This window comes from Cervus canadensis, chromosome 1, assembly GCF_019320065.1.
Source record: "Cervus canadensis isolate Bull #8, Minnesota chromosome 1, ASM1932006v1, whole genome shotgun sequence".
NCBI lineage: Eukaryota > Metazoa > Chordata > Mammalia > Artiodactyla > Cervidae > Cervus > Cervus canadensis.
Genome location: NC_057386.1, coordinates 45,042,279 through 45,114,096, shown reverse-complemented (window position 1 = coordinate 45,114,096; position 71,818 = coordinate 45,042,279). Strand labels below are relative to the sequence as shown.

The 71,818-nt window shown below is 41.1% G+C and overlaps 2 protein-coding genes across 12 annotated transcripts; one reads left to right on the top strand and one right to left on the bottom strand.

Moving 5' to 3' along the window:
- Positions 1 to 12,144: 12,144 nt before the first annotated feature.
- On the bottom strand, positions 12,145 to 13,581 carry ZNF830 (zinc finger protein 830). The gene has a single exon (XM_043480840.1). It carries the CDS (start codon positions 13,546 to 13,548, stop codon positions 12,427 to 12,429), a length of 1,122 nt encoding a protein of 373 aa, XP_043336775.1. The 5' UTR covers positions 13,549 to 13,581; the 3' UTR covers positions 12,145 to 12,426.
- Positions 13,554 to 50,015, top strand: CCT6B (chaperonin containing TCP1 subunit 6B). 11 transcript variants are annotated; one of them, XM_043480797.1, is made up of 14 exons: positions 13,554 to 13,683; positions 15,674 to 15,737; positions 16,293 to 16,427; positions 19,702 to 19,875; positions 25,258 to 25,361; positions 29,509 to 29,619; positions 29,780 to 29,939; positions 36,652 to 36,734; positions 37,264 to 37,360; positions 37,790 to 37,937; positions 44,264 to 44,397; positions 46,158 to 46,260; positions 48,193 to 48,265; positions 48,769 to 50,015. In XM_043480797.1, the coding sequence occupies exons 1-14, from the start codon at positions 13,592 to 13,594 to the stop codon at positions 48,839 to 48,841; spliced, it is 1,551 nt and encodes a 516-aa protein (XP_043336732.1). In that variant the 5' UTR covers positions 13,554 to 13,591; the 3' UTR covers positions 48,842 to 50,015. The 11 variants fall into 11 exon arrangements, 10 of the variants coding, with proteins under 10 accessions (XP_043336732.1, XP_043336726.1, XP_043336747.1 ...); XM_043480791.1 differs by having other exon boundaries at positions 13,554 to 13,865; XM_043480817.1 differs by lacking the exon at positions 13,554 to 13,683 and adding an exon at positions 13,727 to 14,070.
- Positions 50,016 to 71,818: the final 21,803 nt, after the last annotated feature.

Below are 71,818 nucleotides of genomic sequence, written 5' to 3'. Positions count from 1 at the left end.
CTAATCAGGGTCGGTTCCCCATGTAAATAGGATCTATTCTTGTTCAGTCACTGATTCATGTCCGACTCTGAAACCCCATGGACTACAGCGTGCCAGGCTTCCCTGTCCTTCACTATCTCCCAGAGTTTGCTCAAACTTTTTTCTAGTGCATTCTTTTCCAATCCATTCTTGAGGGCCTCATTAATATAAACTTAGCTGTGGTTGAAAGGGACTTTTAAATGACACCATTGTCTCTCTTCTCTCTCTAATCACAGGAAATTCCAAGGGTTTTAGGAGCTCTGTGCCAGAAATGGCAATGAAGGCCAACATATATATTTCTTACTATAAATCACAATATCACAGTAATAAAGGCGAGGCTGTCCTCGGGGAGTACTCAGACTCAGAGAGAGTGAAGCACAATACCCAGAGAGAGTAAAAGGAAGCCGGGGGAGGAAACTGACTAGGTATTAATCGATACCACATAACTAATGTGGAGAAGGAAATAGCAACCCACTCCAGTATTCTTGCCTGGAGGATCCCATGGACAGAGGAACCTGGAGGGCTACAGTCCATAGGGTCGCACAGAGGCACAGAGTCAGACACGACTGCAGTGACTTAGCACGCACAGATGCACATGACTAGTGAATGGGAGAAATCTGACCCTAGACTTTTGATCAAAGTCCTGCCGGATATCTTTCTCTTTTTTAAAAAAATTTTTAAGTATAATTGACTTATAATGTTGTGCTAGTGTCTACTGCACAACAAAGTGAATCAGTTATACGTACACATGTATTTAATCTTTTTTTGGATTCTTTTCTTGTATGGGTCATTTCAGAGTACTGAGAAGAGTTTCCTGTGCTATACCGTAGGTCCTTATTGGTTATCTATTTCATATTTAGTATGTATATGTCAATACTGATGTCCCAATTTATCTCTCCTACTTCCTTCCTGGTAACTGCAAGTTTATTTTTAATCTGTGACTCTCTTCCTGTCTTGTAAATGAGTTCATTTGTACCATTTTTTTCTAGATTCCACATATAACTGCTGGATTTCTTATACTGTTTACAATACAGCCAGGTTGCAGTTTTCTTGATGGTCAGGGCCATGTCTGAAATTTATTTACTTTAAAAATTTTATTTATTACTTTATTTATTTATTTTGGGCTGTGGTGGGTCTGTTGCTGTGACTGGACTTTGTCTAGGTGTGGTACGAGGGGCCTACTCTATCCTTGTGGTGTGAGGGCTTCTCATTGCGGTGGTTCCCCTTGTTGTGGAGCTCGGGCTCAAGGCGTGGGCTTCAGAAGCTGCATTGTTTGGGCTTAGTTGCTCCGTGGCGTGTGGAGTCTTCCCAGACCAGGGATCAAATCCGTTTACCCTGCATTGGCAGGCAGATTCTTAACCACTGGACCACAAGGCAAGTCCAAGGACCATGTCTTTGTTTATTTATTCAACTAACATTATTTGAGTGTTGGTACTAAAAACATTTCCATGCATTAGGTCAAATTAATCTTCTCCATAATCCCAGAAGATAGAAACTATTATTCTCTGTGTTTTGTAGTTGAGAAAGTAAGGCTGAAGTAACTTAACCAAGGTCACCCACTGTAAAAATAGTGTACCTCGGGCCTGGTGTATCTGTTGTTTCCTAGTTGGAATGTCTGAGAACTGAAGTCATCCTTCTTGCTCTGGTCAGAGACCACTAAGGAGTACAATTTATTGCAGGTGAAAGGGGAGGCAGGTAAGACAGGGCAATGTGGAGAGAATGTGATAGCAAACTTCAAAATATTTGAACTTCCCAGGACTTCCCTGGTATTCCAGTGCTTAAAAATCCACCTTCCACTGCAGGCAACTCGGGTTCAACCCTGCTCAGGCAACCAAAATCCCACATGCTGTGGGGCGACTAAGCCTGTGCTCTCAGCAAAGAGCCTGCAAAGCAAAAAAGAAAAAAGAAAAAAAGCGCTGGCTTCCCAGCCCAACCAAGGTCTCTGAACAGCACCAAGTTCCCTTAACCTTGACTGTAAACTTTCCTAATCTTATCTGTTGCTATTTGCAGGTACCCTCTCCCATTTCCCACATTTTATCATTAAATAGCGAACACTGGACTGGGAATCAAGTTACACCTACACTTACTTTAGCAATTAACTTGCTGAGTTACCTTAGACAAATAACTAGACATTTAAGATGGAGGTGAAAATAGTTGTTTTCTCTAGGGGGTGTTGAGACTGGAAGAAACCTGGGCTTCCCAGGTGGTGCTAGTGGTTACCTGCCAATGTGGAGACATAAGAGACTTGGGTTCAGTCCCTAGACTGGGACAATCCCCTGGAGGAAGACATGGCCACCTACTCCTGTGTTCTTGCCTGGAGAATCCCATGGACAAAGGAGCCTGGAGGTCCATGGGGGGCCCATGGGGTTGCAAAGAGTTGGACATGATTGAAGTGACTTTGCACGGTCTAAAGGTTGCTAAGTAAATAAACCTCTCACTATGCAAATACAAGGTAATATTTAATAATTTGTTGTTGTTTAGTCGCTAAGTCGTGTCTGACTCTTTAGCGACCCCATGGACTGTAGCCTGCCGGGTTCCTCTGTCCATGGAATTTTCTAGGCAAGAATACTGGAGTGGGTTGCCATTTCCTACTTCAGGGAATCTTCCTGACTCAGGGATTGAACCCGTTATGTCCTGCAGTGGCAGGCATTGGCAGGTGGATTTTTTACTGCTCAGCCACCAGGGAAATGATGCAGGGTTGAATTCCACTTCTGAGCATCAGTTTTCCATCTGTAAGATGAAGATACTGTATGCCTTACAGGGTTGTTGGGAGGGTTAGAGATGGTGTATGTTAAGCCCAATGCCAAACACATGGTAGGAATCTAGTGAATGGTAACTATTATTAATAAATAACCTGACAACCTGGTTTGATATTCTCTTATCACCACATTGGCAGAACAACAAACAAACAGTACTTACACACAACAAAAGCAACAACCACCAGCATCAGCTACCCAACCAGCATGGTCCTCTGAACTCCCCTAAAGGTGACCGCTGGCTCCCCAGGTGCTTGAAGCCCACCAAAGGCCGTGGCAAATGAGGTGCAGCCAGATGGAACGCTGTTCCTCCTCTGAGGCTGGGAGTGCTTTCAATGCACGATGATGGCTTGGTGCAAAGACTCACTGGGAAAGAGCTTTGACTGCCAAGTGACAGGGGTGAGCCAAACGAGATGGTAGCAGGGAAGGGGCTGAGAGCAGCTGGGAGACAATGAGCACTTGCTGACTTTTTGGTCTTAACTCTGCTGCCGAATCACTTTATTCCTCCTTTTCTCCACTTGAGAGGCCTCCAGGCCATCAGGGCTGCCCGCCCGCTCCCGCTGCCATATGGGCATTCTTTTTCCCCCTTAGCTTGTTTGGTGCCAGGAAGAATTTGTTTTAGTTGCTAAATGCGGAGATGATACATTACACTCTGGGGGCTATGGTGTATACATTCCTTGTGGTGCCGCTCTCAGTATAGATAAGGGCTTTCATATGTCTGAGAAAGGAGACACAGGGAAGATTTTTTTTTTCTTTTTTCTTTTTACCATGCTGAGTGGCTTGTGGGATCTTAGTTCCTTGACCAGGGATTGAACCTTGGCCCTCAGCAGTGAGAGTGCAGAGTCCTAACCGCTGGACCACCAGGGGATTACCTATGAGGCAGATCAATTTCTTTCCTTTTTTTTTTTTTTCCTTTTCAAGTATTTATTTGGCTGTGCCAGGTCTTATGTGGCATGTGTGATCTTTAGTTACAGCTTATGGACTCTTAGTTGCAGCATGTGGGATCCAGTTCTGTGACGGAGAATCAAACCCTGGTGCCCTGCATTGAGAACATGGAGTCTTAGCCACTAGACTACCAGGGAAGTCCCAAAGAAGATTTCTTATCCCTTCGTTTAAGTGCTGAATTGACTTCTGTTTGGGTTCCAATGTCCATGAGTCAGTTTGCTCCTTTGACCACTTTTCCAAGCCACTTCCTGCCTTATGAGTATTATTCACTCCACAGATATTTATTGAGCCTTATTATGTGCCTGGCATTATTTTAGGTTGTGAATAAGACAGATGAGCTCCCTGCCCTTGTGGAGTTTACATTCCGGTGAGAAGATATAGATTTATGTATCAATAAGCAAGCTAATTTAAGATAGCAGTAGCAACCCACTTCAGTATTCTTGCCTGGAGAATCCCATGGAGAGAGGAGCCTGGCAGGCTACCGTCCATAGGGTCACAAAGAGTCGGACACGACTGAAGTTGACTGAGCACACAAGTTTACTGAATTCATAGGGAACATGTGCTAAAATGACAGGAGGTGCGGGGTGGGATGGCTGTTCACATCATTTGAGAAAGGGACATTAGGACTGAGAACTGAATGATGAGAGGACTGCCATACTATTTGAGATAGGTCCTGAGCAGAGGGCCAGGCGCAGGTCCTGAAATGGCATGTTTGAGGAAGAGAAGGTTAGCTGCTGAGACCTGGGACACAGAGAATAAAAGGGGAGCGTGTAGCACATGAAGTTAGAAAGTAGTTCACAAAGTGGGGGTCCCTCGGATCACCTTTAGCTCACATGGTGTTTTTGAGATTTCACTAAAAAAAATGATTCTGACTTGCAATTTCTCTTGGAAAAAAAAAAAACACAAAAAACTTGGCCATGCCAGGCCTCTGTTCTTGAATAACATTTGATTTCAACACAGAGTTATATGCTCACTTGTCAGCTCCCAACCTCCTTTAATGAGGCTCAAGGTCAGCAGTAGGTCAAATAGTAAATATTTGAATTAGTAACTTTAGAGCTACTAATTGAACTATAAGGAAAGCTGAGTGCCAAAGAATTGATGCTTTTGAACTGTGGAGTTGGAGAAGACTCTTGAGAGTCGCTTGGACAGCAAGGAGATCCAGCCAGTCCATCCTAAAGGAAATCAGTCTTGAATATTCATTGGAAGGACTGATGCTGAAACTGAAACTGCAATAACTTTGACTACCTGATGCGAAGATCTGATTCATTGGAAAAGACCCTGATGCTGGGAAAGGTTAAAGGCGGGAGGAGAAGGGGACGACAGAGGATGAGATGGTTGGATGGCATCACCGACTCAATGGACGTGAGTTTGAACAAGCTCTGGGAGTTGGTGTTGGAGAGGGAGGCCTGGCATGCTGCAGTCCATGGGGTCGCAAAGAGTTGGACACAATGGAGCGACTGAGCTGAACTGAACTTCAGAACGTGTTGTAGGCTGGAAAGGGCCTAGATTCTTTTTTTTCCCCTAAGTGTGATGAAAGGATATAATGAAGGTTTTTAAGTGACAGAGTGACTTGATCTATTTCACTGTACTTTGTAGATAACAGATTGTGGCTGGGAGGGGGACAGCCAACAATTAATGCAAAGGCTGTTGGTGGTGGTTAGGACCAGTGGAGACAGAAAGAAGTAGACAGATTCTGGGCATATTTTAGAGGTAGAGTTGCCAGGACTTAACTCATGCATTAGATTTGGATAAGAAAAGCTAATGAAGGATGCTTCCCAGGAGAAAAGTCAAGCCTGGGGATATAAATTGGGAGTCATCAGTATATGGGTGATACTTTTTTTTTTTTAATTTGAAGTATAGTTGGTTTATAATGTTGTGCTAGTTTCTGCTGTACAGAAAAGTGAATCAGTTATACATGGACATGTATCCACTCTTCTTAAGATTCTGTTCCCGTAAGGTCATTGCAGAGTGGTGAATAGAGTCCCCTGTGCTATACAGTAGCTCCTTATCTATTTTATATTTAGTAGCATGTATGTGTCACTCCCAGTCTCCCAATTTACCCTCTTTCTCTCTTTCTGCCCCAGTAACCATACGTTTGTTTTCTATATCTGGCACTCTGTTTCTGTTTCATAAATAAGTTCGTTTTTTGTTTTTTTTTTTTTAGATTCCACCTATAAGCAACATCATGTATTTATCTTTCTCTGACTTATTTCACTTAGTATGAGAGTCTCTAGGTCTGTACACATTGATGCAACATGGATGACATTTAAACACACGAGGGACTTCCCTGGTGGTACAGTGGATAAGAATCCACCTGCCAGTGTGGGGGACATGTGTTCAATCCCTGGTCCGGGAAGATTCTGCATGCTATGGAGCAACTAAGCCCATGTGCGCCACAACTACTGAAGCCAGCATGCCCTGGAGCCTGCATGCCACAACTACTGAAGCCAGCATGCCTAAAGCCTGTGTTCCCCAACAAGAGAAGCCATCGCAACAACAAGCCCGCCCACCACAACAATGAGTAGTCCTAGAACAGCAAAGAAGACCCAGTGCAACCAAAAATAAATAATTTAAAATACCAGACCAAAACAAACCCATGGGAATGAATGAGGATTCACTGAGGGAGGAAATGTAGATAGGAAATAAAATGCAGAGTTGGAGGAATTTTGTTTTCCTGTTCAGATTTAAAGTATCTAAATTCCTGGTATCATGCAGGCTACTAGAATCTCAACATTGAAAAGGCAATCTAAGGTCATCTATCTGGCCACCATTCCTACTCACATATGTATTTACTCAAACCTCCCTGCAAAATGTTCCACCAAGTTGGCGCATCATTGTCAAGAAGCTTACTATTTCCATTAAGACCTTCTGTTCATCAGAAAGTGACTTTTCCTCCTGTCAAACTTTTACATAGGTGAATATATATATATATATATATATATATATATCTCCAAAAAGGGACAGTGTTGAGAGTAAAAGAATGTACTAATCATAATTATACCAAGACACCTGGGACTCTCCTGGACAAATCTTGTAACAATACCTTAGCCATCTCCGTCTCCAGATTGTCAGCTGGATGACTTTGGAGCAAGTGATAGTCGCTCAGTTGTGTCTGACTCTTTGCGTCCCCATGGACTATAGCCTGCCAGGCTTCTCTGTCCATGGAATTCTCCAGGCAAGAATACTGGAGTGGTTTGCCATTTCCTTCTCCAGGGGATCTTCCTGACCCAGGGATCAAACAGAGGTCTCCTGTGCTGCAGGCAGATTCTTTACCATCTGAGCCACCAGGGAAGCCTACTTTTAAGAGACATTTCTAAGAATAAAGACAGGTCAACTTAAAAAGTATCAGCAGATACATGCTTGACTTTATCTTATAATCTATAGATAATACATTAGAATATGTAATGAACCCGTACACCTTTTCTATAGAAAGTCCCCACGTGTACACAATTATATCCATGTATGTCCATGGGATTCTCCAGGCAAGAATACTGCAGTGGGTTGCCATTTCCTTCTCTAGGACATCTTCCTAACCCAGAGATCGAACCTACATCTTCTGCACTGGCAGGCGGCTTCTTCACCACTGAGCCATCTGGAAAGCCCAAAAGAGGGAATTAAGGGGCATTAAACTATCAGCCTAAGATCAAGTTAGCATAACTTAAATTAGCATAACTCAAGTTAGCAAATTAGTAGTAGCATGGAGCAGGGTTAGACCAGATGCTACTAGTAGAAATACTTTTATTGCTTTATTTATAAATTTCAGTTTATTAATGCCTTTCACATGCATGTGTCATTAGACTCTCACTACACTCTGTGGGGTATCATCATCATTTTCTGGTACATCAAACTAAGTTTCAGAGAGGCCACTTGCCCAAGATCACTAGATGTTAAAAAGTAGAGGGTGGGGGTAACCTATTCGGTATCCTGTACTGGAACAGAATATGAGAATAAATATATATGACTGCATCACTTTTCTGTACAGTAGAAATTAACACAGCAGTGTAAATCCACTATAGTTCAATAAAAGAAATAGTAGAGTGGGAACTTGAACTTGTCTTTTGTTTTCTCTTGACGGGTCCCATGTTCTTTCCATTACTCCATACTAATCTAGTGAGTGCTACATTAAAAGTTCTAGGCCTAAATTATACTTTTTCATGCAGTTTTAATTCCATAGCATCTAATTTTGTTCTCTGGTGTGTAAAAAGCAGTCATTACTTATCATTAAATGAGATATATGTGAAAGTATTTTATAAATTGTAAGGCACTGGACAAATAAACATTTGAAGCCTAGTTTGGAGATTGGCATTTTTTTTTTTCTTTCCCTCCAAGTTAGGCGAAATATATTCAGTTGATAAGTGAAATGGGTGAGAGGTGCACAAAGTAGTATTTACAATCATTCTAACACAGGCATACCTCATTTTATTGCACTTTGTAGTACTGCTTTTGTTTTTACAAATTGAAGGTTTGTGGCAACTTTGCACTGAACTAGTCTATTGGTGTCATTTTTCCAACAGCATTTGCTCACTTTGTGTCCCCGTGTCACATTTTGATAATTCCCACAATATTTCAAACTTTTCCTATGTTGTATTTGTTCAGTTCAGTTCAGTCGCTCAGTCGTGTCAGACTCTTTGCGGCCCCATGAACGCATGCCAGGCCTCCCTGTCCATCACCAACTCCCGGAGTCCACCCAAACCCATGTCCATTGAGTCAGTGATGCCATCCAACCATCACCCTCTGTTGTCCCCTTCTCCTCCTGCCCTCAATCTTTCCCAGCATCAGGGTCTTTTCAAATGAGTCAGATCTTTGCATTAGGTGGCCAAAGTATTGGAATTTCAGCTTCAGCATCAGTCCCTTCAATGAACACCCAGGACTGATCTCCTTTAGGATGGACGGGTTGGATCTCCTTGCAGTCCAAGGGACTCTCAAGAGTCTTCTTCAACACCACAGTTCAAAAGCATCAACTCTTCGGCACTCAGCTTTCTTTATAGTCCAACTCTCACATCCATACATGACCATTGTTATGGTCATCTATAATCAGTGATCTTTGAGGTTACTACTGTGGTCACTGAAGGCCAGGTGATGGTTAACATATTCTACAATAATTTTTAAATTAAGATGTGTATCAATACTTTTTTTCAAGACATAATGCTATTACACACTTGATAGACTACAATAACTTTTTTATGTATTGGGAAGTCAAAAAATTTGTGTGACTGGCTTTATTGTTTATTATGGTGGTCTGGAGTGGAACTTGCAACATCTTTGAGGTATGTCTGTAAATGTTGGATGCATTAGTGTGTGTGCCCCCATGTGCATGCTCAGTCGTGTCCAACTTTTTTGTGATCCTATGGCCTATAGTCTTCCAGGCTCCTCTCTCCATAGGATTTTCCAGGCAGGAATACTGGAGTGGGTTGCCATATCCTCCTCCAGGGAATCTTCCTGACCTAGGGATTGAAATGTCTCTTGTATCTCTTGCATTGACAAGTGGATTCTTTACCACTACACCAACTGGGAAGCCCTGGCTGCATTAGGGGAAAAGTGAAAGTGGAGTTGCTCAGTCATGTCCAACTCTTTGCAACCCCATGGACTGTAGCCCACCAGGCTCCTCCATTCATGGGATTCTCCAGGCAAGGGTACTGGAGTGGGTTGCCATTTCCTGAAGGGGTTCTTCCTGACCCAGGGATCGAACCCAGGTCTCCTGCATTGTAGGTAGACGCTTTACCATCTGAGCTACCAGGGAAGTCTTTAGGGGGTAGTTTCTAAAAAGACGTGACAAGAAATCTTTGGGACCAATTCTTAGAATTTGGGAACATGGCTGGTATTCACAGTCTAATGCAAAATCTGTTTCACATAGCTCTAAGAGGTATAAAGAAGCTCTCCAAGGCATGGAGGATCAAGAAGGATTCAACAACTCCCGTTGCTGTCTACATCAATCTCAGATTCAACAAGAATTCACTGGCTTTTGATCAAGGACCCATTACTCATGCTCCGAGTTTTGAGAGCTTTTGGGTCCTCCTAAAAACCCAGTGGGGGGTTTATATGCTTGGTACTCCTTAAGCTCTTCTTTAACTGTTACAGTAAAGGACTCAATAACCTTAAGGCTACTCAACTGTTAACTTAGTGAAAGTGCCAACTCCTTAGAGCATGGCATTCAAGGCCCTCCTTGGCTTGTAACCTACCTTTCCAATTGCCACTCCCACTGTTGTCAGGGATAAACACTGCTCCAGTTAAATTAGGCTGCTCCCTACCTCCTGAGGATGTTGTATTTTTCCATTTGGATACCTTTATTTTTTTGGCTGTTTGGTGCAATGTGTGGGATTTTAGTTCCCTGACCAGGGATCCAGCCCATGCCCCATGTGAAAACTAATTTCACATTCTTTTTACTTTTTCATGTGGGTTTCTAGAAAATTTAATGTATGTATGTGGCTTGCATTTTATATGTATGTGTGTATGCTTAGACACTGTTGTGTATGAGTTTGAGACCCCAGGACTGCAGCCCGCCGGGCTCCTCAGTCTGTGGAATTCTCCAGGCAAGAATACTAGAGTGAGTTGCCATTTCCTACTCCAGATTTATCTGACCCAGGGATCGAACCCATGTATCCTGCACTGCATATGGATTCTTTACTGCTGAGCCACTTATTTTTAATTAAGAATACTTTTTTTAAAGATTTTTTTTGACGTGGGCCATTTTTAAAGTCTTTATTGAATTTGTTACAAGATTGCTTGTTTTATGTTTTGGTTTATTGTCTGCAAGGCATGTGGGGTCCTAGCTCCCTGAGCAGGGATCAAACATGCACCCCCTGTATTGGAAGGCCAAATCTTAACCTCTGGACCACCAGGGAAGTCCCTTGAATTATAGTTTTAATATACAGTGCTCCTCTACATCATTAGCCTACTCTCTTAGGCCCGTGTAGAAGTGAGCCCATCCTTCAAGCCCCACCTTGTACTTTCTCACATCCTGAAATAATATGATAAATGATAAAAAAAATTCTAAGTCTGGGTTCATATATTTGATGCAGACATACCCTTTACATTATCAAACTGAGGTTACTCAGATCAGCTGGACAGATCAGGAAAGCAAAGCCTTTCTGCCAAAGACCATAGGACAATTAATATGTTCTAGAAGTGTTAGATAACTTCTTACAGGCACCCATACTAGAAAAACTCCAAACCCCTAATTCCATCTGTATTTCTCCTATTGTTCATCACTTCTAGTCACTAAGATGTTAGCACTTCCTGTGAAATTCTTTCAATTCTATTACCTTTCTTTCAGTACATACCTAATTAGTCTTAGTTGCTTTGCTTTTAAAGTCTAGTTTCCAAGTAGTTTCCCAGCTTCCTGTCCCCTACCTATGTTCATTCCATCCTATATACTGCAATTAAAATAATCTTCCATGTTTTTTGCAGATATAACTCTCAGCTCAAAAACTTTCTTTTTGCCCAGTGTCTGTAGGAAGAATTCTTTTGTTCAACATTCAAGGCTTTTTCATACCTTAACCCTGGACCTAAAACCTGGGCTTCAGGGAAATCAGATTGAGTTTATGCAAATCACTTAGAACTCTGCCTGGCTTATATGTAAGAAAGTCTTAGCTATTACCTCCTTCCTACAACTGATAGAACCTGTTAACTCTGAACCCTAATTTACCACAATATTTAACAATAAAATCTAAGATTAGGTGGGATATAAATAAAAGATAGTATTTCTTTTATGCGACAGTAAACTTGTGGGATGTGGCATTTCAGGAAAAAATAAAGCCTGGGAAAATGTAAATGTGTTCTGGATTTAGCACAGTGGTGCCCAAATTTTAGCCTTATTAGAATAATGGGAAGTTTGCTTTTTTTTTGGCCAAGCCTCACAACTTTCTGGGATCTTAAGTTTCCTGACCAGGGTACCAGAGATTGAACCCGCACCCGTTGCAGTGGAAGTGCCGAGCCCTGACCACTGGACCACCTGGGAATTCTCACAGAAGAACCTGGGAAGCTTTCAAAACTAACATAGGTGTCTGAGCCCCACTCTAGCTTTACTGAATCTCTTCAATGGTAGGGGCACATTTAGAAAAAGCTTCACACATGGTTCACGTACACTTTTTTAAAAACTGCATGAAATTTTCATATGCACCTACAACCAAGAATCACTGGTTTAATACAGAAACTCTGGATTAAGGAAGTTGGTCATACTTGGCATGTATTTTTCACTATGTTCCCTTGGGACATGGTTTTATAAAACAGAGAACTAACTAGCACTGAATAACTTATGTGTTCATGAGCAGTGTTCTTAAAAACAAAAACAACAAAATAACCTTGAATTTGATTTAGTGAGTTGAAAAAGAACAAGTCATATATACCACAAATGCCACACTTGGTTTTCATTTAAAAGCTTGTCTGTTAGTCTGACTTCTATTAGTTTATAAATCTCAAACCAGAATTCTTAGGTAAATATATATTTAAAATGTACAACATTTACAGTTTTTACAACCCAAACTTTAGCTATATAAATGTATGAAAAAACTGGCATTTAAGTAATACTTCAAAAACATCTCTACCTCAAAAATATTTTACACTAATCTTCCAAAGTGGTCTCTTCGAATGTTCATTGTATCTCAACAATCCAGTTAGGTTACCAAATCTCTAGGCATGGAGTAAAGGGTACTGTACTGAGAGACAGCACTTTCTACACAACAGTACAAAAGCGTGGGTCTCTGATACCCTATAACAAAGCTCCCTTCACTCTCCAATCCTGAGACAACAAATCCTGTAGTTCCCCCTCATCATCGCTGTCAACATTCTCCTCTTCCTTTTTCTGCAGTTCTTTTATGGTCAGAACCTCTTTAAGCTTATTTTTTATTTCATCCTGGCGATTCCGCAGCTTTTCCACTCGACGGTAACACTCAATCTGCTCATCGATCTCCCCAATCTGCCGGTCCAACCGTCCCTCCTCATCCTCTTCGGCAACTATGGCTTCGGAAATAGTGTTGACCTGTCTCATAGCTTTTTGAAATTCGTCCCATTCTTTGTCCATCTGGTCCTTTGGGGCATCAACCTTTCGTACCCTCGCGTCTATCTCAGGGTCGTCAAAAAACCCTTCTGGTAATGCTTCCGCAGTGTTTTCTCGCCTTTCCACTACTTTTTCATGTATTTCTGCTTTCTCAATTGACCCGGAATGAGGGATTAAAGGGGCCTTGGGAGGATTTGTACCCGAGAAATTGCTTGGCAGCCTACTACCAGTTGCCTCCCGCGAGGAGGAAAGTGAGTGTTCCTTGCTCTGTGAATTGGACGGCTGCTTACAGGCATCCCCCTTCTTCCCTTCTGCTCCTCCTCCTCCCTTCTCCTCCTCCTCGTCCTCCTCGTCATCATAATCAGGGAGTAAACCGAGTCCCGAAGCCTTACCGACGGTCGTCCTAGTGGACTCCTTTCCGGCTCTGTCAAAGTTGGTGGGCAAAGCGGACGTGGAGGGCTGTACCTGAGAAACCAGGGAGGCCTTCGCTCTTTTGGCATCTTGGCTCTCAGAGTCCGGCGCCTTCCTCTTGGTGGACTGAGGCACTGCGCTGGCGGACGGGCCCTGGGCTGCTTCCTTCGCGCCTTTCAGCTCGGCCACTTTCTCTCGGTGCTGCTTTCCCAGGACGTGAGTCTGCCACAGGAGCTCGCTCTTAACAGGAGTGTTACACAGGGCACAACTCAGCTGCCCCAAGCGGTTGTACTTCGCGAATGGAGATTCTATCCGTTTCCGGTTGGTGCTCAGACGCTGCTTTTCCTTCATCAACCGTCGCAGTTCGTCCTGATTCACCACTCGCTTCCCCGCTGCAGGCCGGGCTGAGGCGGACGACGCCATCTTTGCTATCCGACCGGAGGCGAGCCTGGCTTCCGTCCCGGCGATGCCTGATGACGTCACTTCCTGTCCGGACGCGGATTGGCTGAGGCTCCGGGACGTGAGCGGTGGCGCCCAGATTTCCTTCCGTAACGTACCGTAGGCGATATTTGCCTGCAGGGTCGCTTCTCTGACATTCTGTTCATGGCTGCGATAAAGGCCATAAACTCCAAGGCTGAGGTGGCACGGGCCCAGGCGGCCTTGGCCGTCAATATATGCGCCGCCCGAGGGCTGCAGGATGTGTTGCGGACCAACTTGGGTCCCAAGGGCACCATGAAAATGTGAGACGGCCGTTGGAGCGGCGGTTAGGGCGTCGGGGTTTGTTGGGCATCTAGGCGCCCTGTGAGGTAGAGGTTCCGCAGTTTGGAGCGATGTGGACGCATTTTCGGGCCTACTTTTCCTCGTTTTCATTCCTGCCCTGAGTTCATCTCCTGCCTGGTCGAGGAGGAGAAATGCTCCCCGAGGAAAGGGCTCACGAGTGAAGCGGTGACCATCCCCGTTCCCCGCCCCCCCCCCCTTGTTTAGGTTCATATGCAATTAAAAGTTCATTAAGTGTCTCGTATGAAACATAAGCTATCTAGCTCTCTTGCTTTTAAAGAGTTTGGGTTTTGTTTGGCAGTGTGCTGTAGTGGAGAGGGCTCGGGCTGTGGAGCCTGGCCGGCGTGGGTTCAAATCCCAAGTTCTCTTTTAGATTTTAAGTCCTTAGGCAAGTTGAACGCTCTATGCATACGGTTCATCATATGTATTTATTCTTTAGCATGTATTTATTTAGGACCATTATTTGCTTTAGAAGAGAGTGGGGATGGGACAGAGACTTCCTTGTCAGTCTGCTGGTTGACTCCCAGCTTCCACTGCAGGGGAAGCGGTTAGATCCCCCGTGGGGGAACTAAAAGATCCCGCATGCCGTGTGGTGTGACCAAGAAAAAAAGAGTGAGGGAAAGAGACTAGAGAGGGCAATGATGAAGTGTAAGAGGAGAGATGCAGTCTCAGAAGAATGAGCAGAGTAATTAGTATTGACAGTAAAAGAGGGCACTGATTATGTCTAGTTGGGATGCTGGGAATACAGAGATGACCAAGATACAGTTTCTGTTCTTAAGGAGTTCTGGTAGAGATGAATGTGCTAATGGTTATATATATATATGTATATTCAGCATATATTGTACTGAAGAAAGGGATTATAACTGATGACAGAAGGGAGAAAGGAAAGCTTCTCAAATAATAGAATTTTCCCTCAATCTTGAAAGAGGATTAGACACCAGTTAGAGAAGGGAGTAAAGGCCTTCTGTGTAGAATAACTTCAGGACCAAGAAAGCCCAACGGTATAAATCCAACAGAAAGGAAACCAAACATGATTTATTAAGGGAACCATAATATTTTCCCTCAAGATCTCACTTGGTAGAATAAGTAGAAAAGAATAGACATTCCCCAAATTGGGAAAGGTAAACTATGTCATTGTTAAATAGCCTGGATTTTACTTTGAAGGTGATGGAGAATATGAAAATCATGGAATTTTTTGATCAGGGAACTTACTGAATCACATTGTCTTTTAGAAAGATAAATGCAGTCTGGAGGGTAGATTCCAATTCAGAAATATCAGGATGCTAAGTAGTCCAGATTAGAGATGATGATGACAATGGAAATGACAGGAGAGGGTAGATTCAAGAGACCTTTAGATTGTAGAGTTGACAGAACTTGATCTTATAAACATGAAGGATGAAGGAAAAAATAGTTCAGTGAATGAATGTAACATTTCACAAAAATAAGAAACCTGCAGAAAATTCACAAATAATGTGGTTTGTAGACTTCCAAGTACTAAACCACTGTACCAAGTACCAAGTACCAAAGCACTCATCCACTGCTTCTATCCCTAGACTTGCAAATCCTCCTTTGGAAATCATCATTGCAGTCCATCTGGGGAGAAGTGATAGTGTGGGTTGCAAATGGTGGTAATTACTGTGGTGTCCCCCATGATATAATGGAAGTTTTCCACACCCAGTTACTTATATTAAAGATAGTGGAGTGGCAAATACTGGAAGTGTCTTGTTTGGCTCTTGCCATATGAGGTTAATAACCACTGTTTTCTGAACAGGCTTGTTTCTGGGGCAGGAGATGTCAAACTCACCAAAGATGGCAATGTGCTTCTCCATGAGATGGTGAGCTGATGATGCTAACTTAATAAACCTTAATATATCATAACTGAGGACATAGTACAATTTGTGTGTCTTTAAACCAAGGCCGTCAGCTAAATACTGCTGTCGTGAGATATGTTTGTTGGATTAAACCTTAGGGGAAAAAAAAGTCTATTGACTGTTTTCAAATCTTACAAATAATAGCTTAGGGATACTTCCAAATTAGTTACATTTTTTAAAGGCACTGCAGTATGTTCTTTGTAATCATGGAGAAAAAAATTCCTTGCAATTTTAGTAAATATATTCATCTTCAAGATTGAAGGATTTAATCTTATTTTGGAAATGTCATTGCATTCTGAAGCAGAGATGCTTTTATAAAATGTTCAAACCTCATTAGTTCTCAGTTTTTAACTTTTGGTTTTGACATTTATTATGTATGGTAATACAGAACTTGTGAACTAATAGAATGAAGCTTATTTAATTTCTTAATTTTACTTTTGACCCTTAGATTATTTTGCTTGTGGTGGACTCTTTCTTTCTCTCATTCTCTCTCTCTTGTAATCTGCTTACTTTTTTCAGCAAATTCAACACCCAACAGCTTCCTTGATAGCAAAAGTAGCAACAGCCCAGGATGACATTACAGGAGATGGTACTACTTCAAATGTTCTAATCATTGGAGAGTTACTAAAACAAGCTGATCTTTACATTTCTGAGGTATTAGAATTTCATAGAATGCACATTCATGTGGCATTTTATTTTTGAATACAAAGTTATTTATTTTTTGTTAGTAAAATGGTTTAATTTTAGACTGCAATAATTAATTTTTATCAAGATATTTTTGGACAGTTATAAATGGAAATAACAATGAACCTTTTTGCCAAAATAATGCCTTTTTATTGAAATTATATACCTAACCTTAACCCTAAAAAATAAAGTATTTGAGATACATAAAAGTTAAAAACATAGCCATGTACCCATGACTAATGGCCTAAGAAAGAAAATATCACTGATAAAGCTGAAACCAAATTATGGACCTTTTGAAAAAATAACTAGAGGAAAATTATTGAAGTTTATCCACATTGTGAATTTACCTACCTTTCTAATTTTAGTTCTCTTTGTAAACAGTCTACTGTAGCCCGACTCCTTCGTTTACTGGCCTGTGAAATAATTACATACATTTCTACCTCTGTGCCTTTGTTCAATTTGTATTGTTTTCTTTGCATTATTTATCTGTCTTTTCTAATTAAGTAGTTGAATTTCTGCTGTTTCAAGGACCATTTTAGCAAAGCGTAATCTGGTCAAAGTGCTCAAAGGATCACTTCTTTGTGTTTCATTTAATATTGGGAATTGTCTATTAATTCAGTGCATGCAACTTATCTTAGGATGCTTTTGGCTGTAAGCAGTAGAAACTTGACTAAAAGTCACTTAAACAATAAAAAATTTTCTCCTATAGCAAAAAATAGAGCAATAAAGCAGGCTTCTAGGGTTCATTGATTAAAAATTTACCAAGTCATCAATTGCCCAGGTCCTTTCTGTCTCTTAGCTCTTGCACTTATGATGCTGTTTCATCATGGGCTTATTTCCATCCTGAATGACTGTCAGAAGAGATCAGGCTCCCTGCTTCCCTTACTAATCCTCAGCAGGAGAGGACAAGAGAAAACAATTCAGTCAGTCATGGACTAAAAGTCCTTCCTTTATATGGTTGGGCCAACACTGGTCTTATGTCCATCCTAAACCAATGACAGTTTTTGGGAAATTGACTTAATCTAAAGGTAATCAGGAAGAACTCTCTGCAGGAAATAGGCCTGGGCTGAATCTTTAGGATGAGGAGTGAGCCTGGTGAAAGAGTGGCAGGTGAGGAGAGTGACATTCCAGGCAGAAGGGACAGTGTGAGCAGAGGCACAGAGAAGAGACACAGCTGGTGTGTGTGCACAGCTGCGAGCAGTTTGGCCTTGGTGGGGTTAAAGTGATGCAGACAGTAGTGAATAGGCACGTAATATTAACCAAGAAGAATATTCATATTAACATATTAATGAGTTAATTAATGAGCAGATGGGCATTTCAGATATTTAGGGGACAGTTTAAGAGAGTCAAGACTGATGTTTTTCCTAGTAGTCCAGGTGAGAAGTTGTGAGGTCCTAGGCTGAAGAAATGTTTTGAAGATGGTTAGTAACACAGGCCCTGGCATCAGGTTTTGTGGGTTTAAATCCTGACTCTGGCTCTTACTCAGTTCAATTGAGTTCAGTCGCTCAGTCGTGTCCGACTCTTTGCGACCCCATGAACCGCAGCACGCCAGGCCTCCCTGTCCATCACCAACTCCCGGAGTTTACTCAGACTCATGCCCATCGAGTCCGTGATGCCATCCAGCCATCTCATCCTCTGTCGTCCCCTTCTCCTCCTGCCCCCCTGCTGGGAGAGATTCTCCCAGCATCAGGGTCTTTTCCAGTGAGTCAGCTCTTCACGTGAGGTGGCCACAGTATTGGAGTTTCAGCTTCAGCATCAGTCCTTCCAATGAACACCCAGGACTTAATCTCCTTTAGGATGGACTGGTTGGATCTTCTTGCAGTCCAAGGGACTCTCAAGAGTCTTCTCCAACACCACAGTTCAAAAGCATCAATTTTTCAGCACTCAGCTTTCTTCACAGTCCAACTCTCACATCCATACATGACCACTGGAAAAACCTAGGCTGGTGATCTAAGCCTTTAAGCCTAAATTTCCTCATCTGTGAAACAGGAATAATATCAGCACCCACTTCATAGTGTTGAGGGGACTGAAATAATACATGTAAAGTCCTTAGAACAGTGCCTGGTACAAATGCTCAATCAGTGTCAACTTTTGAAGTTACTGTAGGACTGATGAAATGAATGGAGGATGGGAATAAATTAGAACTAGTTCCAGCCTTCAGTAAGTTTATGTATTATTTTCCAGAATAAGCAAAAGTGTTTTTTCAAAAAAATTTTTGTTATAATGTCAGACCTATAGAAAATTTGCAAGAATACTCCACAGGGTAACATTTCTCTCTTGTTCATAAATATATATTTTATATATATATATATATATATTTATATATATATATAATGTATATGTACCATATATACCATATATTTATATAGTAATATACATATTTTTTCTGATGGTATAAGTTCCAGACATGGTGATCTAAATATTTCAGTGTATCTTTCTTAAAACCATGGAATTCTCATATATAACCACAATATAGTGATCAAAACAGGACATTGATATAAACACACTTGATACAGTACTATTATCTGATCTTCACGTTTTGTTCAAATTTCATCACTTATCCCAATACTGTCCTTTATAGCAGAAGAAAATTTAGGCTCATGCGTCATATCCCTTTAGTCTTCTTTAAGCTGTAATAGTTCCTAAGCCATCTGTTGTGTTTCATGACATTGCTGACATAGCTACTTTTAGAGTGTAGGTTGTTTTTTTTTTTTTTGAAGAAAGTCCCTCAGTTTGGATTTGTCTATTTCCTCATGATCAGATTCAGGTTATGAACTTTCGGCAGGAATGCCATGGAAGTGCTGTTGAGGTCTTAATGCAGTTTATCAGGAGGCACATAGTGTGTGTTTGTTCCATTCTATGATGTTAACTTTGAACATTTCATGAAGGTGCTGTCTATCTGTCTTTTTTCTCCAAACTGTGCTGGTTCTTTTCCTCTGCATTGCAAGGAGTCTGTTGTGCTCATTTGGAAGAGTACTACACAACAATGTGTTACAGTTTTCAGAAATAAGAATAACTTTTGTAGTTTTTTGTACTGTCATAAAATGTAAACAGTTTTTCTGTAAGTTTGAGATTGTTTTAAATATGAAGCACTGAAAGAGTACTTTTATAAATTACATACCTCCACTTATATTTAGTGGCATTGATGTGGGTGATAACTTTTTTTGGACAATCCTATTAATAGGAAAGGATCATTACTTTTACTTTGTATAACTTACTTTATAGTTTTATGTTGTTGTATTAGGGCCTGCACCCTAGAATAATAGCTGAAGGCTTTGAAATTGCAAAAATAAAGGCACTTGAAGTTTTGGAACAAGTTAAAATTAAAAAAGAGATGAAAAGAGAAATCCTTTTAGATGTGGCTAGAACATCTCTGCAAACTAAGGTTCATCCTCAACTGGCTGATGTGTTAACAGAGGTATGTAGTTAAACTTTTGCAGAATGAGTACAGACTAACACATGGTGACATTTTTCTTTTTCTTATAAGATAATCAACTATTTGTGTGTGCTTGTGTGCATCTGTGTGTGTGTGTATGCACGTGCGTGTGCGTGCATGCATGTGCGCACACTCAGTTGTGTCCTACTCTTTGCGACACCATGCCTCTTTGCTTCTCTGCCCATGGAGTTTTCCATGCAAGAATATTGGAGTGGGTTGCCATTTCCTTCTCCAGGGGATCTTCCCAACCCGGGGATGGAATCTGCATCTCTTATGTCTCCTGCATTGGCGGGTAGATTCTTTACCACCGTGCCACCTGGGACGCCCCCAATCAACTATGACATGTGGTTCTTTTGAACATACAATAAAATATAGAAGACAGACATTTATTTATAGGCTTATTTATAGAATAGATTTGATTGGTCAGAACAGTATGTATAATTTTTCAACAGTGTCATATTAAACCTTTTGTTAAAAAAAAAAAAACCTTTTGTTAAAAAAGTTGGGAGGGGCTTGGCTGCCTGTGGCTCACCCCCTCTGGACACCATTGGAGTTATATACTGGTCTCCTAAAGCTAAAGGTCCATATTTATTATGCAAGCTTGGGGACATGGTTTTGACAGTGTACCTTGTAATTGAGATTACCACTTTAATGAACATGATAGAGTTGATAGATAATATTCAAATCTGGGAAATGTATACTTGTTTACTTATAAAGGTAGAATATATAAATATAATATCAGGACAAGGTTGGGGATTTTGGGAAGGTTTTTTTTTTTATCAGATACCTATAGTTTGATGATGTTGTCATTGTCCCTCTACTTTACAGTTTTTGAAACTTGAGTGTGTTAGTGTATCATGAATGAAGAGTTCATAAAAAAATTCACAAGACATTGACATATAAATCAGAATTGTATCTTACTAATTTACTTTGAGAAATACAAATACCAAATAGACTGAAACACCTGAGTTCTTTCTAGTCAGCTCTTCCATTCAGTTCTGTTGCTCAGTCGTGTCTCACTGTTTGCAACCCCATGCACTGCAGCACGCCAGGCTTCCCTGTCCATCACCAACTCCCAGAGCCTACTCAAACTCATGTGCATTGAGTGAGTGATGCCATCCAACGATCTCATCCTCTGTCGTCCCCTTCTCCTCCCACCTCCAGTCTTTCCCAGCATCAGGATCTTTTCCCATGAGTCAGTTCTTCGCATCAGGTAGCCAAAGTATTGGAGTTTCAGCTTCAGAATCAGTCCTTCCAATGCATATTCAGGACTGATTTCCTTTAGAATGGACTAGTTGGATCTCCTTGCAGTCCCAGGGACTCTCAAGAGTCTTCTCCAACACCACAGTTCAAAAGCATCAATTCTTTGGCACTCAGCTTTCCTTTATAGTCCAACTCTCACATCCATACATGACTACTGGAAAAACCATAGCTTTGACTAGACGGACCTTTGTTGGCAAAGTAATGTCTCTGCTTTTTAATATGCTGTCTAGGTTGGTCATAGCTTTTCTTCCAAGGAGCAGCATCTTAATTTCATGGCTGCAGTCACCCTCCACAGTGATTTTGGAGCCTCCTAAAATAAAGTCTGTCACTGTTTCCCCATCTGTTTGCCATGAAGTGATGGGACCAGATGCCATGATCTTAGTTTTCTGAATGTTGAGTTTTAAGCCAACTTTTTCACTCTGCTCTTTCACTTTCATCAAGAGGCTCTTTAGTTCTTCACTTTTCTGCCATAAGGGTGGTGTCATCTGCATAACTGAGGTTATTGATATTCCTCCCGGCAGTCTTGAACCCAGCTTGTGTTTCATCCAGCCTGGCATATCGCATGATGTACTCTGCATGTAAGTTAAATAAGTGGCATAAGAATATATAGTCCTGTGTACTCCTTTCCCGATTTGGAACCAGTCTGTTGTTCCATGTCCAGTTCTAACTGTTGCTTCTTGACCTGCATAACAGATTTCTCAGGCAGCAGGTCAGGTGGTCTGGTATTCCCATCTCTTGAAGAATTTTCCAGTTTGTTGTGATCCACACAAAGGCTTTGGCGTAGTCAATAAAGCAGAAGTAGATGTTTTTCTGGAGCTCTCTTGCTTTTTCCATGGTCCAGGGGATGTTGGCAATTTGATCTCTGGTTCCTGTGCCCTTTCTAAATCCAGCTTGAACATCTGGAAGTTCATGGTTCACGGAGTGTTGAAGCGTGGCTGGAGAATTTTGACCATTACTTTGCTAGCATGTGAGATGAGTGCAACTGTGTGGTAGTTTGAACATTCTTTGGCATTGCCTTTCTTTGGGATTGGAATGAAAACTGACCTTTTCCAGGCCTGTGGCCACTGCTGAGCTTTCCAGATTTGCTGGCATGTTGAGTGCAGCACCTTCACAGCATCATCTTTCAGGATGTGAAGTAGCTCAACTGGAATTCCATCCCCTCCACTAGCTTTGTTGGTAGTGATGCTTCCTAGGGCCCACTTGACTTTGCATTCCAGGATGTCTGGCTCTAGGTGAGTGATCACACCATCGTGGTTATCTGGGTCATGAAGATCTTCTTTGTATAGTTCTTCTGTGTATTCTTGCCACCTCTTCTTAATATCTTCTGCTTCTGTTAGGTTCATGCCATTTCTGTCCTTTATTGAGCCCATCTTGCATGACATGTTCCCTTGGTATCTCTAATTTTCTCTAAGAGATCTCTAGTCTTTCCCATTCTATTGTTTTCCTCTATTTCTTTGCATTGATCACTGAGGAACACTTTCTTATCTCTCCTTGCTATTCCTTGGAACTCTGCATTCAAATGGGTATATCTTTCCTTTTCTCTTTTGCTTTTCTCTTCTCTTCATTTCACAGCTATTTGTAAGACCTCCTCAGACAACCATTTTGCCTTATTGCATTTGTTTTTCTTGGGGATGGTCTTGATCACTGCCTCCTGTACAATATCACGAACCTCTGTCCATAGTTCTTCAGGCACTCTTGTCTATCAGATCTAATTCCTTGAATCTGTCTCTCGCTTCCACTGTATAATTGTAAGGGATTTGATTTACGCCATACCTGAATGGTCCTAGTGGTTTTCCCTACTTTCTTCAATTTACGTCTGAATGTGGCGATAAGGAATTCATGATCTGAGCCACAGTCAGCTCCCCGTCTTGTTTTGCTGACTGTACAAAGCTTCTCCATCTTTGGCTGCAAAGAATATAATCAGTATGATGTCAGTATTGGCCCCTCTGGTGATGTCCATGTGTAGAGTCTTGTGTTGTTGGAAGAGGGTGTTTGCTATGACCTGTGCGTTCTCTTGGCAAAACCCTGTCAGCCTTTGCCCTGCTTCAGTTTGTACTCCAAGGGCAAATCTGTCTGTGACTCCAGGTAGTTCTTGACTTCCTACTTTTGCATTCCAGTCACCTATAATGAAAAGGACATCTTTTTTGGGTGTTAGTTCTAGAAGGTCTTGTAGGTCTTCACAGAACCATTCAAGTTCATATTCTTCAGCATTACTGGTCAGGGCATAGACTTGGATTACCGTGCTATTCAGTGGTTTGCCTTGGAAACGAAGAGAGATTATCCTCTTGTTTTTGAGATTGCATCCAAGTACTGCATTTTGGACTCTTCTGTTGACTATGAGGGCTACTCCATTTTTTCTAAGGGATTCTTGCCCACGGTAGTAGATATAATGGTCATCTAAGTTAAATTCACATTCCAGTCCATTTTAGTTCGCTGATTCCTAAAATGTCGATATTCCCTCTTTCCATCTTCTGTTTGACCACTTCCCATTTGCCTTGATTCATGGACCTAACATTCCAGGTTCGTATGCAATATTGTTCTTTACAGCATCAGAGTTTACTTCCATCACCAATCACATCCACAGTTGGGTATTGTTTTTGCTTTGGCTCTGCCTCTTCATTCTTTCTGGAGTTATTTCTCCACTGATCTCCAGTAGCATATTGGGCACCTGCTTACCTGGGGAGTTCATCTTTCAGTGTCATACCTTTTTGCCTTTTCATACTGTTCATGGTGTTCTCAAGGCAAGAATACTGAAGTGGTTTGCCATTCCCTTCTCCAGTGGACCACGTTTTGTTGGAACTCTCCACCATGACCCATCCGTCTTGGGTGGCCCTACATGACATGGTTCATAGTTTCATTGAGTTAGATAAGGCTGTGGTCCATGTGATCAGTTTGATTAGTTTTCTGTGATTGTGGTTTTCATTCTGTCTGCCCTCTGATGGAGAAGGATAACAGGCTTATGGAAGCTTCCTGATGGGAGAGACAGGCTGAGGGGGGAAACTAGGACTTGTTTTGATGGGCAGGGCTATGTTCCCTCCCTGTTGCTTATCAATAAGAAAACTGACTGAGGAAATCAAACTAAGAAATTAAAGCATTTTCTTGCTGAGCAGAGTCTAAATAAAGACTGCTATATTTTCTGCTTTTAGAGTATATATATCACATGACCCAGAATCTTCCAGCTCTCTAATTAGGGCCCCCATTCTCTTTTGGAGCTATAGAAACACTGTATACTCTCACTTTCCAATGGTTTATCATTATTCCCCGTTAGTCATCAAACCCTTAAGTCATATTCCCTCAGTAAACTTTTCCAAGATACAGATTTTTTTCCTTTTGTTTGTATTTTAGGATGGTTATACTACAGCACTTAATTTCTGTAGTCAGTTATTTTCATATTACTTTTTGAGTTAAGCTATAGGCTGTGTTGTGTTGTGCTTCTCAAATTACATATCCCTGGGGATATTTGCCAGAATAAATAAGACATATCTTTCTGGAGTGTCAATTTTACTTTACAATTTTTAGGGAAAGCATTATTTTCACATTAAAACAAATGTGCAAAACAATGCTATAAATCAACTTTACTCCAGTAAAATTAAAAACAAAAAACAAATGTATATATTGTGGCATGACATGGAGAAGTTTCATGGTAAAACAGAAGACTTAAAAATTTCATGTTGTTAGAGTGAGCAAATTTGAACTCTTTCCTGAGATTACATTTCCTTCTTTTCCATTAAGGTATCCTCTGGTGGAAAAGTCTAAGTTGTGTTGGTATAGTAGGCTTGGCAGTTAAAGACACCCCTGATTTCTAGTCCTGACTACTACTGTTAGACTACCTGTTAGACTTTGTTTTAAGACCATAATTCTTAAAGTCTCTGTTAAATGAAGGGTTTGGACCTGATAATCTCTGAAGTTCATGTAGGCTCTAAAGTATCCATTGGCATTGGTTATCATTAGTGTCCCTGAGAAAGTGGTATTTTTTTTGTCTTGCCCTGTGTTTTGGAGCCTGAAACACTTTATCTGCTTAGTCTAGTGATCAATTACTAGGGCCATTGGTTTCTTTCAGTAGACCAAATAGTTTAACGTTCTAACCCATTTCTCTTTCAGGCTGTGGTGGATTCTGTTTTGGCAATTAGGAGACCGAATTATCCTATCGATCTCTTCATGGTAGAAATCATGGAGATGAAGCATAAATCGGAAACAGATACAAAGTAAGTGACATAAACTTTGACAGTGCATAGAGTCTAGAATACTTGATTATCTGCAGATATTCTGTCATTAATTTTATTAGTTACTTTTATTCAACATCTTTCTATTCATTTAGCATATATTAATTGGATACTTAGCCGCAACCATTCACTTGTTTTAGGTGCTAGGAATGAAGAGTAAACAGAACAGTTTCTTTAAGAATCTTACATTTCCAGTTGGAAGAGATAGTGAGCACATTATGCTCATAAGTGCTGTAAAGAGGCTAGAGCAGTTGTGTGTGTGAGCATGTGTGTGATTTTAGGATAGTCAAGGAAGAACATTGTGATGAGAAAGTAAATAGCTAAAGCGGTCTTTGAAGAAATTAGGGTGATAGCCGTGTGAACATCTGGAAGAAGAGTGCTCTAAGCAGAGGGAATAACAATGGAGAATGTCCCCAGGCAGGTGTGTTTTGAGGTATTCTAGCATGCCTGGGTCATAGGAAGAGAAAAAAAGGAGAAGATGAGGTCAGAGAGGTAAGACAGTTAACATTGTATGAGTATGTATGTAGTATGTACTCAGAGTGAATAGCACCTTGTTGATTTTGGACTTAACTCATTTTAAACATTCTATTATACGGAGAAGGCAATGGCAACCCACTCCAGTACTCTTGCCTGGAGAATCCCATGGACAGAGGAGCCTGGTAGGCTACAGTCCATGGGGTCGCTAAGAGTTGGACATGACTGAGCGACTTCACTTTCACTTTTCCCTTTCATGCATTGGAGAAGGCAATGGCAACCCACTCCAGTATTCTTGCCTTGAGAATCCCAGGGACGGGGGAGCCTGGTGGGCTGCCGTCTATGGGGTCGCACAGAGTTGGACATGACTGACGTGATTTTGCAGCATCAAGGACAAACTTACTGGGAATTCCCTGGTAGCCCAGTGGTTCCAACTCTGCACTTCTACTGCAGGGGACCTGGATTGGAACCCTGGTGAGGGAACTAAGATCTGCATGGCATGGCCAAAAATAAATAATAAGAACTTTGTCCATTAAAAAAAAACATTCTATTATGGAATATTCTAAACACATACAAAAGTAGAATAGAATAGTGAATGAACTCTCACATATCTGTCACTCATCTATCAATTTTCAATATATGATTCATCTTATTTTTACCTTATATGCCCCCTTCTCTTTCTTTCTATACTTCTCTTTCCTTTCTTTTGCCCCAAATATGGATTATTTTAAAGCCAATTCAGATGTTGTATTTTATCTGTAAATACTTTATTTTTAATACATGTGTGGGTGTCTTTACATATTTGTAGAAGCCTGTTTGGTTTGTCCTTTAATCTGCCTTGTCATTTTGTATGGTTTCCTGTTTCCTGCAGATCTTTTCAAACTTACCTTTCATTTCTTTAAACACATAGTTCGCGTTTAATATTACAATATTTAAAGTTTTGTCTTTTCTATTTCTGTTGTTTACTGTATTTTGTTGGTCCTCACTCATTGTGCTTTGTTTTCAATGTGTGCCATTGATTGTGTTGAAAAAAGTATTTGTAGAAATAATTTGAGACCTAGGCTGAAGCTGCCTTTGTACAAAGAGGATTTGAATTTACTGCTGCAAGAAGCCCAGAGACTGCTTTAAACTCAAGCCACAGCTTGAGGTTTTTATTGAATATCCAGTTGTTGTGAATTCTTAACTACAAGTCCATATGAGGGCTCCTGGTTTATACCCTTGAGTATGTAGCCTTTGAAGTTCACTTAATGTGAAAAGAGTCTTCTACTTTGGATAAACCTTGAGCTTTTAATTATTTCTCCCTCTCATTATAAGATCGAAGTTCAGATATGCTTGAATTGTGAGATGACTTTAGGGTGAGTGCCTGCAGTTTTCTAGTTACTCTCTGGAGTTTCTATTTTGTTTTCAGTTTTGAAAAGAAAACTTTTGTGGCTCTGTACTCTTTTGTGGCTCTTCAGTGTTTTTAAGGGTTGTTGTTGTTTTTAATCCAGCATTTTTAGTTGCTTTTGGTAGTAAAATTGGTCCAAATTACCTTATGATTGCTGAGGGCAAGAAGTTCTTGGTTTATATTTCAGAAGAATCTCAGTGGTTGTTCTGTGGCAAGGACACTGTGGAGCAGGGGGCGTAGTGCAAAGGCAGAAGCAGGAGATCTGTTAGGAATCTGTTGTAATACAGGTGAGAGATGAAAAAAGGTTTGGATCAGGGTACACTTAGAAAGAAGGAGCCCCAGGATTTGTTGATGGTTCCACTCAGAATGTGACAGAAGCAGAGGATTCAGGGATGTTTTTTGGGTTTTGAATGAGCAGCTGGAAAAGCAGAGATGCCATTTCTTGGGAAGGAGCAGGTGTGAGGCAATAAGTCAAGAGCTTAGTTTGGGGACTGTTATGTTTTAGGTGCCTATTAGATGTCCATGTGGAGCTGCTGAGTAGGGATTTGAAGAGAGGTGTCAGGAATTCAGGATAGAGGTCTGGACTGGAAATATATATTTGGGAGTCATTGGTGTATGGATGATGTAAAGCTCTGAGAGTTAATTAGATCATCTGGAAAGTGATAAAGACAGAGAAAAGAGGAAGTTTAAAGATTGAGCCCTGAAAACTGCAGTGTTTAGAAACTTAGAAGATGAGGAGGACTGAACAAGGGAGACTGAAAAAAGGTGGTCAGTGAGAAAGGAGGAAAGCCAAGAAAGAGCAGTATTCTAGGAGCTAAGAGAGAAAGTGTTTCAAGGAGAGAGTAACCTGCTGTTGAAAGTTTGAGCAAGTTACAAACGAATTGGCCATTAGATTTGGAGAATGTTTAAGGGGTGAGTGTGAGAGTCAGATTGAAGGTGGGCTCAAGAGAGAATGGTTAGGAAAGAAGTGAGGATGCAAATACCGACAACTCAGAGGAGTTAGCTCTAACGGGGAGCAGAGAAGTGGGACAGTAGCTCGAATGGAACATGGGCATGGGGCCGAAGGGGAATAAGTTTTTGTTTTAAAGATGAGAATTACTATGGCAAGTGTGTACCCTGATGAGGATGCTTGTGGAGGCAGGAACAGTTGATGGGGGGGAAGAGGGGACAGTTGCAGGAGCCGAGAGGGGAAATGGAATTCAGTCCGCAGGTGGGGGGGCCGACCTTAGAGAGGAGGGAGCATGGGCAGTTCGTTTCTGTTCATAGGAGCTTGAGGTTCAAGTGCTGGTAGAGGTCGTGATGGGACAGAGTGTTTCTTTTCTCAAGCAAAGTCATGTGCTGAGGGTGAGAAGCAGTAGAAGAGTGAAGGAGACTTAAAAGTGAAGAATATTGAACATGTAGTTTGTTTCTTTCTTCCTAAATAAAATGTCTTCACATTCAGTTAAGAGTTGGAGTAATCCAGTTAGAAGAAAATTTTGTAAACTTCCCTATAATTATGTTCAACTGTTTAAAAAATCACTTCTTTACATTAATGTATAACAAATATTGGTTATAAAAGATTCATAAGTAGAAATGTATTTCCTAGTTGGGTGTAAATGAATTTTTGAAAGTTATAGAAATATTTTCTCTTGAAAGGTCATTTAGAAAACAGGAAAAAAGCCCCCCACTGCCCCCTGCCAATTATCTCTGTTCCTACCACCCAAGCATAATCCTACTCTTAGTTTTCTTCTGTTTTTCCTTTTCAATGCCAAGGAGCTTATTAAGAATAGTGATAATCACACTTTATAGGTAATTTGTCATTCTATGCTTATAAATATAGCTACCCCTGTAAATATTTTTCCATGTTATTACATGGTTTTCATGACTAGCCCATAGTCAAGTCATTGTCTGCTGAACAATGTCCTATTGTTGGACATTTAGGGTAACAGTTTTTAGTTGTTCCATATAATTAGTTTGAACAAATGTGCCTTAGAAACTCATTGTGTGTCTCCCTTTCATTACTTGATCAGCTGTGTCACATGTTTGAGCCACATAATTTAAAGAATAATTCGGGATTGACTTTTCATTGTCACTTCACAGTCACACTGTGTTAAAATAGGTTCTCTTTTCTAATTTTATTAATTATGTGTTGGGTTTAAAGTTGGTATAAGGCAATAGTGTGTAACAGTTGCTCTGGCAGTTCTGTTACCACTTTAAGAGTATAATTTTAATTTTATACTAAATTTAGAGTGTATATTCAAAATAGGAAACAGTGCATATTTTTACTAGGTTGATCAAAGGGTTAGTTCTGGATCATGGTGCCCGTCATCCAGATATGAAGAAACGAGTAGATGATGCGTTTATCCTTACCTGTAATGTATCGCTAGAATATGAAAAAACGTAAGTGTCCCAGTTACTCTTTGTATCCTTTGAAATTTTTTTTTTCTAAAACTGTTTTTTAACTCCTGTTTTTACCTACCAAATGTTTACTATAAACCCTTTCTACCTTCCTGTTTTTCCCTGCCTTACCTTTACTAGCTTGTCTTTATTAATCTTCTAGTGAGGTGAGCTCTGGTTTCTTTTATAAGACTGCAGAAGAGAAAGAGAAATTGGTAAAAGCTGAAAGAAAATTTATTGAAGACAGAGTACAAAAAATAATAGACTTGAAAGACAAAGTCTGTGCTCAATCCAATAAAGGATTTGTTGTCATTAATCAAAAGGTGAGAAAAAAGCTTAGATTTTTAACTGTTGTAAATGTTCTTCAGTGTTTTGCCAAGTGTGGTTTGTGGGCCCCAGGTTAGGGCATATCTGTGAGGTCAAAACTATTTTCATAATAGTAATAATAATGCCTTTTACACTGTGTTGATGTCTGCGATGATGATGCAAAGCAGCGATAGGTAAAACCGCTGGCACCTTAGAACAAATCATGGCAGTAGCACCACACTGTACTAGTCGGCATCGCCACATCCCCGCACGTATAAGAAGGGCAGTTTCATTTAGGAGTGTTTTGATGAAAGGGGGAAACTTAATAATTTTGTCAAATTTTGATCCTTGAAATTGCATCTTTTTATTTTTTAATTGAAGTATAGTTGGTTTACAATATTGTGTTAATTTGAGGTGTACAGCATAATAGGCTTCCCTGATAGCTCAGATGGTAAAGAACCCACCTGAGTTTTGCAGATTATACTCCATCATAGTTTATTGTAAGATAATAGGTATATCCCTGTGCTATATAGTATATCCTTGTTGATATGTATAACTGATAAGCTATCTTTTATATCTCTTATGTATTTTTTAAAAACTTAAAAGAGTTATTTTTATTTTTGGCTGTGTGGGTCTTCGTTGGGCTTTTTTTCAGTTGCAGTGCACAGGCTTCTCACTCTGGTGGCTTCCGTGCTGTGGAACACGGGCTCTAGGGCACAGGCTCAGTAGTGGTGGCACGCAGGCTTAGGTGCTCTGTGGCATTTGGGAGTTAGCCATGGCATATGGGATCTTCCTGGATCAGAGATGGAACTCATGTCTCCTGCATTGGCAGGCAGATTCTTTACTGCTGGACCACTGGGGAAGCCCTTATCTGTCTTATGTGTGGTAGCTTGTATGTGTCCATCCCACACCCTAATTTGTTTCTCCCTGCTTTCCCTTTTCCCTTTGGTAACTAAGGTTTGTTTTCTATATCTGTGAATCTGTTTCTGTTTTGCACATACATTCATTTGTATTACTTATTAGGTTCCACATATAAGTGATATCATATAGTGTTTGTCTTTCTCTAACGTATTTCACTGAATGTAATATTCTTTTGTCCATCCATGTTGCTACAGATGGCAGTATTTCATTCTTTTTTATGGCTCAGTAATATTTCATCGCATACATATACCACAATTTTATCCACTCCTCTGTTGATGGAATCTGGGCTGCCACCATGTCTTGGCTATTGTAAATAGTGCTGCTGTGAACATTGGGGTACCTGTATTTTTTTGAATTAATGTTTTCTGGAAATATACCCAGAAGTGGATGTATCCTTTTATAATTCTGTGTCACAAAATTTGAAGGATGGATAAAATACTTCTGCTACGTATCAAAATAAGGGTCTTGAAGCTCTTGTGTAATTGAGTTGCAAGCTAACATAGCCACTTTTTTCATGGAATGCTATTTTTACTTGAAAGACTGACTGACAAGATGGTTATTTAGATATGGGTATTTGGTAGGTTTTTCTCAAAAATGACTGAAACAGTCTTGCCACTTCAAGGAAACAATAGACAGTATGTATTGGCAATAATAAATTTGAGCTTTCAAACAAAAGTTAGAATTTTGGAAAACTTGTATCTGTCACTTTGAGCTTGACAGCTTTCCAATACTTGAAAGACTCTTCTGATAATATTAGTGATGACATTAGCAAATGCGATATTTTTGATGTTGTACAACCATGAAAATTCTTAAAGAGATTGGAACACCAGACCACCTTACCTGTCTCCTAGAAACCTGTATGTGATTCAAGAAGCGACAGTTAGAACCTTACATGGAACAACAGACTGGTTCAAATTTGGAAAAGGAGTATGACATGGCTGTCTAATATCACCCTGTTTATTTAACTTGTAAGCAGAGTACATCATGCAGAATGCCAGGCTGGATGAATCACCAGCTGGACTCAAGATTGCCAGGAGAAATATCAACAACCTCAGATATGCAGATGATATCTCTTTAATTGCAGAAAGTGAAGAGGACCTAAAGACCCTCTTGACAAGGGTGCAAGAGGAGAGTGAAAGAGCTGGCTTAAAACTTAACATTCAAAAAACTAAGATCATGGCATCTGGTCCCATCACTTCATGGCAAATAGATGGGGAAACAATGGAAACAGTGAGAGACTTTATTTTCTTGGACTCCAAAATCACTGTGGACGGTGACTGTGGCCATGAAATTAAAAGATGCTTGCTCCTTGAAAGGAAAGCTCTGAAAACCTAGAAAGCATATTGAAAAGTAGAGACATCATTTTGCTAAAAAAGGTCCATGTAGTCAAAACTGTGGTTTTTCCAATAGTCATATATGGATGTGAGAGTTGGACCATGAAGAAGGCTGAGCTCTGAAAAATTGATGCCTTTGAACTCTTGAGAGGCTTCTAGTGACTGACCTGAACTGAAAGATTTTATTTTCAAGGGATTAATAAATATTTCAAAAATGTAAATTTAAACTTTAGTCAGTTAAGTCGCTTAGTCGTATCCGACTCTTTGTGACCCCATGGACCGCAGCATGATAGGCTTCTCAGTCCATCACCAACTCCTGAAGCTTACTCAAACTCATGTCCAGCGAGTGAATGATGCCATCCAACGATCTCATCCTCTGTCGTCCCCTTCTTCTCCCACCTTCAATCTTTCCCAGCATCAGGGTCTTTTTAAATGAGTCAGTTCTTCTCATCTGGTGGCCAAAATATTGGAGTTTCAGCTTTAACATCAGTCCTTCCAATGAACACTCAGGACTGATCTCCTTTAGGATTGACTGGTTGGATCTCCTTGCAGTCCCTGGGACTCTCAAGAGACTTCTCAAACACCACAGTTCAAAAGCATCAGTTTTTCGGTGCTCAGCTTTCTTTATGGTCCAACTCTCACATCCATACGTGACTACTGGAAAAACCATAGCTTTGACTAGACGGACCTTTGTTGGCAAAGTAACATCTCCGCTTCTTAATATGCTGTCTAGGTTGGTCATAGCTTTTCTTCCAAGGAGCAGTGTCTTTTTATTTCATGGCTGCAGTCACCCTCCACAGTGATTTTGGAGTCCAAAAAAATAAAGTCTCACTGTTTCCATTGTTTCCCCATCTATTTACCATGAAGTGATGGGACCGGATGTCATGATCTTAGTTTTCTGAATGTTGAGTTTTAAGCCAGCTTTTTCACTCTCCTCTTTCACTTTCATCAAGAGGCTCTTTAGTTCTTCTTCACTTTTCTGCCATAAGGGTGGTGTCATCTGCATATCTGAGGTTATTGATATTTCTCCCGGCAGTCTTGATTCCAGCTTGTGCTTCATTCAGCCTGGCATTTTGCATGATGTACTCTGCATATAAGGTAAATAAGCAGGTGACAAATATATAGCTTTGATGTACTACTTTCCCGATTTGGAACCAGTCTGTTGTTCCATGTCCAGTTCTAACTGTTGCTTCTTGACCTGCATACAGATTTCTCAGGAGGCAGATCAGGTAGTCTGGTATTCTCATCTCTTGAAGAATTTTCCAGTTTGTTGTGATCCACACAAAGGCTTTGGTGTAGTCAATAAAGCAGAAGTAGATGTTTTTCTGGAGCTCTCTTGCTTTTTCCATGGTCCAGGGGTGTTGGCATTTGATCTCTGGTTCCTCTCCCTTTTCTAAATCCAGCTTGAACATCTGGAAGTTCATGGTTCATGTACTGTTGAAGCCTGGCTTGGAGAATTTTGACCATTACTTTGCTAGCATGTGAGATGAGTGCAACTGTGTGGTAGTTTGAACATTCTTTGGCATTGCCTTTCTTTGGGATTGGAATGAAAACTGACCTTTCCAGGCCTGTGGCCACTGCTGAGCTTTCCAGATTTGCTGGCATGTTGAGTGCAGCACCTTCACAGCATCATCTTTCAGGATGTGAAGTAGCTCAACTGGAATTCCATCCCCTCCACTAGCTTTGTTGGTAGTGATGCTTCCTAGGGCCCACTTGACTTTGCATTCCAGGATGTCTGGCTCTAGGTGAGTGATCACACCATCGTGGTTATCTGGGTCATGAAGATCTTCTTTGTATAGTTCTTCTGTGTATTCTTGCCACCTCTTCTTAATATCTTCTGCTTCTGTTAGGTCCATACCATTTGTGTCCTTTATTGAGCCCATCTTGCATGACATGTTCCCTTGGTATCTCTAATTTTCTCTAAGAGATCTCTAGTCTTTCCCATTCTATTGTTTTCCTCTATTTCTTTGCATTGATCACTGAGGAACACTTTCTTATCTCTCCTTGCTATTCCTTGGAACTCTGCATTCAAATGGGTATATCTTTCCTTTTCTCTTTTGCTTTTCTCTTCTCTTCATTTCACAGCTATTTGTAAGACCTCCTCAGACAACCATTTTGCCTTATTGCATTTGTTTTTCTTGGGGATGGTCTTGATCACTGCCTCCTGTACAATATCACGAACCTCTGTCCATAGTTCTTCAGGCACTCTTGTCTATCAGATCTAATTCCTTGAATCTGTCTCTCGCTTCCACTGTATAATTGTAAGGGATTTGATTTATGCCATACCTGAATGGTCCTAGTGGTTTTCCCTACTTTCTTCAATTTACATCTGAATGTGGTGATAAGGATTCATGATCTGAGCCACAATCAGCTCCCCGTCTTGTTTTGCTGACTGTACAAAGCTTCTCCATCTTTGGCTGCAAAGAATATAATCAGTCTGTTGTCAGTATTGACCCTCTGGTGATGTCCATGTGTAGATTCTTGTGTTGTTGGAAGAGGGTGTTTGCTATGACCTGTGCGTTCTCTTGGCAAAACCCTGTCAGCCTTTGCCCTGCTTCAGTTTGTACTCCAAGGGCAAATCTGTCTGTTACTCCAGGTAGTTCTTGACTTCCTACTTTTGCATTCCAGTCACCTATAATGAAAAGGACATCTTTTTTGGGTGTTAGTTCTAGAAGGTCTTGTAGGTCTTCACAGAACCATTCAAGTTCATATTCTTCAGCATTACTGGTCAGGGCATAGACTTGGATTACCATGCTATTCAGTGGTTTGCCTTGGAAATGAAGAGAGATTATCCTCTTGTTTTTGAGATTGCATCCAAGTACTGCATTTTGGACTCTTCTGTTGACTATGAGGGCTACTCCATTTTTTCTAAGGGATTCTTGCCCACGGTAGTAGATATCATGGTCATCTGAGTTACATTCACTCATTTCAGTCCATTTTAGTTTATTGATTCCTAAAATGTCAATGTTCCCTCTTGCCATCTCCTGTTTGACTACTTCTAATTTACCTTGATTCATGGACCTAACATTCCAGGTTCCTATGCAACTTTGCTCTTTATAGCATCGGACTTTACTTCCATCACCATTCACATCCACAGCTGGGTGTTGTTTTTGCTTTGGCTCTGCCTCTTCATTCTTTCTGGAGTTATTTCTCCACTGATCTCCAGTAGCATGTTGGACACCTACTGACCTGGAGAGTTCATCTTTTAGTGTCTTATCTTTTTGCCTTTTCATACTGTTCATGGTGTTCTCAAGGCAAGAATACTGAAGTGGTTTGCCATTCCCTTCTCCAGTGGACCACGTTTTGTTGGAACTCTCCACCATGACCCATCCGTCTTGGGTGGCCCTACACAGCATGGCTCATATCATTGAGTTAGACAAGGCTGTGGTCCATGTGATCAGTTTGATTAGTTTTCTGTGATTGTGGTTTTCATTCTGTTTGCCCTCTGATGGAGAAGGATGGAAGCTTCTGATGAGAGAGACTGACTGGAGGGGAAACTGGATCTTGTTCTGGTGGGTGGGGCCATGCTCAGTAAATCTTTCATCCAATTTCTGTTTTTGGGCAGGGCTGTGTTCCCTCCTTGAGGCCAAATTATGGTAGAGGTAATAAAGATAATGGTAATGAAGGTAAATCTCCTTCAAAAGATCTGGTGGAGGCTCTGCTGCACTCCCCGCCCCCGACCCTGCAGTAGACCACCACCAACCCATCCCTCTGCTGGAGCCTCCTGGACACTCAGGGGCAAGTCTGAGTTAGTCTCTTGTGGGGTCACTGCTCCTTTGTCCTGGGTCCTGGTGCACACAAGGTTTTGTTTGTGCCCTCCTGGAGTCTCTATCCCCAGTCCTGTGTAAGTTCTGGCTGCTCTATGGTGGGGTTAATGGTGATCTCTTCCAAGAGGGCTGATGCCATACCCAGGTCTGCTGCCCCCAGAGCCCCTGCCCCTGCGTCAGGCCACTGCTGACCTGTACCCCCGCAGGAGACATTCAAACACTCAAACACAGGCTCAGTCTCTGTGGGGTCTCCTGGTGCACACAGAGGTTTTGTTTGAGCCCTCAGAGCATCTCTGGTGGGTATGGGGTTTGATTCTAAATGTGATTTCGCCCCTCCCACCATCTTGCTGGGGCTTCTCCTTTGCCCTTGGACGTGGGATCTCTTCTTTTGGTGGGATCCCACATTCTCCTGTTGATGGTTGTTCAGCAGCGAGTTGTAGTTTTGGCGTTCTCGCAGGAGAAGACGAGTGCACGTCCTTCTACTCCGCCATCTTTTTTTTCCTTTTTTTCCCCATATTATAATTTTAACTTATGATAAGTATTATAGATACAGATCACATAAACGAAAGCTCTTTGGGTTCTTAGTAATTTTTAAGATTGTGAAGCAGTGTTGAGACCAAAAAGTTTGAGATCTATTGGCTTAAAACATGCTTATAAAAAAAAATTTAAAAAAAATGCTTATAACTTTTATGCTAATTTGATTATAGGGAATTGATCCATTTTCCTTAGATGCTCTTGCAAAACATGGCATTTTAGCTCTTCGTAGAGCAAAAAGAAGAAACATGGAAAGGTAAGCTTGCTGATAATTATGTATCTTAAGTTTTTTTATAGATTAAATTGAAATTATCCTGTGTGTATTCCTTTTAGCTTTTATGTCAGTGTTGTTGAACAAAAAGTAGCATTCAGTTCAGTTCAGTCGCTCAGTCATGTCTGACTCTTTGTGACCGCATGGATTGCAGCACGCCAGGCATCCCTGTCCATCACCAACTCTTGGAGTTTACCCAAACTCATGTCCATTGAGTTGGTGATGCCATCCAACCATCAAGTAGTAGCATACACATTTCAAATTTTGTTAGTTTCAGTAAATAATGGAAGTGTTAGCAAAAAATAATGGAAGTGTTAAAAATCAAGATTGTTAATACATCTCAACTTTTTCTCATCAGAACCTCATAAGGTTTTCATCTTCTTAAAACAGATTTGAAAATAATACAATATAATGACAATGCAGGCTTCTGTGTTAGATTATATTTTTCACCTTTAACAAATTAGTCTGTATATTTTTCATAACCAAAACTATGGTGTCATATATGTAATTTCAGACTCTCTCTTGCTTGTGGTGGAGTGGCTGTGAATTCTGTTGAAGACCTCAGTGTAGATTGCTTGGGACATGCTGGTCTTGTATATGAGTACACATTAGTGAGTATTTCTGTGGGCAGTGGTTATAATGTGAACAGCAGACTTTCAAATATAACTTAACTGCTTTAACACGTATTTGGTTAATGCCGTGTGATGTGCTCAGTTGCTTGAGTTGTGTCCGACACTTTGTGACCCTGTGGACCTCAGCCCACCAGCCTCCAATGTCCATGGGATTTTCCAGGAATCCTGGAGTGGGTTGCCGTGCCTTCCTCCAGGGGATCTTCCCAACCCAGGGATTGGACCCATGTTTCCTGTGGTTCTTGCATCGCAGGCAGATTCTTTACCTGCTGAGCCATCAGGGAAGCCCACATTTAGTTATACTTGATAAGAAAAATTCATATAAAGTTTGGATTCTGATAGTATCAGCTCGGCCTTGATTTCATAATGGCTTTACGTATTAAAGTTATATCTCCTTGTATTACCCTTTAGGGTGAGGAAAAATACACTTTTATTGAGGACTGCATTAACCCTCGCTCTGTCACCTTGTTGGTTAAGGGACCAAATAAGCATACTCTCACACAAATCAAGGATGCTGTAAGGGATGGACTTCGTGCCATCAAAAATGCCATTGAAGATGGTAAGCTCTTTTTTGTGATATATATGAACCTCACATATTTTTAAAGTAGTAATTTTTCTATTACAGGATGCATAGTATTTTAAAAGATATGAATGATTACTATTCTCTTATTTCACTTAGGACTGTTTACAGTGAAGTTTTCTCCTTCGGGATAGTCTTTCCTATAGTTTATTTAATTAAAAAAATTTTTTTGACTGTGCTGGGTCTTTGTCTAGTTGCAGCGAGCAGGGGCTACTCTTCACTGCATTGCACGGGGCTTCTCATTGTGTTGGCCTCTCCTGTTGTGGAACACAGGCTGTAGGCGCACAGGTTCAGTACTTGTGGCCCTAGAGCTTGCAGGCTTGTAGTTGTGGCTCAGCAGTTACGGCTCACAGGCTGTAGAGCGTGGACTCAGTAGTGGCGTATGGCCTTAGTTGCTTCGTAGCATGTGGAATCTTTCCGGGCCAGGCTTGGAACCCATGTCCCCTGCATTGACAGGCAGATTCTTATCCACTGGACCATGGGGGACGTACTAAAATATTCTTAATAGTATGCTGCCTTTTTAATTAACTTCTATTTATTAAATGAAAAAACTGATTTAATATTGTAGTATCATTTTTTATTTTTAGAAATTTATTTTTAAAACCATGAAAATGCTTAGGACCCATTCCATTTCCTCAGTGCAGTATAATTTTAAGAAAGATTAGGAAAGAATATTTATTGATAATTTATTACCAGCTTCCTTCTAAAAGGAGTTAGGGTTAGATAATTCAGTAACACACTGTGTAAGTGAGAATAGTAAACACATCATGAAAAAATGCTCAACATCATTATTCATTAGGGAAATGAAAATCAGGACCACCAAGAGATACTGTTTCACGGTGATTAGGATGGCAGTAATAAAAAACCTGGACAATAATGAACATTGATGAAAATGTGGAGAAATTGGAACCCTCATATGTTGCTGGTGGGAACTGTTGGAAAATAGGCAGTTCCTCAAAGATTAAATGTAGAGTTACTCTATGACCAGCACATCAGCTCTTACGTGTGTATACAAGTGAGGTAAAAATGTATGTCCACACCAAAAATACACATGAATGTTCATAGTAGCCAGCCAGTGGAGACAATCCAAATACCCATTAGCTGATGAATAGATAAATAAAATGTGGTATGTCTATACAATGGAGTGTTATAAAGGGATAAATACTGATATATGCTACAATATTGATGACCTTGAAAACATTCTATAATATAAAAGAATCTAGGCACAAAAGTCTATGTGTTATATGATTCCAGAAAAGGCAAAGCCATAAAAAGTTGATTAGTTGTTGTGATTGTCAGGGGCTGGGGGAGGGGGAAATTGGGAATGATTGCTAGTGGGTACAGGGTATTTTTAGGAAAATATTTTGGGATTAGAATGGTGATGGTTGCACAGCCGTGTGAATATACTGAAAACTACTGGGAAGCACACTTTTTTTTGTGGCCGCATAGCATAGAATTTGGGATTCCCTAACCAGGGATGGAGCCCATGCCACCTGTGGTGGAAGTGTAGAGTCTTAACCACTGCACCAGTGTAAAAGGCTGAATTTTATGGTGTGTGAATTGTATCTCAAAAAATAGAGTAACTCTATAAACAATACATCAGATTTGTCTGATAAGCAAAAACATAAATGTGAAATAATGGTAAAACAGAAGCTGAGATGGAAGATTAGAACCTAGGAAAATAGGATATGGATATAGCAAACATAATAGTCACTGTAATATTTAATCTGCCAGAACATAGAGATACAATCAACTATATAGGTTTCATTATTGAAAAGGAGAAATCACAGCAGTTCCTAAATTAAAAAAATATGGGAGATGGTATGAGAGCCTACTTCTTATAGTCACTTTTGATGAAAGCTAGTAGTATTTTTTAAAGAAGATAAACATATGATTCAGCATGAAGGCTTTGGTAGTTCAACCTGGTTCTTAGGATTTAGAATACAAAGAAAAATGGACTATTTTAAAAAATCACTTCAACCTATTAGTTTTTTAAGAAATAATTTATCTAGGTAATTGACATATTATAAACTACACATGTTTAAAGTATACAGCCATGAAACAGTCCCCTCAGTCAAGATAATGAATATATTTATCACCCCGAAAAGTTACCTCATTGCCCCTTGGGAATCCTTCCTTCCCCTTCTCCGTGTCACCCTGCCCGTAGGCAACCTCCTGGGTACAACAGGAAGTCAGCTTTCTGTTGCTATAGATTCGTTTGCATTTTTTAGAATCGTGTATAAATGGAATAATACACTGTGTATTCTTTTTTTTTGCTTGGCTTCTTTTACTCAACGTAATTGTTGTAAATTAATTAATGTTATTATATTGATCAGAGTTCATTCATTTTATTGCTAGATAGTATTCCATTATGTGAATATACTACAGTTTATTTCATCAGATTCACCTATTGATGAACATTTGGTTGTTTACAGTTCTTGGCTCTAGCAAATAAAGTTGTTATGAACATTTGTATACAAGTCTTTGTATGGACGTATGCTTTCTTTTGCCTTGGGTAAATGGCTAGGAAAGCAATGCTATGTTTGACTTTTTAGAAATTGCTCAACTGTTTTGTCACAGACTGTTTTACATTCCCATTGGTTGTTCTGTATCCTTACCAATAGGACTGGGTATAGTCAGTCATGTTAACTTTAGCCATTCTAAAATTTAAAAAACCAAGCTGTAATTTTAATTTGCATTTTCTTAATGATCATTGATGTTAAGCATCTTTTCATGTGCTTACTTGCTATCATATCTTTGGCGAAGTTTCTGTTCAGATCTTTTGCCCTTTTAAAAATTGGGTTGTTTGTTTTCTTATTGTTGAGCTTGAGAGTTCTTTGTGTATTCTGGATACAAATGCCTTTTCAGATGTATGATCTGTCAATATTTTCTGCTACTCTGTAGTTTGTTCTGTTATTCTCTTAACAGTGTATTTCAAAGAAGAATTCTTAATTTTGATGAAGTATAATTTATCAATTTTTCTTTCATGGATTATGATTTTGGGTGATATCTAAAAAATCTTTACCTACCCAAGGTCGCAAAATTTTTCTTTTAGAACTGCTGGTCTTAGGTTTGTGCAGTCTCTACCACCATCTATCACAGAACATCTTTCATCTTGCAAAACTGAAACTCTGTACCCGTGAAGCAGTAACTTTCCAGTCTCTGCTCTCTCAAGCCCCTGGAGACCACCATTCTACATTCTGTCTTTATGAATGTGACTGTTCTTGTACTTCATATGAATGGAATCATACAGTATTTGTCCTTTTGTCAATGGCTATTTTGCTGAGTATAATGTCTTCAGGGTTCATCCATGTTATATTAAATTTCCTATTATAATTATAATATAATTTAATATATTATATATAATTATATATAATATATAATATAATATAAGTTTCCTGTTATATTCAAAATTTCCTTCCTTTTAAGGCTGAATAATATTCCATTAAAGATATATACCACATTATATTTATCCATTCTTTGTTTTTTTCTTGGCCACAGCTTGTGACTTGAGGGATCTTAGTTCCCCAACAGGGACTGAACCTGTGACCGAAGTCCTAACCACTGGACTGCCAGGGAATTCCCTATCCCCTCATCTGCATTGGCAGGCAGACTCTTCCCTGAGCCTACCAGGGAAGCCCTGGAGTTTTCTTCATGGGAAGATTTTAAGCACAAATTCAATCTCTTTTATAGATAACAGGACTATTCAGGTTGTCTGTTTTTCTTGAGTGAGCTTTAGTACTTTGTGTCTTTCAAGAAATTTGTCCACTTCATCTAAGTTAAGATCATACTGCCATGAGCTAAGTCTGATTTGCTGCCTATTTTTGGTAGATAAAGTTATATTGGAACATAGATGCCCCCATTTGTTTATGTATTGTCTGTGACTTTGTGCTATGCTAGCAGAATCAGATAGTTGCAGAAGAGATGGCATGGCCTACAGAGCCTAAAATATTCATTACCTGGCCTTTTGCAGAAAGTTTGGTAACCCCCTGATCTTTGTTTTCAAATTTATTGACATAAAGTTGTTTGTAATATTACTTTGTTGTCCCCTTAATAACTGTAGAATCTATAGTGACAGATTTCTACACTGTTCTCATTTCTTTTCATGGATCATTTTTATTTCATTGATTTCCACTTTGATCTTTACTGTTTTCCTTTTCTGCTTACATTAGTTTTCATTTGTTCTTCATTGGTTTGAGACCTTTGTACTTTTCTAATATGGGTGTTTAGTGATGTAAATTTCTCTTCAGTTACTGCTTTAGTAGCATCCCACACATATTGGTACGTTGTGTTTTTACAGGAGAATGGGATCTGGGAAGTTTTCAAAGCTACTGGTAATGTTCTATTTCTTAAACTGGGTGGTAGGGTACATGGGTACATTTATTTGTACATTTATTCTTTACATATTATACATGTAAATACTCTTTTGTGTTTATTCAATATTTAACAAGGAGCTTTTAGAAAGTGTGAATGGGAGGTGAGTCTGTAATTACCTTGTGGGTAGACAATTCTCTTGAGCAGTTATGTTGTACAATGAAGCAGAGAAAGGGGGTTGTAATTAAAGAATGATGTAGGATAAAAGGAGAGATTATCTTTGTGTTGTTTATTTTAAACATGGATGATTCCAAAGCAAGTTTATTAATTCAAAGAAGAGTAAATAAACTTTATAAAACCATACCAGCAGGTGTAAGAGTTAATATCCTCAAGTGAAAATTGATGTGTTTAACCAGAGCTTTTACCTTAGAATAATAACACGTAATTTTTTTCTCAAACAGTTTGAGTCTGCTTATACAAGGAAGCAAATACTTCCTTGAGTTCTGAGAATTTCATAGCAAAAACTATGGCCAGTTTATGTTGGCCTAGAATTTTTTTCAAATCAAATGCTGTTATTAGTGCTCTGCAACCATAAATTTTAAGTAACTACATTTTAAGTGTAGTCATAAAGGAGAAGGATGAAGGTATGTCTGCTCTTATAAACAATGAAATAAGCTGTTTGTAGCCAGCTGTTACCTGTTCAGTTCAGTCCAGTCACTCAGTCATGTCCGACTCTTTGCGACCCCCTGGACTGCAGCACCCCAGGCCTCACTGTCCATCACCGGCTCACGGAGTTTACTCAGACTCATATCCATTGAGTTGGTGATGCCATCTAACCATCTCATCCTCTGTTGTCCCCTTCTCCTCCTGCCTTCAATCTTTCCCAGCATCAGGGTCTTTTCAAATGAGTCATTTCTTCGAATCTGGTGGCCAAAGTAGTGGAGCTTCAGCTTCAACATCAGTCCTTCCAATGAATATTCAGGACTGACTTCCTTTAGGATTGACTGGTTGAATCTCCTTGCAGTCCAAGGGACTCGCAAGAGTCTTCTCCAACACCGCAGTTCAAAAGCATCAAGTCTTTGGTACTCAGTTTTCTTTATAGTCCAATTCTCACATCCATACTTGACTACTGGAAAAACCATAGCTTTGACTAGATAGAGGTTTGTTCGCAAAGTAATGTCTCTGATTTTTAATATGCTGTCTAGGTTGGTCATAAATTTTCTTCCAAGGAGCAAGCGTCTTTTAATTTCATGGCTGCAGTCACCATCTGCAGTGATTTTGCAGCCCCCCGAAATAATGTCTGTCACTGTTTCCACTGTTCCCCCATCTATTTGCCATGAAGTGATGGGACCAGATGCCATGATCTTAGTTTTTTGAATGTTGAGTTTTAAGCCAACTTTTTCACTTTCTTCTTTCACTTTCATCAAGAGGCTCTTTAGTTCTTCATCACTTTCTGCCATAAGAGTGGTGTCATCTGCCTATCTGAGGTTACTGACGTTTCTCCCGGCAGTCTTGATTCTAGCTTGTGCTTCATCCAGCCTGGCATTTCTCGTGATGTACTCTGCATATAAGTTAAATAAGAAGGGTGACAATATACAGACTTGATGTACTCCTTTCCCTACTTGGAACCAGTCTGTTGTTCTATGTCCAGTTCTAGCTGTTGCTTCCTGACCTGCATACAGGTTTCTCAGGAGGCAGGTCAGATGGTCTGGTATTCCCATCTCTTGAAGAATTTTCCACAGTTTGTTGTGATCCACACAGTCAAAGACTTTGGCATAGCACATCTGTACTGTGCTTAATTATTTAATGATATATAACTTTAGGATCTTTCATAAGACATCTGAGTAATCACTGAGCTGTGTGACTTATTTCTCTCCGTATTTAAATACAGTTTAGATGCAGGCAAGATAATAGAACATGAATGTCTAGTTGCATTTTCCTCTGTTTCTTCTGTGTGGTATGTCTTGCCAATCATTTTTTCCCCCCAATAGGTTGTGTTGTTCCGGGAGCAGGTGCTGTTGAAGTGGCAATAGCTGAAGCTCTAGTTACATACAAGCACACGATACAAGGAAGAGCTCGTCTTGGAGTCCAAGCTTTTGCTGATGCTTTACTCATTATCCCTAAGGTATAACTATCCTAGTGGCCAAAGAACAATTGGTTGGACATAAGATGTCTAATTAAATTGCCCATATTAGGTATCACAGTAGTGTAGAAAGATAGGTGTTTACTTGTATTTCCCCACATAGTTTTAGCTGAAGCAGGGAAGTTTTTAGTATAATAGCTCTGAATGCTTGTAGGAGTTTAATGAAATGGCTAAATTACTACTTTGTTTCCATCTCTGAGCTCCAAAATTTGAAGTTAATTCCAAAAATTTCTTTCAAAAATACTTCATGATTAATCATAATGAAGAAGTTTAGAATGTAAAATTTAATTAGATTTTGAGTAGATCTTTATTTTGTTGGTGGTATCCAAAGTACGAGCACTTTAAATTATGGGAAGTGAGAACTTTTGGCTGTTTAGCACTTCCAAATACAGTACTAGAAAAGGAGAGAAACCAGTTTTTTGTTTTTTTTTTTCCTCCTGTGTGTCAACAGAAGGACAGAGAACTGCCATTTTTTCCCCCTTCACCTTAATCTGTTTGTGAACCACTTGGAAACACAGAAAACTATTTCAAATATACTATTACCATGACTTAAAACATTACTAAAATACTAGCAAAATCTCTTTGATAATTGCTTTAAAATTATTCGTAATTTGTTGAATTTTTGTGAATTAGATATCCATTGTTTTCTTTCTCTGAAGAGGCAAAGTCTGTAATAGTTGCTACACATTGGTAAATTTGAGTATACATTGAGTGGTACCTTTCTAGTCACCTGCTGTTGGTTTAGGATCACTTGGAAATGAACTTGGCTTGGAGTGCAGGTATCTCCATCTCTGTTGCTACAAGTCATGACTCCTCATGTGAACAAAGGGCACAGATACGCTACAAATAAGCAGATTTCCTTTAGCAAATGCTCAGGAAAATCCAGAAAACGTGTGGCTAGAAGGACCAAGCAAACGACAATACCTTTCTACTTCTTTCCGTTAAAAAAAAAATCTTTTACAAGGAGTTGTTATGGAGACGGACCTCTTCAAGGGCCCTTGTCTAATACTGGGAAATGAATTGTCCGAGGAGACACATGTACTGACAAAGCAAAAGACTATATTGGGAAGGAGTGATCAAGCAGAAAGCAAAGTATGGGAACCCAGGAGAACTGCTCTTCCTCTTGACTCAGTCTTGGGTTTCTGGTGCTGGGGTTAGTTCCCAGGTTGTCTGTGGCCAGTTGTCTTGCTTGTGCTCCTATTTGGTCCAGCCCACGGCCCTTTCTTGGTGGGCATGCACGTCTCTCAGTCAAGATGGATTCTAATGCGAGAGTTTCTGGGAGGTTGTCAGGACACAGAGTGGGCTGGTGTGTCATCCCTCTTTCTGGCCCCTCCCAGAGTCTTCTGATTGGTCTTGGAGGTACCTTGTCCGTTCCCTGTTCTCTGTCAGGACCTCCTGTTGTGAGGCGACTTATGCAAGTGGTTATTTTTATGCCTGGCCAGGGTGGGTGGTTTTAGTCCTTAACAGAGGGAAATTAATTTAGCAGGCTGGGGTTGGGGAAACTCTGTCTTCAGAATTTAGTGTGATGTACATAGGGGAAATGTTGAAGTGAATATAATAATTACTAGGTACACAAAATAATTAAATTTAGATTAAGAGTGAAATTCTTCAAAAGGTGATGATTACTACATTATGGGTGTGTTTTCACAAGACTGGAAAGCAGTGCCTTATTTTTTATCTGATATTCTCATATATATGAAGACATTCTATACATATATTTATTATTATTTTTATTCGTACAGGTTCTTGCTCAGAATTCTGGTTATGACCTGCAGGAAACACTAGTAAAAGTTCAGGCTGAGCATTCAGATTCAAAACAACCAGTCGGCATAGATCTGAATACAGGTAAGACAGTGAAGAAAACTTAGCTGCTTAATAAAAAAGAGGTTATACTACAGTGACCCAGAATTTATAGTAAGGGGGGATGTGGAGGTTTGGATGACTTTTGTATATTTTTTAAAAATTATATTTATTTATTTATTTTTGGCTGTACTGGCTCTTCATTGCTGTGAGGGCTTTTTTTTTCCCCCCTCTAGTTGTGAAGAGCAGGGGCTACTCACTTTTGGTGGTGCTTGGTCTTCTCATTGTAGTGGCTTCTCTTGGCCCTAAGGTTTTCAGTTTTCAGTAGTTGCAACACGTGGGCTCAGTAGTTGTGGCTTCCAGGCTTGAGAGCACAAACTCAATAGTTATGGCTCAGGAGCTTAGCTGCTCTGAGGCATGTGGGTTCTTCCTGGATCAGGTACTGAACCCATGTCTCCTGCACTGGCACGCAGATTCTTTACCACTGAGCCACCAGGGAAGCACTGACTTTTATACTTAAAGAATGGGTGCCGTTAGTTTATTTTTGAACTTCTTAAAAGTAGATATTCATTCATTTAAGCAATAGTTATTGAGTGCTTGTTATTTGAGTAGGGATTCACACAGAACAAAATAGACAAAAGTCCCTGCCCTTGTGAGCTTATGTTGCTACAGGAAAAGATAGGCAGTAAATGATAACCTTAATAAATAAGTACCTTTAACATTTTTAAAGGCAATAAATTATATGACAAAAATAAAGGAACAGTATAAGGATGATTGTGAATGCTAGAACAGGAGCATGGGGAGGGTGTTTTAATTTAAAGAGAATGATCAGAGTAGGCCTCAGTGAGAATGCCTATTGAACAAAATCAAAGAAAATTAGGAAATTAGCTACGTGGGAACTAGGGGAAGGATGTGCTAGGCCGAGGGAATAGCCAGTGGGAAAACCAGTGTCTGGTGTTTTTTGAGGAGGAGATGGGAGATGAGAGAGGTGATAGAAAGTCAGATCACAAGAGGATATGTGGACCAGTGTGTGGAGTTTGACTTTCTGTGGTGGAACGGGGAGCAGTTTTGAGCAGAGGTGTGACATGGTCTGAATGTATTTAAAAGGATCACTCTTGCTATTCTGTGGTGAGGAGTCAACTGAACAACTGAAAGGAAATGGCATTGGCTGCTTTGGAGAAGACTATGTGGAGCAGGTTGTGGCTAGAGGTCAGCATTGAGTTCTGACAAGGTTAAGTTTGAAGTATCTGTTGACTTTAAAATAGACAGTTGGATGTACAAGTTTAAAGCTCAGGAAGGTGGCCCAGATTGGAGATGAGAACTTGGGAGTCGTCAGAGTGTGTGTGTATGTTTGTGTGTGAGTGTGTGTATTTAACATTAAATCTTTTGTTTAATTTGGCTGTGTTGGGTCTTAATTGCATTATGTGAGATCTTTCATTGCAGCACTCAGTCTTAGTTGCTCCATGGAATGTGGGATCTTAGTTCTCCGATCAGGGATCAGATCCCTGTCACCTGCAAGGCAGATTCCTAACCACTGGACCACCAGGGAAGTCTCAGAGTATATGTGTTTTAAATCCAGTAGATTGGATGAGATAACCTAGGGAGTGAGTATAGAGAGAGAAGAAAAGAATCTAGGACTGAGCCTTTGGGTACTCCAACATTGAGAGCTCAGGAGGAAGAGGAAGAACCAGCAAAACAGACAGTAAAGGAGCCACTAGTGAGAGGAGAGAAACCAGGCAAGTGCGGCATCCTGGAAGAGGTGACGGAAGGGCAGTGAGGAGGCCGTGGCCAGCTGTGCTAGCTAAGTGCTGCTGACAGACGCGGCCTGAGACCCGGCCTTTGGATTCGACACCAGGGAGGCCATTGGTGACCTTGACAATAGGAGTTTTGGTGGTATATGAGATATTGTTAGAATACATAGTCAATGGTAACAGAATATGTCAAGATTGTAGTATTGAAATTGTTTTTGCTTTGCAGGTGAGCCAATGGTAGCAGCAGATGCAGGAGTGTGGGATAATTATTGTGTAAAAAAACAACTTCTTCACTCTTGGTAAGTTTGTATTAATAAGAGAAAGACTTTTAGGGACATAATTGTTAACATTAAGATTTTTCTATTATTTTTGCCATGCTACAGTGGAAAATGGTGAAGTATATAAAAAGGCATGGTATCCAGTTATTAAAACTAGCTTCTGTCATTTTCCAGTCCCTTTTACATTTTAGTTCTAACTGTGTAAGTTATAGGAAATGTTAATCTTACTGTTTATTTGAGAGGGAAAGGAAGGAAGTTTACTGAAATAGTACCACATGCATAGTGGGAAAAAAATCAAATGATGTGCTAAAAATGAGCTCAGTTTTGCTGGAATGTAAAATTAGGTTTCCACTTTATCAGCAAAGGAGATGGATTTATAATACAAGAGGTTTTATTTATAATGCCTTTGTCTTATCTCACACCAACATCTTTGCAGAGCAAAGTGCCGTTAGTAGCTGGAGATTTCTTGGGGGAAAGAAGAGTGGGTTGGTGAGCGTTACTCACCCTGTCATCTTTTCCCTCAGCACTGTGATCGCCACCAACATTCTTCTGGTTGATGAAATTATGCGAGCTGGTATGTCTTCTCTCAAAGGGTGACTGAGTTCAAAATCAACTCTTCTAGAAGCTGAGACTCAGCACATCTTACATCCAATTCCCATTATGGAGCCTGAGCCATTCTCAATTTTGACACAATAAATGCAGTTTATATTTGTTGGTCTTAGAAGTCTCAAAAGTATTTCATCAAGGTATAAAGAACATAAGAAATATTTTCACAGGAAAGAAATATTGATGAAAATAGTTTTCCCTTTGAAGTTCTAACTCCTTACCCTTTATTGTATGTATGATATTTTGATATAACAAGAAAAACATATTTGGTCTTTATCCCTGGTTCCTGGCACAAGCTCTGCTAAAACCTTTGTAATTTCCTGAGTAATGGGGGTAATGGGAACATTTTTTATTATAATATTTAGTCTTGGTCCCTGGTTCCTAAGATCTTCTAAGACCCTTGAAATCTCTGGAATTCATAAGGGTGCTTTTTGTGTGCTAATGAGATGAGTCTTGATGGGCTCCTGTATAGCTTCTGGCTGGGGCTGGTTACCAGAGGAACCAACCATGTGATCAGAGGGTTAGGACTTCAAGCCTCCCTACCCTGGGAGGGAAGGGAAAAGGGCTAGAGATTGAGTTACTAATCAATTATACCTACATGATGAAGCTTCTATAGACTAATCCCTGAACTGTGGGGTTTGGAGAGCCTCATAAAGAGCTTTTGGAGAGGTTGGTGAATATATCCATGTGCTGGGAGGGTGGTGCACGCCAACTCCATGAAGACCAAACTCCTGTAGTCAGAATGCTTATGGACCTCGCCATATATACCTCTGCATCTGGCTGTTTATATTCTTTATAATATCCTTTGTAATAAACTGGTAAGTGTAAGTAAGTGTTTCCCCAAGTTTTGTGAGCTGCCATAGCAAATTATCAACCCTGAGATGGAGGGGATTATGGGAACGGAAGTTGGACAGAAGTGTGAGTAACATGTGGACCCACTGCTTGTTGCTTGGTGTCTGAGCTCGGGGGTGATATTGTGGAACTGAGCCCTTAACCTTGGAGTCTGTGCCAAGTCTTGGTAGTTAGTGTCAGAATTGAATTGTAGGGCACTCAGTTGTGTCTGAAGAGCTAGAGAATTAGTTGGTGTGGGAAAACCCCCACACATTTGGTTTCAAATGTGAGTAGAGGAAACAATTTTCCTTTAATATGCTATTGCAGTTTCCATAAAATATAATCTATTCTGATTCTTGCACCTTTTGGGCAACTTTTAATGAAGAAAAGATGGAGCACAGGTTTTAGAGCACTCAAGTCAATTTCCAGTTTGTTAGAGGGTCTCAGGGAAAAATATGTTGTTCTCTCAAAATTCCTCCAGTAACTTCCTGCTGCCACTCTTTCTCTAATAAATATGACATCACTTTGTGAGTATAGCTTTGCTTTACTGACCCCTGACAGTTTATTCTAAGTATAGTTTATTAGGTTTTACCTTGCTCTTTGGTGTGTATGACCAGCAACTTACACACATGCTGTTCTATTAATAGCTCTGGCAGCTCTGACTGGATGATTAGATAGAACAAGTCTCATCTGGAAAGGCTGGGATTGTTGGCACCAACGTTGGGAAATATTTTTTTTTTTGGCTTTGAATATAGCTATTCTATATCAGTATTATTACAATCTCTTTCTTCTTCAAAATACTAGAATTAATATATTACAGTTTTTATTATTTTAGTTAATGTCTATCCATGGATGCAAGTTGATGAGATTAAAATATGGCAGGTGCATTAATGGAATGTTGGCCTATTAGTGCATTTAGGGCAAAGTTCATTTAACCATTTGATGCCTTACTTAAAAGCGTGTAGTCTTATAGTCTGTTTTTCTCCCCCACTTAATGTGTTGTCAGTATCTTTCCAAGTTAATAGCTACACTTTTGAAATTTATGCGTTCATTCATCCATTCACTTCGTTCTAGCTGTTTCTGAGTATTCCAGTGTATGTCTATACTATAATGTATTTATACATCGATGGACCTTTTGATTATTTCTAATTTTACATCAGGGCTTCCCTGGTGGCTCAGTGGTAAAGAATCCTGCCTGCAATCAAGGAGACAAAGGTTCGATCCCTGGATCCTAAAGATTCCCTGGAGGAGGAAATGGCAACCACCTCCAGTATTCTTGCCTGGGAAATCCCATGGACTGAGGGACCTGGTGGTCTAGAGTCCATGGGGTTGCAAAATATCTGGACACGACTTAGTGACTAAACAACAGCAGCAATTTTATATCATTTAAACATCATAGCATTGAATTTTTGTGTACATGTCTCCTTGGACACACATGTGAGAGTGTTTCTAGAGATTATACCTAGAAATGGAGCTGGAGTTTAGAGCTCTTCATCTTTATATTTACTAAGTGGTTATACCAGTTTACATTCTCCCCTGTTTAGTTCCATATCTCTACAACCTTGCCAAGTCTTGTTATTTTTAAACCTCAAATTTTTGCCAATCTGAAGAATATAAAATTATATCCCCTCGTAACAGCAATTGCCTTGATTACTAGTGAAATTGAACATATCTTCATGAATATTTTGACCATTTTCTGTTCTATAATGTTATCTATTCATATTGTTGCCCATTTTATTTTTTTGGATTTGTTTTTCTGGTATTTGATTATCTGTCTATCTATATTTCACAATATTTTCTCCAAGATTTAAACTTCTTCACTTTTGAAAAGTATACAAAAGAATTTTGGTATACATGCTTTTATATATACTGAAATTTATCATTTTTTCTTTTTAGTTTATATTTTTTGTGCTTCTACAAAAAATTCTTTACTGCTTCAATAATGTTTTCTTACATTTCTTCAGTTTTTAAAGTTTAATCACATTTAGGCTATTAATTCATCTGGAATTTATTTTTGTATTCTGTTGTATATGTTATGGATCCATTTCTTCCCCGCCCCCCATATTGTTAACCAAGTGTTCTTATACCTGCTGATTTGTGACTGTATACCAGTGTCCTTTGCATTCCATTTGACTGAATTATCTTTACTTGGATTTTTGTTTCTCATTTAAATATGTTGTTCCATTGGTCTAGTAGTTGTTATTACATCAATACCACATTGTTTTAATTCTTAAAACTTAAGTCTTGATGTGTGGTAGGGTGAGTGTACCAGTCCCTTCTTTATTTTCTGCAAAATTGTTTTGGCTATTCCTAGATCTGTTTTCCTTCTTTTAGGATCAGCCTGTTATATGTTGTATGTTTTCATTAGAATTTTAGAATTTCAATGACTTTATAGTTTATATCAGGTAGAAATATATGTATTGTTCCCACTCATAAATATATCACTTTGTATCTTACTACTTCATTTGTTTTTTTAATTTTAGTAAATGTTTTCAATGAAACTCTAAGTGTTTCCTATAAAAATGCATTACATCTTTGGTTAAATTTATTCCTATGTATTTTTACAAGCTATTGTAAATACCACCTTTTATAAAAATTGTACTTTTAATTGTACATTGCTGTACTATGGTCCTTCTGTGGGCTTTAATATATTGGCTTTTGTATTTCATAACCTTGCTGAACTGTCTTATTAGTGCAGTAGTTTGTCTGTAGTTTATTTTGGATTATCTGGGTTGATCATAACAGGTTAGTTCTTTTTTCTTTTCCACTTCTTGTATTATCTCTACTCTTTTCCTGTTTTATTGAGCTGCCTAAGACCTTTGTATAATATTGAATAGAGGCAGTGATGGCAATTATGTGTATTCTGTTCTTGCATTTAAAGGGGATGTTTCTAGCATTTTACTGTTTTTTGTTCGTTTTGTTTTTGCTGTGAAATCTTGGCAGGTAGTCAGCTGTGTAAAGTTAAGACTATTCCTTTGTATTTCTGTTTTGATAAGAGGTTTTTTAAAAATGTTGTGATTGTTGAGTTTTATCAAATGATTTTCTTCATGCTTTGAGTTGTTTTCTTCAATAAATTTTCTTTCTTTTTTTTGATAGATAAGTGATTTATTAGAATAGGACACTTGTGAGGCTTACAAGCGGGCAGGTGAGAAATGCCACACCCCAAGAACTCACTGGGCTACAGTTTTATAATCAAAGGAAAAGTGGGGAGGGGGAGAAGAACTTCTTTGTCTTTCTTGAGTAGATGTCATGGTTCCATCATCAGTTCCTTCTCCAGGTTGAGCAGGGGAGTTTTCTTGTTCTTACGTTGTCTAACTGGGTCCACAAATCACTGCTTTTCATGTGTGCAGAGAACATGTCCTCGGGATGATGAACTTCCTGAGCTCACAGGGCAGATGTGGGTCTCATGCCACCATTGTTTCATGTTTTGGGGCATGTCCCGTGCTTCTGTTGCATGGTTTTGTTGCTAAGCAAGGCTGCTTTTTTAATAAGTCTCCTAATGTTAAACTATTCTTGTATTCCTGAGATAAATCCTTTTTGATTGTGATGTTTGATCATGTTTGTTGAGTCTAAGATGCAGATTTTTTACATTTTAACATTTCTGTAATTAGAATATGTTTTACAGTCAGTGGCATCTTCTAATTCCTCTTGCTTGAACTTGGTTACCAATTCAGTTCAGTTGGTCAGTTGTGTCCGACTCTTTGCGACCTCATGAACTGCAGCACTCCTGGCTTCTCTGTCCATCACTGACTCCCGGAGCTTGCTCAAACTCACGTCCACCGAGTTGGTCATACTTTGAGTAGTTTTAGTTAACAACCGTTTGAGGAAGGAATAGGAGTCTTAATTGTTCCCTGAAAACTTTCTGTGGTAAAGAAAATTTCAGCAGCAAAACTTCCTGAATATGCATCAGGGGCTTAGAAGAAAATGCAGAAACTATTTTATGAAATATTACATACCACCCGCTCTTGATGGCAAGAATAAATATGAAAGCCTTTGAGCTGAAAAGTGATTTAGAAGAGCTGGACTCCAATATGAAGATCTTAACGTTATTTATTTTGCTTATATTTTCCTCATTATGAATGTATAAGAGTGATAGATAATAAAAGTAAGTGTAAATAAGTCTAAAAAGCTCTTTCAGTGAGCATAAAATAAAATCTGGGTGATAAGAAAGCATTATGTTATGGTTGAAGTGACAGGATTTTTCTTTTTTAGTATAAAAGTAATGGTATATCTTAGAATCAGTGACATTTCTGATGTGGTGAAATATAGTATTAACGTTTTATATATTGCTGGTCTTGATACTAATATTTATTTAGGTTTTTGTATGTATTCATAGCAAGATTGGTCTATAATTTTACTTGCTCACTATCCTTGTCCAATTTTGGTATCAGTGACATACTAGCCTCATAAAATGAAATGGAGAATTATTCTTCTTTTTCTTTTCTTTGAAACAGTCTGAGTCAGTAAGATGGAGGGTTACTTCTTTCTTGACAGCTTGGTCTTCGCCCAGTAGTTTTTTAAATGGGAGGGATAGATTTTTGAGTCCTGATAAAATTTCTTCATTGCTTTAAGTCTTGAGTTTTCTATTTCCTTTTGAGTCTGTTTTCATAATTTATATTTTAAAAGAAATCTTCTATAAAACAATGCTTTTACCCTTTGTGTATTACTCTAGAGAGGATGTCTCTTTTTGGTATGGTGGGGCTGGTCAGTTGGGGTTGAGAGAGGGTAAGATTTTTCTAGTGTCTCTTTACTTTCTTTATTTTTAATAAAATATTAATTGAAGTATAGTTGATTTTTAAAATTGTTTATTTTAATTGAAGTACTTTGTTTTGAGAAGAATGTCTCTAAAAACAGCCTATAGCTAGATTTTTATTATTTTAATCAGTTGTCTGACATTTCTTTTAACTGGCAGGTTTAGTTAATATTTTATGATTACTGATGTACTGAATTTACTTCTACCATATAATTTTAATACCTTCTATTTGTCCTTTTTAATGCTTTTTCTCCTTTACTACCTTCTATTGGATTGACCAGATTTTTAAATTTAGTTTATTAATCCTTCTTTTCCCTCTGCTAGTTTGGAAATGATATATCTTATTTATTACTTTAAAAATTTTAACTTGTTAACTTAATATAGTTAATAACTCTCTGCTCCCCCCAACAATACAAAATCTTTAAAACATTTTAAATATAGTCTTCCCCTCTTGTTTACCATGTGTTCTTATTCAATATTTTAGTTCCATTTTGCCTTTTATTTATTTTTGTTGTTGTTGTTGTTTTTATTTTGTCTTTTAAATCCCCTGTATTAGTCATAATAATAATTAGTATTGTATTATACAATAAAGCAGTTTCTGTTTATATTTTCCATTTGTTTTCAGTTCATTTCTTTGTTTACCATTCTTCCTTGCAACTGTACCTTCCAGCTGGGTTCACTTTCTTTCTTTCTGATGTATATCCTAGTCTTTGTGCAAATCTGCTAGTAATACTTTCAGTTTTTCTTCCCTCTAAACGTCTTAATTGCTCTCAGCTATTGAGTAGTAATTTATTTATGTATTTGACTTCGTGGGTCTTAGTTGAGGCATGCAGGGCTTCTCTCTAGTTGTGGTCTGCAGGCTTCTCATTTCGGTGTCTTCTCTTGTTGCAGAGCACAAGTTCTAGGCTTGCAGGCCTCAGTAGTTGCAGCACAAGGGCTCAGTAGTTGTCACCCGAGGACTTTAGAGCTTGGGCTCAGTACTTGTGGCACATGGGCTTAGCTGCTCCAGGGTGTGTGGAATCTTCCCAGACCAGAGATCGAACTTGTGTCCCTTGTATTGGCAGGCGGATTCTTATCCACTGTCCCATGAGGGAAGTCCAGCTTCTACCTTTTGATTATTGTGAATAATGCTTCTGTAAACACGTGTATGTAAGTATCTGTGTCCTTATTTTCATCTTTTTGATGTATACCTAGAAGTGAAAATTTTAGATCATTTGATAATCTGTGTTTAATTTTTTGAGGAACTACAATATATTTTCCTTTTTTTTCAAAATTATTAATTGAAGTAGAGTTGATTTTTTTTAAAAACAGTCTACAACAGTTTTAATTTTTCTACATCCTCCCCAACACTTACCATTTTTTGTTTGATTTTAAAAAATAATAACCATCCTAATGAGTATGAAGACTTCCCAGGTGGCACTAGTGATAAAGACTCTGCCTGTGAATGCAGGAGGTAAAAGAGATGTGGGTTCAATCCCTGAGTTGAGAAGATCGCTTGGAGGAGGAAAATGGCAACCCGCTCCAGTATTCTTGCTTGAAAAATTCCATAGGCAAGAGGAGCCTGGTGGTCTGTGGTCCATGGGCTCTCAAAGAGTCAAACATGACCGAGCGACTGAGCACACATGATGAGTATGACGTGGTCTCTCATAATAAGCCATGTAGCTTTAAATATGCTGCGTTTTATATGGCATTTTTCTGTGTCTGTGAATTGAGGGTGAGGTAGAGGGTTGTCCACATTGGCTAAATCTGCTTTGTGTTACAACTGCCAGGCCTAGCTATTTTTAATGCAGATTGTTTAACTAATTTTCTCTTTTGGAGAGTAGCCAACTTTTGAGTACATAAAAAATTCATAACACTTCCATTAAAAATAAAAAAGACTTTATCCTAAGTTTGTTTCATAAATCTCTGACTTTCACTTAAAGAATCATGAGCCAAGAACTGTTATCCCCCTGCCTGCCATTCTCCCACTAACAGTTTGTTTCCTACCTATATATTTTTTTACTGTCCCTTCCGTGACAATAACTGTTTCTTTGAGATCACTTTATTGGTGCCATCACTGTTGCTTTATGTTTTGATCCTGTCTGATAGTCATACATTACTGCCCTCCCACAATACCACTGTCATCCCAAGGTTTTGGCTCTTGAACATAATTCAGCTTAATATCGTCAAGTATTAAGGCCTTGTAACAATCCATTCACTTTTCCTTTACAGCTGCCCATATAATTGTCAACGAGATCTAGGGGAACAAGGGTATAATCATTAGGAACATCCCCAGTGATTCTGTAAATAGCCGTGCTTTCCTTATCCTATTCTAGATTGAGGTCTTTAAGCTTACCAACCTGGAAACCAAGTGTCTCATGAATTAGCTGTAATCTTCAATCATACTTTGCCTGGTCAGATGTTTAGGCTGCATAGGAAAGGGACCGAGATGGGAAACTGGAAGATCAGTGTTGTGTTTAGAAAATCACTGATTTAGTGCTTTAGTGAAAAACAAACATATGCTCCTAAGCTATTTATACAGGTTGCCTTGCAACATGAACTTGATTGGATTCTTAACTATGCTGCTCTTTAGTTATTTCATGAATATTAGCCTTTCTTTAAAAAGGAGACTCTGGAACCTGAATTGGAGCCTTTACTATGGGGCATTTTGTTAGAGGACAGAGAGGGAAGGGAAGTACCAGGGTGCTGGTATTTTCCTAGAGCCCACAGATGGTCAGAATTGTTTTCTCATGACCTGACTTGCCACCTTCTCCATGCTCAGCAGAGTCCTTGACAGTACAGAACTGAGCTGATGACAAATCACAATGAACAATGACCGCAGTCTCCTTCCTTCTGGGACTTTCTCAACATTTCTCAGTTGCTAAGTCCAAGAGTCAGCTGGCGTAGCCCTGTGTCTACTCATTGCCTGGGCCAGGATGGAGCCAAGTGTCTTGTTGGACAAATAGCCTGTGGGCCTGAATCTGGCTCCTCTCCATACCTTGGAGATAAATCTTGATGTGAGGTTGAGGAACAGGTTTGGGCCATATGCTTGCCTGGCAGGTGCTTTACAAAAGCTCAGGATGCGTAAAGTAAGGCTTTAAAAGCAGTGAGCTTCAGAGGATCTTTCCCATTCTCCCTTCTATCTCCCTGGAGCTGCGTACAAGGGCTGGTTTGCTGTGGTGTGTTTGTTAGTGACAGTGCTGTTGACCTCTGGGAGGCACTGTTTATTGTGTTGTTGTTTTATCCACTGTGGAATGTCTCACATTCTTGGCACCTGGGCACTCATGGCTGGTATACCCCCATTCCTTGTGACAGCCAAGAATGCCCGTGCATTTCCAGAGGTCCTCTGGAAGATGGTCCCACTGAAGAAGCTTGGACTGTCTGTGATCTGCTCACTTGTGTATCGTTGCTTGTATGCCTTGTCTTCACTAAACTGCAGCCTCAGTTAGTGCTCTTTCTACCTCACCCCCAGTCCCAGTCAGAGGATGTGATGGGCTATCCTGTGGGGAGGACAGTGTTAGAAACCCCCAGGCCATGGTGTTGTCTTTGTGAAGTGGGTTTGTGCTGGCAGTTAAGTATGCTGGCTTGGGAGACTAAGTGCATGGGATCTTACTCCATCTCTGCTACCTACCCACTGTGTGACCTGGGGCCAGTTACCCAACCTCAGTTTTTCCATCTTTAAAAGGGGGATAATATTGTTCCTATCTTACAGGACTGTTGCGGGGATAAGTTTGTGCAAATTGCTTCACAGACTGTTTGATTCATACTTTGTGCTTAACAACTGCTTAGCCATTATTTTTTTATGACCATCAATGATATGCATCAGAGGAGGGTTAGGGGTACAGTCTGTGACACACACAGAGTAAAATCAACTAGTGTGGGATAATCCTGCAAGCGCCTGGCTGTAGCCAGTAGAACTCAGCAAGTGGTCAGCATCACTTTGTCTGTAGGACCAGGATCACACTGCCTGGAGGCAGGTCGGATGCCTGACCACGTGCCAAAGCGGGTGCCAAATGAGTGTTTACTCTCCTGTTTCCTCTTGGGCACACCTGAATCTCTACCCCAGACTCTGACTGATGAAACTTGAGCAGCTCTGGGCAAGGGGGTAGGAGACTAATGTTGCTGAAAGACCACAGGCCTGTAAATCCATTTTCCCCTACAGTGCTGGGAAAGTATTTCTCCCCAAACACTGTACAACATGAACTGAGAGGCCTTTTTCTGTCAATCCAGATGGAATGTTCCAGAGACACAGGCTTGTACTTTCCACTTTGATGTGGGTAAGCTAAAGGAGTGTGAATTCATGGCACCAAGAACGTTATGATACTCAACCCTCCTGGCCTCCTGTGGCTAAAATTACAACATGAGCATTGAATTCTTTTGTATTAAGCATTATCTGCTTTCTGGGTTTTTGTTATAAACACGAATGTGTAGACAAGAGTTAACACGGCAGGCCTGACGCCTGTCCTTTAAAAGGCCTCCACGATAGGTCCTTGGTTGGCATCTGGTGCCTTGGATTTGAGGAGTATCCCACTGCCCTAACTGATAAGAGAGGCTCACTGTGCCTTAACTGTCAGCAAGACGGCTTAACATTTGCCTTCCTCCGGGAATCTGGAGTTTGGGTACTGGTGTCAGGCACCAGGCACCCATATGACCAGACTCTAATAGAAACCCTGGATACCAAGTCCCTAATGAGCTTTCCTGGTTGGCAGCATTTCACAGGTGTTGTCACTGTTTCTTGCTGGGAGAATTAAGAGTGTTCTGTCTGACTTGCCTGAGAGGGTCCTTGAAAACTTGCACTTGGCTTCCTCTGGACTTGATCCCATACGCCGTTTCCTTTGCTGAGGTTGCTTTGTGTCCTGTTTCTGTAGTAAATTATAGCTGTGAGTATGACTGTGCTGAGCCCTTTGAATTTTTCTAGTGAATTGTTGAACCTGGGTGAGCATGGTCTTGGGGATCTCCAACACAGCAATATTCCTGATATCTAAGAAAACTGCAGAAGAATATCTGAGCAAAAGTCCTCAATAAAATATTAGCAAGCCAAATCCAACATCACATAAAAAAGATTATACACTATGACCAACTGGGGTTTATCCTAGGCATGAAAGGTTGTTTTGATATCCTCAAATCAATGAATATAATAATCCATATTAGTAGGATAAGGACAAAACCCACAGTCACCTCAACATGCACACCAAAAATCATTTACAAAATACATGATACAGTTCAGTAAAATTAGAGTGGAAGGGAAGTTCCTTAACCTGATAAAAGGCACATGTTAAAAAAACCCACAGGAAACAACATAGTTAATGGTGAAAGCCTGAACGCTTCCCACCTAAGATCAGGAACACAGCTAAGCAAGGATGTCCATTCTCACCTCATTGACTCATCATATCACTAAGGTTTAGCTAGTGCGTGTAGAGAAAAGGAAATAAAAGGCATCCAGATTGCAAAGGAAGAAGTAGAACTATGTTTATTCACAGACAGCATTATCTGGCATCTAGAAAATTCTAAGGAATTAATATACACAAGTTGTAACTTAGAGCACATTGTCAAGTCTGCACAAGAATGAGTTTAGGGGACTTCTTCCCAGGAGTCCTGAAAAGGCCTGGCAACTTGGGTCTTGGAGGCGGACGAGATGTTACATGGGAGGTAAGAAATCCGTCCACTGTCCGGTATAGAGTTAATTGATCTACTAGAGTGCGTAAATGGGGAGGAAGACAGCCTGCTCTGATGGGCATCCTTAAGACCAGAGCAGGGGATGTAGGGGTTCTTGGCTGTTTAGAACTCTCCTGTAGACTTCCTTGGTGGTCCAGTGGTTAAGAATTCACCTGTTCAATGCAGGTGACATGGGTTCGACCCCTGGTTCAGGAAGATTCCACATGCCACAGAGCAACTAAGCCTGTGTACCACACCTGTCAAGCCCATGCTCTGCAACAAAAGAAGCCCCTGCAATGAGAAGCCCCTGCACCACACCTGGAGAGTGGCTCCCACTCTCCACAACTAGAGAAAAGCCTGTGTACAGCAGAGAAGAACCAGCACAACCAAATAAATAATTAAAAAAAAAAAACCTCTCTATTGTATTGCTTGTGCCTTCTCGTGAATTAGAGTGAACAGGCTCTTACCAAAGGGATGGGAGAATTGTGACATTTGGAACCACACAAATTCAAGTTTGAAAGCTGCTTCTTTCCCTTGCTTAGCTGTGGGATTTGGAGCAAACTGCCAGCTTCAGTTCCCATGTGGGATGATGGTAATGACTACTGTATCTGTTAAGACATGCACTTGACTTCCAGCAACTGAAATAAGTAACTTTAGCCATGTAGAAGTTTATGTCTTGAAAACAGGGAGCTCAGGGCTTGAATAGTGGTTCCTTAGTATCCTCTAAGGAATGTTCATTGGTAGGTGTTCATTGGTAGGACTTGTTCATTGGTAGGATTCTAAGGGTGTTCATTGGTAGGACTGATGTTGAAGCTGAAACTCCAGTACTTTGGCCACCTGATGTGAAGAGCTGATTCATTTGAAAAGACCCTGATGCTGGGAAAGATTGAGGGCAGGAGGAGAAGGGGACAACAGAGGATGAGATGGTTGGATGGCATCACCGACACAATGGACATGGGTTTGGGTGGACTCCAGGAGTTGGTGATGGACAGGGAGGCCTGATGTGCTGTGGTTCATGGGGTCGCAAAGAGTTGGACACAACTGAGCGACTCAACTGAACTGAGTATCCACTGGGATCCAGGCCCCTAATCTTTTTTACTCCACGATTGTGTGCATGTGATTTCCATTTTTTTTGTGTGTGTGTGTGTGATTTCCATATTTAAAGTTGCCTTTATGATCTGTGATGTCTGTCGGGACTTCAACCATCATAACCAGTTCGGAGCAGGAAACAGAAGAAAAAGGAGAAAGCGTGCAAAGAGCCCACCTCATGAGTCTGTCATTGTTTTATGGAGCCTTTCCAGAAGTCCCCCCAGAGATTTCCTCTGTAGTTTGTTAGCCACAGCTTAGTCTTATGGCTACACCTAGTTGGAATAAAACTTTGAAATGTCGTGTTTAGTTAGGCACGTGGGCACTCTAGGTAAGACCAGGGTGCTCATGATGAGAGGTAGGGAAGCATGAATGACTCTGGTAGGCAAAGCGGTCCCAGCCACATCTTCCCCTGCTGAGCTGATGGAGGGCTCAGTGGTGTCACCCCTGAAAGTACCAAGCACAGAGACGAGCTCATGAGTGTTCTTTCCTTCCCTCCCCCTGGCTCTAGAGTGCTTTAGCCAGGAGTAAGATGAATGTCCTTTATTCACAGAGAGGGGCTGAACATAGAGTGTAGGAGACAGGGTCACTAACTAAGGGATCCTCCCAAAGGCATTGTCTTTCCCATGTCTGAATGCTTGGTCCAGTGCCTGCCACTTTATAATGTTGGTAAATGCTTTTTGGATGAATGAAAGCATGGGATTTGGAGTCAGGCAAACCTTGTATTTGAATTTGGCTTTACCACTTCCTAGTTAAGCTTACTTAACCTCTTGAGTCTTAAGTGTCCTTATCTATAAATTGGGGAGGATGACGGTACCTACTTCATAGTCATTTTGGGTCAAATATGAAAGCACTTTGTTAAATTCCCAAGCACTGAATGGGTAGCCTCACCATTGACTTTTACGGGGAGGAAGTAGTATGAGAGGCAGAATTTGTCCCCTGAGGTTCCCTCCTCCTGGCTCAGCTTGCTTCTCTTCACGCCATCTTTGTTCTGTTTCTGCAGAGCTAATGAGGGTGGACTCTGAAGCCAGCTTGCCTGGGTTGAGTCTCGGCTCTCTCACTCCACAGGTTGACTCTAAGTGAACTGCTCTGTGCCTCAGTTTCCTCATCTATAAAATGGGGATCATAAAATAGCACCTAATGGGATTGTTTGGAAGGCTAAAAGACTGCAGTTTTAAGAAGAGAGTGCCTGGCACATGGTGTTAGCTGAGGCTATTATTATTTGGCATTCTCTTTCTATCAGCCTACTTTGTCTACTTTTTTTAAAAGTGTTTTTTATTTTTTCCCTTCCCCATTGAAATTCACATCCCCTGTCTCTCATGAATGATGAAGCACCTCTTCCTCAGTCCTTGCAGCTGTCCAGTTAGCTCTCCCTCACCATTCTGCTTCTCTTTGGTGATGCCCCAGTGGATGACAAATAGTTTGCCACCTCCTTGTCCCCGCAGAATCTTAAGCAGCTGCAGAGCATGAGCTTGGGAGTGGGAGGGCATTGCTGTGGCCGGACTGGGAGGAAGACTCCTGCTAAGGAGGGGCTCCTGTATCCCCTGCCCCCACGCATCATCACAGTGACCTCAGAGGCGGTACATCACACAGCCCCACCCGCCTCTCCTGCTGCCTCTATCACCCTCCCCAGCCCCTCCACTTCATCCCAGCCACACTGGCCTCCTTCCTGCTCCTCCTGTCTTGTTTCCGTCTTGGGGACCTGGCTTTTTCTCAGTCTAGAACACTCCTCCCCCAGACCCTTGCGTGGCTGCTCCCTCATTTATTTTAATTACACTTCCTTTTTTAAAGAAGTACCGTGCCTTGGACTTCTCTGGTGGCTCAGTGGTCAAGAATCCGCCTGCTGATGCAGAAGACACCCTCTTCCCTGGTCTGGGAAGCTCCCACATGCCAGAGAGCAACTAAGCCCGTGCAGCACAGCTCTAGAGCCTGGAAGCCACAACTACTGAACCCACCCGCTGCAGCTACCAAAGCCTTCACGCCCTGGAGCCTGTGCTCTGAAACAAGAGAAGCCACAGTAATGAGAAGTCCGCACACTTCAACAGAGAGTAGCCCCCACTTGCCACAACTAGAGAAAAGCTTGAGCGGCAACAAAGACCCAGTGCAGCCAAAAAAAAACATTTAAAAAAATTGCTAAAAAAAGAAGTACCTTGCCTCCCGCCATGCTCTATATTGTCTGCTTTATTTTACTTCAGACTACTCATCCCCTCCTGAGATTTAAACAAAATGCCGATCTGTCCGTTGCTCACCTCCCTTGCACCGGAATGGAAGATGCTTTCAGTCCCCAGCTGAGTCTTCAGTGCTGAGAGAACAGTCCTTGGCCCAGGGTAGGGGCTCCAGCAATCTTTGTTAATCTAGTGATGGCTAGCTAGTGCTGACCTTGGCACATTTTATGTGGCTGTTTTCCCGTTTGCGGAGCCCAGGAGGCACTGGGGTGGATTAAGGGGTGGCGAGTTATCGCCTGGTGGGCTTCTGTAGCAAGGCTTGGGGTGCTGTTTTGGGACCCTGTGTTGGCTGACACCCCTCCTTTCTCTGCTTCTGGCCCCAGATGGTCTTTTCTCATAATTAAAGGTAGTTGCGGTCAGTTTGCAAAGCAACTTCATATGCCATGTCTCCTCCTTCATTTTCCACAACGATCATACTTAGGGAGGCAGAGTCCACCGTACCGTAAGGCTGACTTTTATATCAGAGTTGACTGTGGGTAAGACTGGCTGCTATGTGATGCTTGGAGGAGGTGGGGCCTCGGCCTTGGTGACCAGGCCACCTCTTGGCGGGAGAGACTTGGTAGGTATTCAAGCCCTGGGGGTGGAATAGTTTGGACTTTATGATTCTTCCAAGCCTGGAGGTTTATGATTCTCCAATCCTTATCTCCCCCATGAGAATATTAAGGCTCAGGGACTTTAAAAGACTTGCTCAAGATGTAGATCTGGGGAAAGGGGCGTTCAGATGAGAGGGACATAAAATATCCTGAAGCAAGGTGTGCAGAGGCCCTTCACGTCCTTCTAGTTTGTCCAGAGCTGCTTGCCCTTCCACGGGCCTTCCTTTCCTGTGTGCTGGTGTGGGGGCCAGAGAGCCCTAGGTGCAAGGCTTTCTCATCCCCAGGGCTGGCCTGGTGCTGCATGCTGGGCTGGCCGTGGAGAGACTGGACTAAGGGAAGGGCTCCCGTCTCCAACCTGGACAGCATTCCCTGGTTCAGAGTCTGCCTGGGCCAGCTCTGCTCCACCCCTCCACAGCCTCTACATTTTGCGGCAGGCTATTAAGGGTCCCCATCTGCCCATCTCTCATTAATTAAAAATGCTACAAACCATCTGTTGGAGAGGAAGCCTCTGAGAGGGGCGGCCTGCCTGAGGCATCATTCTCTTACACCTCTCAACTTTAATTGAAAACTTATTTTTAGAATCAAACCCAGGCCCATAAACCCTTCTTGCTGCTGGTGGCAGTGATGATGGAGGGGGTGGGGGCATGGAGAGCCCTTAGGTTCCAGAGGCTCTGGAGTCAGGGACTCTGGTGTCGGGCAAAATTTAGGCCAGCCTTTCAGAGAAGATGAAGACACAGAGGCTGTGGTACACAGGGGGAGAGAGGCGCAAAGCTGAAAGCTAGAGAGACAAGGGCAGAGATGCAGTGGAAGCCCAGTTTAGAGGAATACCCCTTGGGCATGCCAACAGCTTGGAGGCCCAAGTTGTCTCCTAACTACCCCGACTGGATGTGGGCCAGGTCCACTTCCCCAAGTCAGTCACATCCCCTCGCTGGGATATGGAGTCGGGATGGGTCCTTGATTCCTGCAATGGGGTGGTTTAGAGATGGGGATACACTGGAGGATCCAGTCCCCCCACTCGAGACCACCCACAGGGAGTGGGGCAGAGCCCCGTTCTTCATCCTTGCTCTGACTCCGTTTCCTTCTATCCTGGGTCCATTTCCTGTTTGTCCCTGCCCTGCGTGTCTCCCTGGGAATATTTTAAAAGCTTTGTGGTCACAAATATCAACCATGTGATTTGTGTGAACATTGGGCCATGCAGTTATTAGTTGTCCTGGGGACTGAATTCAACTCATGAGATGGGGACGGGGGTGGTAGAGATTTCAGCCAAGGCCTGGCCTGCTGGGAACTCTGCCTCCTGGCTGGATTTCTTGGAAATGGGCAGGGCTGCTCCCTGGCAACTGAATAATCCTTCCCCATCCCTGTACAAAAGGCCCTTGGGTTCACAGGTGGCATTCTTTTCAACTACTCCCCTTGCAAGACAGAACAGGAATTATCATCTGCATTTCCCCCATATCCTAGAGAAGACTCTAGAAATAGCAAGTGACTTGTCCAAGGTCATGTAACAGTTACAGCCAGAGCTGGTTCCAGAAACCAGGTCCCTGGCACCAAGGTCACTTCTCTTTCTGCCCCATCTCACTGCCTTTTCTGGTCCTCTCCCTCCTCTGGGTCTTGGAGCAGAGGGCATGCTGGAGCCAGGGCCACTGCAGTCTGAACCTGGGGCCAAACTGATCCAGTCTATGGTGAGCACAGCTTAGCTTTGATTTTTCTGAGGGTAACTGTGCCAACCCAAAGGAGCTAACTCCTATCTGTGTCCCGAGTGCCGACTGCAGAGCCTCATGTGGTTCTAGTCGTGTGTACTGAGTGAAGAGGTGAGGGAATGAATGGATGAGGAAAAGAAGGAGGGAAGGAAGTTCGTCCTCCCCAAGAACCAAGCCGTTCTGACAGCTTCTGAGACTCAGAAATCGGAGCCGTTCAAGCTGGGAGAAACTGTTGGTGAGCCTAGATGAGCTCAACCTCCTCATTTTAAAGAAGAGGCTCCAATACAAAGTGGCAGGCTGGAGGCCACAGGTCTACCGCAGCAGAGCCAGCCCTGGAACCCGGGTCTCCTGATGCCCACTCTTTCCCCTTGCCCTGGGCAGGGATCAAGGACAGGAGGATCTCAGCCGCTTAGTCTGGGCTTCATGTCAAGTCACGCCAGCCTCTCTCCACCTCATCTCCCCAAATCAATTTGCAAAACTTCCATTAATGCTATCAGGAAATCTGCAAGCTGTTTCCAGCCAGGGCACCGCCGTAACTGCTGGCATAACAGCTACCTGGGGGGAGACAGACATTAACAGCATAATTAAAGATTAGCATGGCCTTGGGCAGTTCAACAAAATTTACTTTTCTCTGCAGCTAGTGGCTGGCGGAACTTTGACGGTGGAAGAGCCTCGCAGCCACTAAAGGGCTGGGCCAGGTGGCTTTGCATCCCTCCTATTAACACTGCTTGGCCACAGGAGGTGGGATTCTCTGGGGACGGGGACAGTGGGGCAGCAACTTGTTTTGCCAGGTGGATCGAGGCTGATCCAAAGTTTTCATAGTACTGGAGAGCCAGGCTTCTCTAACGGTGGGCAGCTACATTCCCGGGACAGCCTGTGAATACAGGGTCTCATTCAGAAAGGCTTGGGCGGGGGCGGGGCGGGGGGGGCGCTGAGACACTGAATTTCTAACAAGCTCTCAGGTGATGCCCAGGTGGATGGTTCTTGGAACAGACAGTGAGAAGCAGAGCTGTAGAGATAAGTCCAGAGCTGAGGACAGGAGCTGTGACTCAGACACTACTAATGAACGTGGGATGGAGAGGCCAGCTACCAGGCTGTTTAATGGTGTTTCAGAGCCAGCCCTGAGACAGGTTTCTTTTCTTACCCAGGAACTTGTGGCACAGGGATTAAGACAAATGGCTCTGAAATTTCAACTGCCCCAGTTCAGAATCCTGGCTCCCTCATTCTCTGCCCGGAGATGGAGATAATGATAGCACCTATTTTATAGCACTGTCGTAAGGACTAAATGAGATCATTCATTTAAAGCATTAGCTCTGAGCATGTAGGAAGCACTCTATGTCAGTGTGAGTTCTTTCAATCCTCAAAGACAGTTTGTATGCACAGAAAAAAATATCCAGAAGATATTTGGTGTTTTTTTTAAATTTATTTTTAATTGGAGGATAATTGCTTTACAGTATTCTGTTGGTTTCTGCTGTTCTTTGGGTTTTAAAAGGATTATTTAATTTATTAAAGTTATAAATTTCATAAAAATCTAGTTCTTCCTTAAGTTTTGAGATTTAGCTTATAAATTTTCTTTTCCTAAGGGGCTTTAGGATGATGTTTGTTTCATTTACCAACCTATTCAAACACCTTTGAATATGTAAAATGCTATTTGAGGAATTTAAGTAGTATGCTTTACTATCTGACTCATAAACCTTCCCAAGTAATTTTAAGTAATCCTTATGAATCCAAGAGAATATGAAATTATCTTAAATGTTCCAAGACTGTATATGAGTTTGATGATTTGTTTTCAACTTAAAATCACATATCTAACTCAATTTTTACAATTTAGATTGGCATCAAAGGCTGGCTTGCTACTCAAATAAGCCAAATTCTCCAACATTACAAATACTGAAGATACCAATATGCACAGACTCTTCACTTCAGCATCTAAAAATATTCATCCTGTGGGGTTGAGTCTTTCAAACTTTTTTGTATTTGAGAATGAAAGATCTTTACACATTAAGCAGATAATTATGCTTTTGCAAGTAGTTTTGGGGGTCACCTTCTCAGATGGTTGAGGTTATATAATAGAGTTATTGGCCAAAATGCTGACTGGATTCTTATCAGTGGATCGATGGACCCTACTGAGATCCAGTCTAAATGTCCTGTCAGGGACTCCACGAATTAAAAAAGGAGGTGGTTGGGCCTTCCCTGGTAGTCCAGTGCCTGAGGCTTGTCGCTCCCAATGCAGGTGACCTGGGTTCGATCCCTGGTCAGGGAACTAGATCCCACATGCCACAACAAAGATTGAAGTTCCTGTGTATCCCAACTAAGACCCAGCACAGCCAAATGAATCATTAAAAAAAAGAGAGAGCGAGAAGGAGGTGGTCATGCACTCCATGCCCCAGGCAGGCTTTGAGTCCCTTCACTATTCACTTCTTCAGTCCACTGCCGAAGTGGGCAACCCCTTCCTGGGCTACCTCCACAAGTAATCAGACTTTGCAATCTGTTGGCCTTTGAGATATCGAAATCTCCTCCTATCTCCAGGCTCCAGAAACACTTGACCTTGAGGAGATTCTGCAGTTCTGTTTTTATGATTTCTTTTTCTTAGGGTTGTACTTCCCTTGATGTTAAAATGGCATCCCTTGGAGTTCTGGTTCTCTCTCATGGTCTGATTTAACTTTGTGGTGACAACTGCCAGAATCATGCTCTGATAAATCAGTGTTAGCGCTAAATTATTATCATTGACACTAATCGTCTTGAAAATGAGGATGAGGGCCTCTCTGCAGAGCCCTGGGACATTCAAGAGGAAGCTGCAGAGTGACCCTCAGGCTGCTTGGGTCCTGATGACCTCTGCTTCCTTTTCTGGACATTTATGGTGAAAAAGAGTGAGTGACTCAGGAGTCGGGTCAGAGACCTTGGGCAAGTAGCTTCACTTCTCTGGGACTCAGTTTCCTCCTCTGCACAGTGGGGGTTGTAGTATTTCCTTTGATGGTGTTGTCAGGGGAGCCAGTGAGATGGACATTTTATCACCTGGTACATTGTAAGTGTTACAGAAAGTCATGTCCTTGTTCCTTGTCCTTCAGTCCATTTTCAAAATAGCAACTGATGCTATGTATACATATATATATGTATATATATATGGAGAGAGAGAGAGAGAATGAGCCATAATTACAAGGCAACAGCAAGTCCAAGCCAAGACAAGACATCTTTTTTTTTTTTTTAAATTAGTTGGAGGCTAATTACTTTACAACATTTCAGTGGGTTTTGTCATACATTGACATGAATCAGCCATAGAGTTACATGTATTCCCCATCCCGATCCCCCCTCCCACTTCCCTCTCCACCCGATTCCTCTGGGAGGACATCTTTTTTTTTGTTGTTTGTTTTTTTGACATCTTTCTATAAAACACGAACCACACCCACTGTCACACTGACTGCCGGGACAAGACTGGCACGCTGGGGGCAGGGGCTCTCTCAGCCCAGACCTAGTGTGTGTGGATTGGCCTGGGGACGTAGCTGACCAGTCTTAGGGAGGCCGTGGCTATTTGTCCACATCCCTCCTTAACTCCACCTGGACCCCATTCTATTCTTGCTGCCTCCCTGGCAGTATCCTCCTGGGAAGCAAACTTGCATCTCTAGGGTTATAGAAGCAGCACTGATCTTAGAGTCATATGAACCTGAGCTGGAATTTCAGTTATGTTACTGACTGACTATGGAGACCCAGGCAAGCCATTTCTCCTCTGTTTTTTCCTCTCAAGAATGGGTGTGATAGAATAATCCCTGCTTCATAGGGATGGAGTGAGGTTAAATGAGACGATGAGTGCAATAGCACTTTGTTAGCCGTAAAGCCCAGTACACGTTTTACCGTTGCAGTATTAGAATGCCATTAAATTTAAAACATTTTTATTAAATATCTTTATTTATCTGCTGCATCGTGTCTTAGTTGCGAAATCTTATGCTGTGGTGCATGGACTCTAATTACGGCAAGGTGGCTCAGAAGTTGTGGGATCTTAGTTCCTTGACGAGGGATCAAATCTGCATCCTCTGCTTTGGTAGGTGGATTCTTAACCACTTGACCACCAGGGAAGTCCCGAGAATTCCGTTATTAAAGTCACCTTTTCCCTCCCCAGGCCACCTGCCTGGTGAATTTCTAAGAGGCTGCTCAAATGCCTCATTCACTGCAAAGCCTCCCATAGCCAGAGTGAAGCCTTCCCATGTCCTTGCTCCCTCAAAGCCAACTTTCCCCTATGAGAGTTCATGGAATTCTGTATTTTATTGGGTTGCCTAATAGATTTGGGTGTTTGGGTATTTCCATAACATCTTATGAAAAAGCTGAACAAACTTCTTAGCCAGCCCCGTAATTGGTGGCTTATAGATCAGTGTCTTCCCTTACACGGTGAATCCTGGACCACGTGTCTCTCTTTCCTGTCTGTCCAACACACACCGGGGCCTGCCTCAGTGGGTTCCAGTGGCGTGGAGGAAGGATGACTGCAGTAGAGAGGGCTGCATCCTGAACCCCTGAGATTTTCCTTTTGAGCCTTTCCCGCCTGCTCTGTCTTTCCCTGGACTCTACCTGCCCCTCCCCGTCTTCTCCCTCCCTCCTCATTATGTGCATAGAACCAGATGTGTAGCTCCTTTTTCCTGCCTGAAGAATTAAATGCAGTGATGAGAAATGTGTTTTCTTATTGTTTTAGGAAGCCAAGCAGGGTGGGGGTGAGGGAGGAAGAAATTGAATCAGAGGCAACAATTTATCTTGTGCAGAAGGGACTACGAAGATTCCAGGAAGCTGCGCTCTTAGAGTGCACCATCCCCCCATGCTGACCCCTTCTTTATTGGGAAGGTAATTAGCAGGATAGCTGGCAGCCGTGTGTGTGTGTGTGTGTGTGTGTGTGTGTGTGTGTGTGTGTGTGTGTGTGTCTGTGTGTGTGTGTGTCTGTGTGTGTGTGTCTGTGTGTGTGTGTCTGTGTGTGTGTGTCTGTGTGTGTGTGTGTGAAGGAACAGGGCTCCATGGCCTCAAATGGAATTCTGGTTCTGCTCAGGGACCTCTTGCCATTGTAGGAGCATTTGGAGGACTTCATTTCACCCTGCCTGCCAGCACAGCATTTGCCTGGGCTTCTTCGGCGTTGAGGTGCTACAGAGAGATGCAGTAAGAAGGAGCGAGGGTGAGCTGGTTCTGCTGTTGCTGGGTGTGCCACTTTGAGACGTTTCTGTTTCTGAAGGTAGAGATGAGGACAGAAACGGGTGTCTCACATAGGCTGGGTGGGCCCAATGACCTGGCCCATGCCTCCTAAGCTCCAAACCCATTTTTTTTTCCCCTTGGCCTTGCAGCAAGGCATATGGGATGCTAGCTCCCCAACCAGGGATCAAACTCACACCCCTCTACAATGAAAGCATGGAGTCCAACCCCTGGACAACCAAGGAAGATTTCCAATCCCAATTTTGTTCTTGTGCTCAGAGAGGTCCTGCCTTAGGGGCTGATTCACAGTGACATATGTATAGAAGAAGCGGATGCACATGAGCCAGGATGCTACTCTGTGGTTTAGGCAGAGAAATACAGTGAAATGCCTACCTGGGCAAGGCTGGTGCAATAGAGACCCAGGCCCAAATGTGGGCTCTGTCACTTCTCTGCTGTTTGAATACCCCCAAGTGACAGCCTCAGTTTCCTTTTCCATAAAATAGGAAGAGTAAGTAAATCTTGAAAGTGAAAGTGAAGTCGCTCAGTCATGTCTGACTCTTTGCGACCGTGTGGACTGTAGCCTACCAGGCTCCTCTGTCCATGGGATTCTCCAGGCAAGAATACTGGAGTGGGTTGCCATTTCCTTCTCCAGGGGATCTTCCTGACCCAGGGATTGAACTGGGGTCTCCCGCATTGCAAGCAGACACTTTAACCTCTGAGCACCAAAGAATTGATGCTTTTGAACTGTGGTGTTGGAGAAGACTCTTGAGAGTACGTTGGAGAGCAAGCAGTCAATCCTAAAGGAAATCAACTCTGAACACTCATTGGAAGGACTGATGCTGAAGCTGAAACTCCAATACTTTGGCCACCTGATGGCAAAGAGCTGACTCATTAGAAAAGACCCTGAGGCTGGGAAAGACTCAGAGGGCAAGCAGAGAAGGGGTGACGGAGGATGAGATGGTAGGATGGCATCACTGACTCAGTGGACA

Excerpts from the sequence above, each read along its gene's own strand:
- ZNF830 (XM_043480840.1), bottom strand. The coding sequence starts at position 13,548 with ATGGCGTCGTCCGCCTCAGCCCGGCCTGCAGCGGGGAAGCGAGTGGTG.
- CCT6B (XM_043480791.1), top strand. The coding sequence starts at position 13,729 with ATGGCTGCGATAAAGGCCATAAACTCCAAGGCTGAGGTGGCACGGGCC. Across the intron at positions 15,738-16,292 it reads ATGTGCTTCTCCATGAGATG|CAAATTCAACACCCAACAGC; the intron begins GTGAGCTGATGA and ends TACTTTTTTCAG. Across the intron at positions 37,361-37,789 it reads TTGTATATGAGTACACATTA|GGTGAGGAAAAATACACTTT; the intron begins GTGAGTATTTCT and ends ATTACCCTTTAG.